A 60,948-nucleotide genomic window follows, 5' to 3' on the forward strand; every position below is an offset into this window, starting at 1 on the left:
AAGTGTCTCTCAGCCGCAGCATGACCAGGACCGGGTGCCTGAGAGTTTGGACCTAACAAGACAATGCCCAGCCTAATCGTCGAACCACTGAACACGCAACACTTCATCATGGATAGAGATGACAGGAAGAGAAACAAGAACATGTGAGTGAAGCTTACTTAAACCAGGGTGAGCCTGGGTTTCTAGTAAATGTGCTGACTTGGGGCTTGATGAAAGATAACATATGCTTCTATTTAAAATTCTATGTTCTTGCAAACTTTTGCTTTTTCACGACAAACCTCTCAGCCCCAAGTGCACACTCAGGAATATCATGGATGGTATCTCCTGAAAATAGCTTAAGTTAATAATGTCTTCTAACTTTACTCCACCACATGCTCCCTTTTCTAATTACTAACATGCCCAACATGCTTTGACAGATTCACTGGAAACTAATTTAACAGCAGTAAATCCAACAAGGATATATTCATATATTTCTTATCTCTACACAGCGGAAAGAACTTCATGTGCCGACTCCAGTGCATGTTCTCACACTCGTCAAGTTCTGAGAGGTAAGGAGACTTATGGAGTGTTTTGCATACATTTCAGTTTTAAAATAGCCAGCCTGCTGCTATCATTTCCATCTATGGCATCATGAAAGGATTCAAATGAACTAGAGACACCATGTTTGCTTTGGCACAGCATGCACACACGCCAATATATTCCATGGTCTGACATTTTTCTATGGATTTGATAAGCACATCTGCTATGCTTTCTTGATTAGACCACTTCTTTGTCCTTGCAGCCCTCACAGCAGCTGTATTTTACCCAAATTTGATTCCAGTTGAGTAATCTAACTTGCATTCTCTCCCAGCAGGCTAAGTTTAGAAGATACCCAACAATGGTCACAGTCACTGGAAAGGCTTCTGGAGTCTAAATGTAGGTTGCTTATCCCATGAGGATGAGAATACTGCAAGAACAGTAAATAATATTTGTGAGAGTTTATAGAGAATATTTGGTTTGGAAAAAAAAAGCCAAAAGGAAATGTTATGTTTGCTTCATGTTTGCTGTGTTTTCTGCCCTTTCCTCAGATGGACTGGCCACTTTTCGCAACTTTCTCAAATCCGAATACAGCGATGAGAATATTGAGTTCTGGCTCACCTGCGAGGACTACAAGAAAATCAAGTCTTCATTCCGAATGTCCTCAAGAGCCAAGAAGATTTATGAGCAGTTCATCAAAGCAGAATCTCCTAAAGAGGTAAATCCTAGAAACTGTCCTAAATCTTTAAATGCTGTCAGTGCTCAGTAGGTATCTTCAGTTTTCTAATTACCAAAGAGGAATAGTGCCTGCTCACATGTTGAGTCTAAAACCTCTCACTCTTGGCTCAAATCCCCTCATTCCTATCTATCTGCCTCATTCCAGATCAACATCGACTATCACACCCGAGAGCAGATCAAAAGGAACGTCAAGACTCCCACCATGCACTGCTTTGACGACGCTCAGAAGATAGTTTACGGGCTGATGGAAAGAGACTCGTACCCGCGGTTCCTCCGCTCGGACATTTATAGAACTCTCCTGGAAAACCTCGCCGCCGACGCCGCAAAGGGATGAAAGCTCGGTCAGGAAGGAGGGGGAAAAGAGAGAGAGACTTAAAACCCATAACTGGAATGTTTGAGCTCCTTCAGGAGGGAAGTACCAACCACAAAGAAGGAAGGAGAGTCAAACCTGTGCACCAATACGGACATGTATGGAGGCCCCGCGCCCCAGCGACGTCACTAGATCCAGAAGCAAACTGTGTCTTAGTCCCACATGATGGGAGGATCCCAACACTGCGCACGTCACACCTGAGGACTGTATAAGAAGAATAAACAGCCTTAATGTTAATGACCCTGTAGTGTGTGTTTGCACTTGGATAAGTCTGTGTACGCAGGCGTATTGACCACTTTTGACAGTGAATGAATCAGCAAGGCGACTGACGCCCGCTCTGACTGCGGAGCAGCGTAAGCAAGCCATGCAGCAGACTGCCTTTGGCCTTCTTTGCAGAGGTGTTTCCTGTGCAGATTGAGATAGAGGATGTGGGATGCAACAGTCACACTCAATCGCTTGTGTGTGTGTGTGTGTGTGTGTGTGGCTGTGTGTATCCGAGAGAGAGAAAGTATTTAGTTGTAGCTTTTAACTGCCACTGACACGGAATAAGCTGTCGCAGAAAAAGTTGGCCAATTATCTAATGGCGGCACTAAGGAAGACAACAAATCCATAGCGGACAGACTCAGTAGTGCTATGTCATCCTTGGTAAAAGGTTGCAGAAGGCCACTTAGTTCTGCAAGAGGCATTCTGGTACACTTTAAAAAGGAGTTTTTGCTTCTTGTTTTGTTTTTACAATCGGACAGATATGGGGTTTTCAAAACTGATACTGATCTCTTTTTTTTCTTTTTTTTTTTAGATTTAAGCTGCCTATGGGTGATATTTTGTGCCAATATTCAATGTTGTTATAATTTTCAAGCTAAAAATGTAAGTAAAAGTAGCTGGTATTTTTATCTCAATAAAAAGCCAGGATAAATATGTGTTATAGGATAATCAAACATTATTGTGCACATATTTTTTTTGTGTGGAATCTGAACCAAGTTCTGCACTTCAGCAACTAAGAAGTTCCCTTTTTTTTCGCCAGTGGCATCTAATTTAATTCCTCAGCACACTGGCTGTGATCTTAAAATTCTTACAGCACTGAAGTGTCAAGAGTTGTGATTTTTATGTAATTTACTATCCGAGTGGAATTATTATAGAGATAGGATGTTTCACATTGCATGATAGGCTCTTAAGACTCCTTGTATACCCTGGGAATATGCCTTAATATTGCTTTCCGGAGCATGTTGTTTAAATATATTCGTGGGGGTTAATAGTTAAGTTAACTTAAAAGTTAAACAATGGATTATTTATTGTTGTTTTGTCACCATTTGAGTACAACGTTTGTTGCAGTGTTGGAGTGCTTGTTAAAATTTTAGTGATTTTGAATGACATTAAATTATTTAAATTGCCTCCCTGGAACAGAGTGACCTTTTTTAGCAACACACACACACACACACACACACACACACACACACACACACACACGTCTTTTGTCTCTGCTCTCTCATTTTTCACATTACAGCTCATGGCACTTTGAAATTAAGTCTCGTGGACTGTTTAAAGAAGACAGCAGCCGACACACTTCCAGTGAAATAGATCTTAAAACATGGCGTTCGAAAATTAATAGGATGTTTGCTTAATGATTGTCTGTTATATGTTTAAAGTAATACTCCACCGCATAAGTATGGAAACATAAAGGCTGTGCCAAGTTCTGGTGGGCGGAAGACTTATTTTCACTGCAGTGGAGAAGCAACGGTCATTGGCAAGACTTAACACTCCATCCTACTAAGTGACAAAGTATATATACAGTATAGTTATTTTAATAAATAGTGCTCCTGCTCTCTTATATTCAAACATATTCAGCATTTTAATTGAGATGCTTGGGCTGCCAGAAGGTGGACCAAGAAGGTGGACGTTTGCAATAAGAAAGTACGTACAGATAGGAATAATTAACAAAATAGCAAAAAATGTATTTTAAAGAAAATCCAGCATAAGCTTGGTGGCCTTAATCTGGGTTTCTTTTTTTTTTTTGGTTTAACTTTATAGGAAATTACATTGAAGTAAAAACGCCCCTTGTGATATCCGACAAAGGACACCGGGTATTTGCTGTTTCCTGTAATATTTTTTTATTATCACTGAAAAGCATCTGTGGACTCGAAAATTAAGTGCATAAGTGATATGAGCTGTTTTAGAAACAGGAAGGCCCGGACTTCCAGTTTCTTGTGAAATCAGTCATTGTGAGAAATGAGATTTTCTCTGAAACACAGCCACGCAACATAATGAAACACTGTACTGTTCAAGAGGCGCAATGATAAGACTTGCTTTTGCGTATAGTCTTTTAAATGAATAAGAGATTTATCGAGGGCAGATTAATAGTTGCCATTGAACACAGTGTGAATCAGTCTCCCTTTGTGCCAAAAACACACATTGTACTTGTGATTAGTTTTATTTCACATAGCCATATTATTATTATTTTATTTTATGTTGAATTTTCTTACCAATTTAAAGTTAACAGTAACTAATACTATACAGGTTCCATAATTTTCTATTATACTTATCCACACATCCATGTAGAAAATAACTTGAGTAAGTTGGCAACACACTGATTAAGTTAGCAGCAAGATACGTTAGCACTGCATTTGTTACAAACTGTCTCAGCAAATGTGACAAGGAGGGAGTTCATGCAAGGTTCTTTCAGTAATGTCAGCAGTACATGGGTGTGTAGTTAACATGCTATGGAGGTGCTGAAGATGCAAATCAAAGCAAAAACTTAAATGCAAATTGTATGTCAGCTGTAAAAAGAGAGAGACAGATGGGCCAGACTTTTGTAATCCATAAAGGCCCAGGTGAGCTTAATCAGCTGACGACCTTCCCAGGTTGGCCTATGACTGCTGAGCTGAAATGTAATATGCTGCCACAACATCTGCTTACACATTGTACAAACTTAACTCTTTGAAACCTGAGCAAATCGGTTTGATTTCTTTCAAAAACATGGGCAGAAAGCAACAAGCAAATTTACAAGATATGGCCCAAAAATTTGCACAAAAAAATGATAAAAATGTAAATTATCTGAAAGTAAGCAACAAAACAAAAAAAACCTTAAAAAAAGGACAGTTTTTTTTCTGCAACATAGTTTCAAATCTAAAATGGTCAGAATCATAAATATAGTTTTCTGGACATTTTTCATTATTTTGGGGGGATAATTTTCTAATAATCCTCTGTTTTTCAAACTAATTTTGTGGTAACTGATTTGGTTACATATTATAAAATTCTTGCAGATGGTGGGATACTTTTTGCCTAGTAGGTCATTACCTTTTTCCTCATGTGTTTGAGAGAAATCAAAAAAAAATTTGCTTAGTTTGTAAAAGGTTAAAATAGCTTTTGATTATCATCTGGTGTCAGCACAAAATGTTGATCCAGGTTTCAAAGGGTTAATGCCGACAAAAAAAAAAAAAACAAATGTATTGTTAGGAGGCAAGCAGTCAATAATGCTTCAAGTGATTTAATTCAATATGTCAATGTAAGAAATTTAGCATTAAAGCTGCAAAACCTATGAAACCGTACATCATATATTTTCAAACAGGGCATTACACAAAACATTTCACGGGAAATTTGATTGCTTGGTTGGCACATGTTGTCCATTTCCATAACAGGTTTCAGGATTCCCTCGAAAGCACCATAACTTGGCTGGCAAACGCTCAGTTTTCATTCTAGCCATGTTGTCCACAAACGGCTCATCATTGTCGGCTGTTTGAGAGAGGATGGGGAAATTAATGCAGTCAATCAGTCATGTTTCTCTCTCCCTCAAGTGGACAAGAAAGGCAAAAGTATGGATAATGCAGCCTATTTTGAAAATGTTGGTCCGACTAATGTAACTGTAGCAGCTGATGCTTTTGTATGTGAAGAGGTTTGCTAATTGGTGATACAACTGTCTGGAGGGACCAGGAGGGATGCTAAAGACCAGACCGGAAAATAAATTGGTGGCACTGGGATCGTTTTCAGCTAAGTGAGCAACTGTCTTCAGCACATGATAAATGCCTTTTTGGCAAGAAATTTCTACTTCATGCCCTCACTAAAATATGTTAAAATTTAACTGACAGCCTGCCGTACTTCGTCCATAATTCCTGATATCAACAATAAAGAACGTCCATATGATACATGAAGCCAGAGGAAATTTAAAAAGGTTTAAGCTGACATTAATTCAGAAACCAAATTGAATCATTAAATGGGCTCACTGTGTGAGTGATGCAGTATCTTCTTGATACATTTCCTTCATACTCTGCTATATTGTCTGGACCAAAGCTAAAACATGACAAAAAGGATAACAGAAAACAGAGGTCTGCCAAAAAAGTGAATACGTGGAGTTCCCAATATTTCGAGCTATTCCTTTAACCACGTTACAATTAATGACAGAAATAAAACTCACTGCTCAGTTAAAGATGCTGCACAGATCAGTAAGTCTTTGGCCTTCAGCTGACTTCACTTTAAATGTATGTGTTTGTTATTTCCCACATTTCTGGACTGTCTGTATACTGGATTTTATTATATGAACTCAGGGAAAGTTTCTCTGTTTACTGACATTGTATTTTATTGGTGTCACACAATGAATTTTTACTGGCTATGGCTGGCCCCGCTACAATATAATATCCTCTTGTATTTCCTTTTCTTCATGTTGTTATGGACGGGATCTGTCCTTTTTGTGTTTTTGGCTGACCAAACCCCCCCCCCCCCGTGGATCAATTAAGTTTATGTTTTGTCGATGTCAGTAGCACTATGAGTTTAATAAATGGAGAAAGATGACATATGATTAAATGAATAAACAAATAAATAAATATAGATGTATACAGTGTCTATGCCCCGTGACCACAGGATATACAGCAGAGCTGCAGACCTTCTCAGCCAGGAAAAGCATTTTCCTGCATTTGAACCTTCATCACGTGTCATAATCTACATCCACCAAGTGACTGTACTGCTTGCTGCAACACCAAAACAACCCAACATAACACAACACATATCAGTCACCATGGAGAAGTGTTGCCATCCCAGGACGTGGCATTGCCTAGGGCAGGAAGATGGTATCTACTCACTTCCTGTCTTAGCTTGCCCGACACTGCAAAATACAGGAAAGGGAGGTCACAGTCAAGTCACAACACAGCCCTTCACTGCTGCTGGTCTTTGTATATATATATATATATACACGGGAGGAGGCCAGAAGGAAATCAGTCATCAAGATTTCAAAATTTACATAAGCACCACAAAGACTGACCCATACAGACTGGTCAGTAGGTCACACTTTACCATTCAGGTGAATGAGGACATAAGCTGTGATCTTTCGGTACAATCTGCACCTTTTTTTTTATTTTAGTGAACTGAAGGACAAAACACCTTACTAGCAATTTTTCATTCTAAAAACATTCAGAAAATGGTACAATGCAACCAATGCAATGTTTTAGTAGCACTTTCAGCTGCAAGTTTGTTTGTTTTTAGTTCCCAGAATGTTCTTCTTAAACTTAGGATAACATTCTTTGTAAACATCAAAAAATGTTTTGTTTTGTTTTGCTTTTAAAATGTTCCTGCTTTGTTGTCATGTAACATTGTGCGAATGTTTTATAAAGGAACATTCTATGATCTGTCACCTCTCAATATCAACAAAACATCCTCAGAATGTTGCATCTATAACGTTACATTTTAGTGAGCATTTAACCTTAAATAAACATTATTTGAAATGATAAACATCCTTAAAATGTTCCTTGAACATTAGACTAAAATATTTTCTTCAGTTTTCATTCTGTCATTATTGCAACTTGAAGTTAATGTTAGTCAGTGTTGTGGAAACGTTCCCTGCTAGCTGGGCATGTCTTTAACTTACATATACAGACTGAATACATACTAATATTCATAGCATGTTGCTTTTTTAGTCAGTGTAAAAGAAATGTATTTTGTCAGTGTTAACATTTTGTAGGCCTACTAACAGGAAATGGTACAAAACTTGTGGCGACAGACATCAATGAACTCTGAGTGACACAGGTAATTTTAAAATAGAAAGCCATTTAAGATTCAATAGTTTTCTTGTTTATTTTCTGTGTTCTTCCTGGTGCTGTCCCTCCACACTCTATATTTAGCTTGAAATATGTGTATGTACTCTCTTTTTGCATTTCAGAATGGATCTGTTTAGAAACAGATTCGATCAAAGACACACTCAAGAGGATTTTATGCGCATAGTGACAAATTCAAGTATTCTCAAATTTGTCAATACATGACCTCCTTTTTATTTTTACTTACTTTTTATTAACAGTAACGTAGATCACTCAGTTCCTTCTCTAACACAATGATCTCTGTGTTCAAGTTGCTATGTAAATGGGAGAGATGGGAAGTTCATGCAGCACAGGTGTCATTAAGCAAAACACTGTGTGCATCCCCACATCTGATTACACTCAGACATTTTTTTACAGGGGTTGCCAGATGGGGCAACTGTGCCGTTGAAGTATACTGGATAGTTAAAAATTATGTCAGTATGATGATTCTCAGACCATTATTAGTCTAAGCACAAAAGATTATTTGTAAAATTGTGTTCCACAACAGTGTGTGTGTGTGTGTGTGTGTGTGTGTGTGTGTGTGTGTGTAAGGTCATTCATCGTTCTTCTAGCATCACTCGCTTCATTTTTAAAAAATCATAAAGCCATAGTATAGTGTGCCATTAAAAAAAGCAAAAGTAGTATGTCAGTTTTGAAAAGTTTTATAGCACATCCAGCCCTGTGATAATCTGGTGACTTGTCCAGGGGTGTACCCCATTTCTTCTCAAAACCAAGAAAAAGTCAAAGTATGTCAACAAATCTCATAGTAAAGTCTGTTGTAAAAGTCATTTTATATGTAATAAAAAACAATAATTTTAGTATGTAGTAAAAATGTCATATTATAATGATTTAAAAAATTTAAAAAGTAATAGTATAATATGAACTTTTAAAAATGTCATAGAATAGTATGCCATTTTTAAAAAAAAAGTCAGTAAATTATGTAATGAAAAAGTCAAGAAAAATTACAATGATTTAAACAATTAAAAAGTAATAGTACAGTATAGTATGTCAAAATGGCATAGCAGAGTATGTCATTTTAGAAAAGGTGATAGTATGGCATGCCATTTTTAAGAATTCATAGTTAAGTATGTCATAAAATAAGCAAAAAAAAGTCATCATATAGATGTCATTTTTTTATTTTAAAAAAAATCATACTACAGTATATCATTTCTTTTTTTTTTTTGTTTGAAGTCATGGTATAATATGTAATAAAGAAAATGATAGTTTAGCATGTTTTAAAAAAGTTATAGTATAGTATGTCATTAAAAAGGAATTAAACTCAGCATATGTCTCAGGTGTCCTTGTTAATCAGGAGCTATTGGGTGCAGCCGTGATGTTCTCGCTCAGCTGCAGGTAATCAGCCTGGATGGGAGGTTATATAGACGGGCTGGCTTTTCCCTGCTCACTTAGTTGGGTGTCGTCAGAGAGTCAACACCTTCAGTTGGCTCTCTGTGTTTTTTATTTTCAGTATAAGTCTGAATTGAGTGTGTGTTGGAAGTGTGATTCTTTTTTTGGCCATTCATTTTGTTTCCCCCTGAATCAGTGACTCCCACTTTCATTTTGGGATCAATTCTACCGTGGTTGTGGGGAGTTTTTATTACCATGTCACCTTTTAGATACCAAAAGGCCTGATTTTGCTTTCACCCTCTTGTACATGTGCAGTGTTTTATTAGTTTCCCAAACCGCAACCCCTGTCCTTCAGCTTTTGTTTTCTGAATGTATGTCTTTAAAAAGTAAGAAAAAATCAGAGTAAACTGTATCCCAAAAAAGCCACAAAAAAGGCAAAGTGTTGTATGTCATTTTTGAAAAGTTATATGGTTTGTCAAAAAAAAGAAAAAAGTCATAGTAAAGTGGGTCATTAAAAAGCAAAAAGAAAGTCATAGTAAAAAGTCACAATATATATTATGTCAATAAAGAATTATAAAAAGGATAAAGGATTTGGATTATAATCCAAAACATCAGGTTTATATGTGGAAAAACATTTCATCAAAATTCAGTTAAAATTGTATTTTTCCCCTGAATGAGAAGTGTTTGAGAGCTGCTGACCCAGCTCTGACCTCCAACCCATGTGACAACAACATTCATTGGATGAACTCTAATCATGAGTTAAAGCTTTTGCAACCACATTGAAAAGTCATTTTGAGAGCAGTTACTACTCACTGCTTTTCTTTAATTTGTTCTAATCTCCTAATAGTTTTGGGTTAAGTGTGTAGCAGCCAAAGTCGTTGATATTTTCTACAGTCTGTAATAAACACATACTGTGTTATTCACTCTGCCTGCCTTGCAGGCATGTCTTTTCTTGCTGCTGGTCCGTCCCGTGAGGTCCATGCTGTTGTGCACATCTTTCTTCGAGCAATACAAGAAAAGTGATTTACGTGAAGCTGCTGGTTTTAGACACTTGGTTTTTTTGTGCTAATACCAAAAGTCCCAAATACAAAAGAGGACAAACTCTGCAAGCCAGTGCTGGGAATCACCTCCTACGTAAGGCCTTTTGTACAGACCTCGTGCCTTAGTGGAAACTTGGCTCTGCTCTTCATCCACTTGTAAACAGACGGCTGCTTACACACTGTCTGCACATCATAATAAACACACGAGGCGAACACAGTGTTTTCACCCAGCAGATATCAAAACTGATGCAACAGAGAGAGAGAGAGAGGCGAGTGATAACCACAACACAGCAGGTGACGCAGATGCATTATGGGACAGATAATGGAGAACAACATATGTGCGTCCTGTTCCGCAAAAGAAATAGCCTTTTAGTGTTTCTGGAATATGATGTCAAACTACATTGTTATGGGAATAAGGAGCTGACAGTGCTTAAATGGTAATTTTCCTCAAACAGAGGCTTATAACAAATGACTTTCAGGGCTGTTTATAAATATCGTGCGGATAAAAAAAAAAAAGAAAAAAATGGGCGTGCTTTCATCATGTGGTGCAAATATCTAATTTTTAACTTTTGGGACCTCTTTAGCTAAATTGCTGCAAGTATTTTGGGTTTGCGTTTTTTTTTTTCCACTGAGGTGGCTCGCAGACAAATTGTACCTGTACCGGAATGACAAACATTTTCATAAATGCAGGTTTGTATGCAAACAATGAACGGAAACATGGCAGGGATGGTATGGGTTGCTCATCTGCTGTGTACAAAAACTGGACTTGCAGGTCTGACCAACTGCTGAACAATGATTATACATTTGATTCATCTGACACCCTGCTGTACGTGCAACAAACAGACACCAACAGAGCGCCTGTGTGTTGTGCATACAAGGATACGCAGGTCTGTACGTGACATCTGGCATGTTAAAGTAATTAAACCAATTGCGTGAGCTTTAATCAATGTGAATTCAATGATCTATCTGTTAGAGAATAGACAGCTGACAATTATTTAGTTTGCTTATTCAGTTATTCCTTTCCTATTAAGATAGCATTCATAACATAGATTTAGGTTAAGCAAAATCCATATATATACATACATACATATATTATATATATATATATATTATATAGTTACATGTTATTAGTTCTGTTAGTTCTGTAGTTTAATATAACAAGTCAAATTGAAATTCAATTTTGCCGTTCTTTGGAGCTTGACAGCATCTTTTAGCTCATTGTTCTGGTTTTCTGGTCTGCAAATTGAGCTCTCATTAATTCCATTTCCATCAGCAGTGAGCAGCTGCTTTTAGCAACAAAAAAAAGAAAGAGCTAAATAAGATAAACCAAGTAAACACTTAACCAGCATGCAGCAGATAAAGTCAGTGACTATAGCTGGTGATGAAAGTCATATAAAGGAATCCTTCACCCACAATTTGATCAATTGTATGAATTACTCACTGTTACCTTTCATTTGTGGATAAACTTTGTTTTTCTCGCATGTGTCCACAATGAGTGAAGAATCCAAAAACAAAGAAAAATCTTGATGACGCCCAGTGCATGCATTTTTACTAAAAGCATGTATTTAATATACTTCTGCATAGCACATCTGGGCAAGCGCGTGTGTTCTAACTCTAGTTTTCATGCATGAAACAGTATATGCAAAAGCATTTTATATAGTCATGTCTTAGCAATAATGCAAGTGTTCTGAGTATATGACTTGATAAATAAGACTTGAAATATATTCCACAAATTGTGTGAAAGTTTGGAAACAGATGTTTTGATATAATTTAGTTGGTGTTAAATGTACATAGTTTCCTTTTACTCAATTCATCAAGAACTTTCTCAGTTTTCAGATTTTTTTTTTCGGAAACAAAGAATTAGAGTATTCTTTTTTATAGCATCTTAATAAAGCCAAAACCACCAACAGAAGAGTGAATAATGGACTTACATTTGCCACTTTGACAAATGTTAAGAATGCCAATGCAACGGCGAGTTTTTGTGAGACAATAGAGTTTTATGTAAGTATGTATTTTCACCCTGTTATTCAAGTTCTTCAGCCCCCAAGTGACCAAAAATATGCTGCTTTGACTCCACCAAGCACTGACTGTTAAATGTCAAGGTTGGAGCTGAGTGACAACCGGATGACAGTTACATTTTTTAGATGTCTAAGTTACATGAAGCTACCACTCAAAAGCCTGCCAACCAGTGGAAGATTTCAGACAGGGCGCTGAACTTGAACTTGCGTCAGCCGATGAGTATCAGCTGTTTCATTCATGCTTTATAATCTCAGTCATACTCTCACAGGTGTACCTTGATAGCCTGACACTCCTCACTATGAGTGCTGATACCCTCGTGCCAACGCAGCTCCCTCTTACCTCCTCCTATGGTGCTGAAGCTTTCGCTAATGTTGACTTTAATAAGATCTCATGTTCATGCATGTGTTTGTTGACGGGGATCAGTTCTCCTAGCAGCAATGGATTCTTTGGGCTTTCTCAAACAGCAAATCTTTCTCCACTAATCTAACTGCGACTCTTTGCTATAAATGGTCAATTCCTTGACTGAAGGGTTCCTGACTGACTGAACTACATTTTGAGGTTTCGGGTTTTAACTACAGTCTGTTATATAGTTATTGAGGTGCTGTAAAAATAAGACGTAGATGTCTAAGAAAAAAAAAAACCTTTCTGCTGATTTAATACAGTTTGACAGCAGATTGCAGACATCTTTTGACCCAAAAATTACCAGGTGACATAACTGCCAATGACGAACAATGATACTGCAGTTAATAAGAGGAATGTAAAACAGTGCACTCAGCAGAGCCCTCATTTCCTTTGTCAAACACACCATAGAGGTAAGAGGATATTGCATAATCCTATGTGTACCAACCTGTCATGTTTCAACATGCCACCATGACAGGAGTAACCCTTCACTGATTCACGCCCTGCATGAGTAATCCATTAAAATATGAATACTGCAGGTAGTGTTGAAAGTGACAATGAATCATTTGTACATTAAAAATGATGACATGTGAGCGACATCAGATCCTGTAAAAGGGAGAGGCACCTTTATAACTGAATTTATTGTTTTTCACTCCCTCTGCAAATTAAAATGCATTTGAGATTGCAGTTAGATAGCACTTGACTACATAAAAGTACAGGTATACTGTATGCACCCAAAATGCATCCAGGAGAGATTATAATCTGACTGGCCAAACCACCTCTGAAGGTGATCAAGGGTGCATTTTGACCACTCCGAAACACAACTGTATTGTACAATTGTAAATGTAATTGCATTTTCAATCCACATACAACAACTACGTGAGCAAAAAAATGTAATCACGTACTACTACTAAATCAGCAATACACAGACATTAGCCAGTTAGCAGGCTAATTTACTAGCAAGAAAACTTTATTTGGATAGGCCTATTCAAGACACTTGTGGATGGAGTCAAAATGAGACCAAGTGTCTGCTTTCAGTCTGGTCAGATGAAAGTGTTCCACTAGTTAGGCAGCTTATGTCTAACCAAATGGTGAAGAACAGCTACAATTGTTTGAATATTTGAGGTAGACAGAGCAATCTACTAGTTCAAACTGATGACCCGGGAGTGCTCATATTTGCTGATTTGGGATGAGAATGCATTAAGGACATGGATCTCACCAAATCTCAATGTGAACACTGGAGACACATTATCACCTGGTGTAAGTGTAATCAGGTTAAATATTATCTAGATACAATCTGGAGATGACACATTTTAATGGAACGTGTAAAGGGGTCATTGTAGTTCTCGTATTTAAGAATGTACTTTGTTTGCAAATTGCAAAACTGGAATAAAATCTGTGCCTCGGACGCTTTGTGTGTGGATTCAAATCAGAGGTGCTGCAATTTTGTTGAAAATGTTCTCAAAATGTAAACAAAGAAAGAAAAACACACCAGAAATGAGAGAAAAAAAATTCCATTAGTCCCTGACAGAATTTTATTTTAGGACTTAAGAGCACTGAGTACATCATGTACGTCATATCTTGACCTTACCTTAAAACTGGAAGCCCAAGGGAGGGAATGCTTATGCAGTGACAGCCCATCATTGCCTCGGGCCCTTAGAGTCATACCAGGGCATGTCTGTGTTTACACAGCAACAGCCAATCACGTTAAAGAGCATGCCAGGCCCGCCTCCCAGCTGGAGGGAGAAACTATATAGTGGCCTGACAAGGCAAGAGGGAGCAGGAGATGAGAATAAACCATGAGAGAGAACTCTACTATTGTGTCATCAGATAACATGGCGTTCACAGACTGTATGAAACCCACTGACCTGTCAGCAGACAAGAAGGTGATAAAGTAAGTTCATGTGGTGTTTAAATAAGAATGTATCTGGTTGTCACGACCTTGTAAAAGATGTTACCCAGAATTACACTGCTATAAAACACTGCTGAGTAATTATTCTTTTTTTCCAGGAGGAAAAACTGGAGGAACAGAATAGGATTTCTCTTGAAGACAAAACTCCTCCAAGTCGATATTACATCTGATGAAAAACAGATCCTACAGGTGAGAATTGTTTTGTTTATTTTGAGGGTTATTTTATATAATTATGCATAACATCCTGTCTGAACTTCATACTATTTATAGTTTATTTAATCTTAAATATGTAATTCAATTGTATTTGACTTATTTTATGAGTTTCAAATTTTTTAAAAATGTTTTGTTTTTTGACTATTTTTAAAACTAAATTATCTCATTTTATTCTACTTAAATCTTTTTGGGCTATTTTCAAATTAAGTTGTATGTTTTATCCAAATTAACTTATTTTACTCAACTTTTTTTGACTTTTAAATTATTTTTTATATTTTATCTAATTTGACTTATTTTATTCAACTTTTTTTTTTTTAATTAGGTTTAAAATGTAATCCTAATTTAACTTATTTTATTCACATTTATTTTTTGACTATTTGTAAATAAATTTATATTATATATACTTATTATATTCATCTTTATTTTATGATTAGTTTTAAATTAAGTTTTACATTTGATCTAATTTAACTTAATTTACTTTATTTTTTTTATCTTGCCCACCCAGTATCAACATACTTTATTTTATTTGTTTTACTTTTTTGTATTGTTTATATATATTTTTAATTATTTTTTATGCCATATATATATTGTCTAATGAAAATATAAAACCAAACCAGACTGTTATGTGTTTATAGTCTATTTTAAGTTTTTTTGCAATACAGTAATGTTTTCATTGATTTAGGAATTTTTGTGTTTCCATAAACTTGCATTTAAAAGTAGTAGTTGCCTCTTCAATAATTGTATAATATGATTCCTGTCCTCTCCCCTCAGGCCGACTGCTGATGACGTGCACCAGTGGGCGCAGTCACTTGACAGCCTACTCAGTCATAAATGTAAGTACCCTTCACGGCACTATTGGTGCACGATTACATAAAAGACTCTCAAAGGTCACCTGGTAACTGTGTGCTGAATGAAGGCACTTTATTGGCCTCAATAAAACAAAAGCTGAAAAAGCTTTTCACTTTGCTTTCCCTTGCACTAATGGATGCGTCCCTCAGCTTCTTTTAACACGACTTCCTCTTCTCTTTTCCTCCTCCTCCCACAGATGGGAAAGCTGCCTTTTGCATCTTCCTCAAGTCAGAGTTCTGCGAAGAGAACATTGAGTTTTGGACAGCCTGTGAGGATTTCAGGACCCTCACATCGGACATAGAGCTGGTGTCCAAGGCCAACAGTATTTACGAGGAGTTCATTAAAAACGAAGCTCCCAAAGAGGTAACAGCTGTCATTATAGCATCCCCCATTAATTCAAATAAGTTATTTAATTTGCTTCATCAATCAGAATTTATGTACTTCAAGTTTTATGAATATACAAAATATTCCTCATTAAAAATTGATGTCTAAGGCTAAATATGGCATTACTTTGGTCACAGATAAACCTGGATTATCACACCAGAAATGCCATCATCCAGAGCCTCCACGAGCCTACCGCAACCAGCTTCCTGGCAGCTCAGCGGAAAGTCTACAGCCTGATGGAGAACAACTCATACCCCAGATTTATCTACTCCGACCTCTACAAAGAACTGTGTGCAGCTGCCAGGGGAGAGGCCAAGCACATTAAGTCCTAGTCAAACTCGACACCCACTCCAGAAGTCATTTGTTTACCGCTGTGACTGTGTGAGAAGACACACTGATGGTGTTCATTTCGGGCACCGCCTCGGGATAATAGACCCCGATGCAAATCCCAAGCACAAACAAGAACGACGAGTGTGGGAAATACAAAAGCTGTTTTCAGTCCGCCCTACTGAGAGCTCACAATGATGTTGGGATACTTAAGCAGGATGCTGTACAGTATGCTGCTGCAGGCAGTGCACGGAGCATTGCTACCAGATGGGATTAAGGTTACATTTTCTTCTCCAGGCCATTACCTGCACTTTCTTTATGCTACGCTGTTAGATTTTGGTATTTAAAGCAATGATGCGTTGAAGAAAATGCAGCTGAAGTGCATTTAAAGCTGAGATGACTGTAAAAACACTGACCATGCTGTTTGAATGTAGTTCTGTGCTGATATCCACTTGGAGACTTTGCACAGCCGTCACATACACATGATGTGACCCTGGTATTCACTGCCGTGTTGCTCTGCTGGATTACCATCTGTTTACACAAAAAGTGCAATTATAATTTATATGATAATATTCATAATATCTACCAAGGATTGTTTTGGGCCTGAAGTTACTGTGACAATGTATTGTAAAATATTTCACGTTGTTGAATGTGATTTAATTTTGCAGGCAGCTGGACTGCTCAAGAAATAAATTATGTTTTTCAATTCTGAAATGACTTTTTTTTGCATTTATTTCTGAATTCACTGAAAAATAATATACATTTTTGAGCATTAACTTTCGTCCACATATCACAGTATAGTTTAATCTGAATTTAATGTTTAGACATGACGGCTGAAGTAAGCACTTCATTGACCATTTATTTAAACCCAACCGAATTTTTGGCCACTTGGAGGCTGCAGTAACAAGTTGTAAACACAAAATTAATGTATTACTACTTTTAAAGGGACAGTTCACCCAAAAATTTCAAAATACATATTTTTTTTCTTTTACATGTAGAGATGATTATCAATGTAGATTGTTTTGGTGTGAGTTGTAGTGTTAGAGGTATCAGCCGCAGAGATGTCTGCCTTCATTGCAGTATAATGGAACTAAATGGGACTCAGTTTGTATACATTATAAAAACTTAAAAAATCAAAAATCATGACCCTGTTATTCAAGATAATTTTTGATTTTAGCAAGGCAAGAAAAGGCAGCTTTATTTGTTTAGCACATTTAATACAACAGGACAATCCAAAGTGCTTTACAGAGTAACAAAATATAAAAACATAATAAAAGATACAGATTTAGAACAAACGAGAAAAGAGTTAAGACAAGGTAAAATCAACTACTAAATGATTTTAAAAAGAGCAAAGAGAGCAAGAGGTGCAAAGATAAAAAGATCATTTAAAATGAGTTAAAATCCAGTTTAAAAATAAGTGGGCAGTCATTAGCGGGTGGAGTAGGCAGTGTAAAAAAGGAATGTTTTTAGCTTTGACTTAAAAGTGGTCAGGGTCTGGGCTTGTCGAGCCTCATCTAGGAGGTTATTCCAGGTTTGTGCTGCATAATAACAAAATGCTGCGCCACCACGTTTAGTTCTGACTCTTGGGACGCTCAGTAGGCCGGCCTCTGATGTTCTGAAGGTCCTTGAAGGTTCATATGTCACAAGCAAGTCAAAGATATATTTTGGTGCTTAGCCACAGATTGATTTGTAGACAAGCAGCGAGATTTTATCAATTCTCTGAGTGACAGGTAGCCATTGTAAGGATTTTAGAAATGAAGTTGCAGAACAGCTTGTTTTCAAAGGCCTACGAACAGACCGTTGCAGTAATCTAACCCACTGGAAATAAAGGCGTGGGTGAGCCTTTCAAGATCTTGCTTTGACATTATTCCTCTGATTTTTGAATGATAGAAGGCAGATAAAGTTACTGATTTGATGTGACTGTGGAATTTTAAGTCAGAGTCCAGGATAACCCCAAAGTTTTTTGCTTGACTCTGAGTTATGAGAGAGAGGTATTTAAGGTGTGAGCTGACACTCTGCCTTTCTTTCCGTGGCCCACAGACAATGGTGTCGGTCTTATCTCTATTGAGTTGGAGAAAATTTTGATGCATCCGATCATTGATTTGCTCAATACAGTGGCACAGATGTTCTACAGGTTCATAATCACTTTGTGAAAGTGATATGTATATTTGCGTGTCATCTGCATAACTGTGGTAGGCTATTTTGTTATTTTGCATAATTTAGGCCAATGGAAGCATATAGAGATTGAACAAGAGTGGTCCCAAAATGGACCCCTGTGGGACCCCACATGTCATGTTCATTTGCTGTAACTTACAGTTTCCAATTGAGACAAATTACTTCCTGTCATGAAGATATGACTAGAATCATTGAAGGACAGTGCCAGAGTCCGACCAGTTTTCTAGTCTAGTCTTCAAATAAAATCATGTGGTCCACTTTGTCAAAGGCAGCACTTAGATCCAGTAGCACTATAGTAGAGACTTTGCCGGAATCAGTGTTAAGGCGGATGACCTTTTATGAGTACAGTCTCAGTGCTGTGATGGGGCTGAAATCCTGACTGAAAGTTATCAAAGCAATTGATTAGTTTTAAAAAGTTGCTAATTTGCTTTTGGGGTGAAGTGTCCCTTTAAAGTTGATGTAGCTGACATGATAGCAAAGACTGACTTATTTACCTCTCCAGCATTTAAGAAGCAACATAAGCATTCATTTGGAGTCAAGTTTGTGGCCACCTGGCAAGTCTATTTTTCTTTGTTCACCACCAACAAGAGATGTGGCTGCTAAACGCTCCACTGTGTTCACCAATAAGTTGCTTTCTTTGTTGTCTGGTGCTGAGCAAATGGCGTAAAGACGGTTTCTCACAGCATTTTAGCTGAAACCGCCATCTGCTGCAGCTGGAAACAATGTTGATGAGCGCTCTGAAAATAATCAGACAGTAAAATTTAGGGTTTTAAAACTAAAACACTGACTCATACAATACGAGTTCCAAAGAAGGGAGTGGAACCACAGGCAGGTGAAGTTTTTTTTGTTGCCTTCCTTAGAACTGTGTTCTAACACATCCCTGTCTCTGAGCTCAGCAGGTCCTTCCACCTATCACTTGGTTTTAAACTTGATCATTAGACGTGGGATGGTGTAACAGAAAGGTGTGGACCTTTTTCAAATCACTTACAGTTTACTGAACTTACCACAGCAAGGTGCAGAAACGTCTCCAAGGGGATTGAGAGAAATGGGAGGCACCTAAGCTAAATTTGTGTAACAGGAAAAGTTCTGAATGCTTTTGTCTATGTGATACTTTAGTTTTTTATCTTTTCAATAAATTTGTAAAAAAGTTTAAAATGCTGTGTTCGCTTTTGGTGGGGCACTGAGCATAGATCGATGAGGGAAAAATATAAATGTAACCATTGAAGCCTGAGCAAATAGGCTAAATCTCTCTCTAAAAAATGGGAGGAAATTCACAAGAAATTACCCTGAAATTAGCAAGGACTTAGTAAAAACTTAAAGAAAAGACAATTACCAGAAAATTAGCACAAAACAAATAGAAGAAAAATGGTAAAACAAAACAAAGACAAAAATAAACACAGAAATGGGTAGAAAAACATGCTAAATGCTGTCATTATTTTATAACATTTTTCTCTCTCTGTTTTTGTCTTTTTAAAAAAAAAAGTATTGTCAGCAATTTCCTGCAATCTGTAAGACATTTCTTGCCATGCTGCTTGCTGCAATTATAGCCATGTCTCTCAAAAGAAATCAAAGCACTTTGCTCATGTTTCAGAGTTTTAAACCCTTGTGAATGGAATCCAAACGTAACACAAGAAACTGATGTCAATCCAGGTTTCAAAGAGTTAGCAAAAGGCTGCAACATAAGAATGTAAAAAAAAAGTAAAGAGGCCTGAATGCATTTTGAATGCACTGTACACAGCTATTTGATCCTTTAATAGCCTATAAAAATATTGATAAAAGCAGCTTTAAATAGATACCATTACAATATGTCCTTGTAAAGATGAGGCTCAGAAAGTCCTAAAATATCTTGTTTATTGTTAAAGCAAAGTAAAGCAATACTTTGCAACTCAGACAGTTTATTTTCCACTGACTGTTAATTGCGATTTATCTTGAATATCAAAACTTGAACTAGTTTAATGTACACATCATGCACTTTGGGTGTTTGGTTTAACAAAGGTCAGACACATCCACATACCACACACTGACATATTTTAAGAGACAATGTGAAGGATGTTCAGTTGCACAACAATAACATTCCTCGTCTTTGAGGAACATTTCATTCCTCTGTGTGCAGCTGATGGGGGGCCACATGCTCGCAGCCGCGTTCCCGTACTGTAACAATGTGTAAAGAACACGTGGACTGACAGTAGAGAGTCCTCCCCTGCCTGCTATGTGCCTGCTCTCTGATACCAAGGCTGTTTCCAGTCGTGAACTCATAGTAGAGGCTGACAGTGGCCAGACACCGGGACGTAGCTCCTGACAGGCTGACAGCTCCTGCTCTCTCCTCAGACCTGGGGCCTGCTGTCCTAGTGTAATGAGGTCATCTTTTACACCAGCAGCTCTGCAGAAGCGTATGCTCTGCTGGCCTGCAGGTTAGAGGAGGAGATTTGTTATCTGAAATTTAGACCACCTGGGAAGATATTTGAGTGTAACTGTGTTAATAAAAGTTTGTTTTCTTCAGTATTGGAAATGCCAGTAATTGTACTTTGAGAAACACTGCCAGCATGGCTCTAAGGATCAGTTGGTTCACCTCTGTGGTCCAGTATGAAATATTAGGCTTACTATACTCAATGAAATTTAGCACCATCATATAATAAGATAAATGCATATGAAAGCAGAATCTGTAGGCAACGGAACAAGATTTGCATTATGATTTCCATTTGTAGTCCATTTGAGTCTGAAGAGTATTGACCAATCACCTCTGACCAGGTTTCAATGGCATACATATAAAAAGCCCATGTGGAAAGCATGACAGGTAAACACATTGGTTGACATGCAATCTGATTTAGCTTTTTATAGCTTTATTTTTTTGGATTTTTTTTTTAAATTTTTTAAAGCTGTAAATTAAAGGACTGTTATTTTCTTTTCAATTCTTGATGACCAATGCACAGAGAAGGACATTTTGGCCCGGATATCTGTTATGCTGATATCCGCTGGCTACACCACGGACGTATTAAGAGAACTGGATGCCGCATTGTTCATTCCTACCAGACTTGCTCAGTGGCACATAAGGCCAAAATGCTTCAACTGCCACATAGAAAATAACCTGCATGATCCGGGGTTGACCGGCTAACTTTCAGTTTAGCGCTTAACTCACTATAATGTAGATAAAATCATTAAATTGTGCGCCTCTTATAGAATTTCAAAATTTTATCGGACCAAATGTTTCGACAGATATTGGATAGATTGCTATTTAATTTAAAAGCGATATCCATGTTGCCCTCAGGAGGAACTATCATAATTTCTCGTACAGTGTCACTATTGCATCAAAATGTCGCTTTGGTATTTCTTTTTTGTTCCTTTTGTGATCAAATACCTGAAAAACAAATGATAATCCAATCAGTTTCAGCTGTACCTTGTGTTTGGTGATAATTAGACTAACATGCTGAAGCGTGACAGGCAGTATGGTAATCATGGTTTACCTGCTGAACATCAGCATGTTAGGACTGAGAGCATATCAGCATGTTGGCGTTAGCATTTAGCTCATGGAAGTGCTGTTCCTAAGTACAGCCTCACAGTGCTGTTAGCATTGCTGTAGATGCATGCTTTTGTTTGTATTTTAAACCCTTTATAGGCTGATTTACAAGAACTGTTTTCCCTTCCCTTTTTTTCTGAAAATGCTAATTATGAAAACTCTGTTAATCATCTTTATCAAAAAAGAAAAAAGCCTAACACTTTCTGGCTCTGGCTTTTCAACTTTGCTGCCTCTGTGGTTTATATCATTGTAAAGTTGAACACTTCTGGGCTTTGGACTGTTGGTCAGACAAAAACACAAAAAAAGCAATTCCATCTTGAGTTTTTTTTCCAAACATTTTACGAGCCAAAACAATTTATCAGAAAACAATTATAAGTTGCAGCTTTAATGTTATTTTTCAAGGATTTTTTCCTTGTCTGGGTATGAAACTGCTGCTTTTATGGGCCTCTGAAGCCCTTTCAGACACTGTATGTGATAATGAGCTGTACAAATAAACTTCCCTTGACCTTCAAAGTAGGCCGACGCAGCACACATTCCGTTACGCAGCAGGCTATTTTTAAGACTTAATTCTTTTTGCGGCATTTGCATCTGTGTCTGCCTGCCAAACCATACATTCTATGTCATGCAACCTTGGCCAAATACAAATGATAAAATAGCAATAAAAGGACAATATGTGGCAATTGCTATTTTGAATGACAAAGCGTGCACAGTGAAGGTATTCATGAACACCCTGCAAAACTGGAACACTGTCACCATGAATGCTTTCTGCTTGCTCATCTGTGTGACCTCAGATAGGTTAAGAAAACAGACACACTATTCTCTCTCTACACTGGTAGTAAAACCTGTGGGTTTTCATTTTGTTGCCATGAAGGATCTTGGCAACAGACTACTGGGATCACATCCAAAGAGTACTTAAGGTGTGTATGTAAACACTGGAGCCAAAAATAGAAAAAGGCCACGTTCGACTTCAACCGTCACGCTGCGGATACGTCAGACTACGCAGGTCACAAGACGTACGTTGTGTTCAAAGCACAGCCCCTGTCAGCGAGCCGAGTATGGTTTCTTTTTGTGGTGCGAACCAGAAGTTGATTTACAGGACGAATCGCAGAGGCCAATACAGACTCCCATGTTCAAAACATCAACATGCTGCCATGGGATGCTATCCAAAAACCACATGGGTCACTTGAAGCAGTCGTTTCTTAATGATGCACTTATAAGGACTTGGCAGCTCGTCAGTGTGCTATCATCAGGTCAAACGGTTGAACGCAGATTTGAATGCAAGATTGTTTTAAAAGGTTTGATATCCATTTTACCAAAAACATACACTAATTAATTTAGACTGGACAAAATAAGGTTTAGCAGATGGCTTTTTGTAATGTGCTGTGCTTGTTGCTTGTTTTTCCTCTCCTTTACCAGGAGGTGGAGGCAAAGATCTACCACTACATCTGACTACTGAGGATTTATCTAAGTGAGGAGTGTTTGTACTGAACAAAAAATTAAAAGGAACACTTTTGTTTTTGCTCCCATTTTTTACAGGTTTAAGTTGAAGATAGAAAACTTTTCATACACGAAATATAAATATTTCTCTCAAATTTTGGTTGCAAATGTGTTAAAATCCTTGTTAGTGAGCACTTCCTTTTCCAAGATAATCCATCCACCTGACAGCATATAAAGACGCTGATTAAACAGCATGATTGCTTTACAGGTGTGCCTTGTATGATGCCACTAACAGCAACATGCCCGAGCAACGGCACGGAATATGTAGCAGGATCAAGAACAAATTGTAACTTCATTTACTTCATTTACTTCTTCATTTAAACTGTCTAAAAAATGACTAATAATGGTCACAAATTTTAAGGAAGTGTGTCATTGTCATGATGACTGCAGGAATGTCCACCAGAGCTGTTGCCAGGGACCTGGCTCCAAAGTAGTTTCCCTGAATTTGGCATTACATCCAACCAGCCTCACAACCACAGAATACATCTAAGTCACACCAGCTTAGTACCTTTACATCCAGCGTCTTTACCTGCAAGAGCATCTGAGACCAGCCACCGAAACAGTTGATGCAACTGTCTCAACAACCAAAGAATTTCTGCACAAACAGTAAACAGCAGTTAAGTCATCGTAACTGACTTGTGTGTTTGTGAGGCTGGTTGGATATACTGCTTAATTCAGGGAAACGGCATAAGAGATGTCTTATGGTAGTGAAATGAACATTAAGTTCACAGGCAACATTTCTGGTGAATTTCCCTGCAGTCAGCATGCCAATGGCACACTCCCTAAACATTTCGGATATCTGTGGCATTGTGTTGTGTGATTAAATTGCTCATTTTAGACTTGCATTTTATTGTGACCATCCCAAGCACACCTGTGTTATTATCATGCTGTTTAATCGCCATCTCGATATGCCACTCCGGTGAGGTGGATGGATTACATTGGAAAAGAAGTGCTCACAGCTCAGATTTTAACAAAGGCCAAAGTTTGAGAGAAATATTATCTATTGAGTGCCTTAAAAAAAAGTCTTGTTTTTTTAACTTAAACCTGTGAAAAATGGGAGAAAAAACAAGTGTTAAATTTTTGTCCACAGTGGATACAAATATCTGCAGACATGTCTATAATTGCCCATTCTGAGAAAAAAAATAAAATATATAAATAATATTGATTTTGATCAGTTTTGAAAATCTGTTCATGAAAACACTGATTCACAAACATCTAGACATTTTATTATGAAAATAAGACAGAACATAATCTGAGCACATCTTTCCTTCTACCATGCATTAGAGTTGATGGGCACATGGAGAGAGAGCATTTTGCCGGACAGTCTCTCTGCTGCACCTGCAGTGCAGTTCTTAATGTCTGGATGGTTCACAGGGTGCCACAGTGAAGATGTGCTTGCAGGCCATCCGTGGTCATTAATATCATTATGACTGATGATAAACAGTATCTGTATGTGGCTCGGTGATGAAAGAGTGACTGTAGGGTTCTGGATGCGTGCGTGTATTAAGAGGCTTCTCTGCTGAAGTGTGCTGTTGTTCACTTTGCCTCCTGGGCTTTTTTGGCACTCTGTTTCTCCTTTGCCTGGTGAGAAAAAAGAAAAAAACATTTTTTATTACTGTGGAGAATTTACACATGAATTAATAAATAATACCAAATCTGGGCTCGCACTCTGCAGACATTTAATTTTAATTACTGCACTTTATTAAACATAACAAAATTAACTTCAGAGTCTTATTCATGAGCTCGGCATGGCATGCTTATGAGATGCCACGTTTGCCCTCTAGTGGACAGAATAAACACTGAAACTGAAACACCTTTCATTAAGTTTGATTGGATTTCTTAAAACCCTTCACATTGACCAAAGTCTTTCATTATTTATTCACGAGAGCCCCCAAAACTGCAAGAGATCCCATTAAAATTAATGAGGAGGAATACCCACGACGTTTCAAAATGTCAAGGTACTTAAGTCTCCCCGGACACGCATGAATAGAAAGCGAGTAGTGTTGAAGAAAGCCACAAAGAAAGAAAAGAAAAGAAAATACCTTCTCCACCAAAGGTATTAACTGTTGGTACTCTGCCAGTGTCTTCAGTAGCTCCATGATGAAAGGAAGGTAGTTGTGCTTTCTCCGAATGTTTTCAATCTGTGAGAAAACACATAAATCCACCAAGTGGAAAACTGCGCATGAGTGATGTTTACGAAGGAAATCCAAAAGACCTTCATTTGGAGGTGACTGCAGTAAACACAGCCTCTACATTTATAAAGTGCTTATAGTACCTCAAAATATATTGTTTTACAGATAAAAATACACTGTAGCCCAATGGGACATTTCCCTGTATTTATATCACAGTGAATGTTAAATGAACTACAACATGTGATGGGAGGGAATGTGGTGTTGAGGAGAAACCTACCTTATATCTTTTAAGTTTCTGATTTTCCTCTTCAATAAGGAGCTGGTACTTGGCAATCTCTGACTGGATGGAGCTAAGAAACGTGCTGCTCTGGTCTGTGTCCATCGGTTCATCCTGAGGACACAAAAGGGAAAAAAAGTTTTCAATATGAACAGTTGAAATCCTTCATAGTTTTTGTTAGAAGAAACTAATTAATAAAATAACTTTTTGTCATATTTGCGGAAAGTGTCGCTTTATCCTGACAGTAGTGCATGTAAAAAAGAAACATGTTTCTGCTCCTTGTAGTGCTTCTTATAGCATTTTCAAGAATCTACGTGAACATGAACAAACACAACCAATCAGAGCTAAAGAGTATCCCTGCTGGTAAACTGCGGTCAAACTTCTGATCAAGTATGAATCAATCTATCACTGCATTGTCTTTTTATCACCTAAAATGTTTTCACAAACATGTTTTAGTGCACTGTTTAGTTGTAAAATAAGAGATTGTGACCTTGCTGTCATGTTGGACACAGTTGAGCCAAAACAAAGCACATATCACCGGCTGGGTAGCAAACATTCTTACTGTACAGCTAAAAAGTCCACTAAAATATGTTTCTGAAAACATCTGAGACGAGAAACAGGTAATGCAGTAACAGAATCTTGATTCATACTCCATCAGTGCTGCCTAGTTTGACCGCAGTTCACGAGCAATGACTGACCATAGTGGATTCTAGTTTATGCCATTTTTTTTTTACAGATTATCTGTCTGTGTGGATAAAACTGTTCAGAAATTATGACAACTGGTTGCCAACTCTAACTCTGCACTCTACAGCTCATAATTTTGGTTTGTTACCCCTGTGCAAGGTCTGCTTTAGGCCACTGTAAGGACTGCAGCTGAGAATGATGGGAAACTCCATGTAGATTCATGAGTAATAACTAAATAAGGTAAACAGCACTATAATGCAATAAGCAGAGATACCCCACTCCTTAAATAAGTTTGCACACACTGTGGAAGTTAAACTGGAAACTTTGGGTTTGCTGACCTCCAGTGGTTCAATGCTTCTCCTTGCTGCAGGAATGCATACTGTATTTGTAATTAGGGTTTGATCAGTTTACCTTGACAACACTGTTAGGTGTGGTTGGTTCAGGTGCAACAGAGCATATTTCTGACAACACCCAATAATGACGTCGGGTGTGACATCAGGTGGAACAGACCACACCTTTCTTACAGCCAATGTGTCTCTGATGCACAATGTGTGGTAGACAAATGATGTGACATCAAACAGATTAGTGAATGGAGTGCCAAGCAAAACAAGTTTTGTTTTTTTTGTTTTTTTCTGGAGCACAACAGTTACAATCTCTGCCTTTTTGAAAGCCGACATCTGATGCATTCCGCATACAGCCTCACAGGGAGATCGTGAAAGAATACATTATTCTTTGTCACGTCTGCAGTGAATTTAGCTCTTTTTGCTGCCACTCACCTCGGTAAGCTGAGTCTGGAGCTCTGCGATTTTCCTCTCATATATCATCTTTCTGTCAGACACAATGGCCATTAGGTTGAATCGGATCTCTCCTTCACTGTACCTGAAGAGGGGAACAATACTAGTTTAGTAAGTAGAGACTGATATACTGTCAAGAAGATCAAAAGGTGGTACAGTATTTGGCTGAAAAAGTCTGGATATACGGAGCGAATACTACTAAAAACTATGAAAAAATATAAGAGTTTTAAAATAAAGTAAAAGGCTAAAAGCTGCAGCAATATCCACACCAAATGTGATAAAAAGCATTTGGATCACCTGTAATAAATATGAAATAGAGATAGAAATAAGATATTCACTTCTGTATTCTTTTCTCAATCACTGGGCGGACTGCGCTGATCCAGTCATCCTGGTTGCATGCACCTGAAGAAACACACAGATGCAAATAAATAATCCTGCAGATGTCCATCCACACAGTAACTGTACATCATCATAAAACAGACAGCTTTTAGGGGAAATGGACCGTGGCCAACAGGGCGAAATTCAGCTGTGCGCAGCAGGACCTCGCACTCAGAGACTAAAAACATTAAACTGCCAATTTTGGCACCGAAAACAATAAAGTAACGCAAGAACAATAACAAAGGGCTCCTTTCTGCTTACCCAGGTCGATTGGTCCCTCTCGGAGTCCGTCCAGCTCGTATAGCCTGCCGTTTACAGGAACGTAGCTCACAAAGTGGAAGGCGTCCTCGTCCTTTGCTGACGACTTTGCATCAAATTCAAACATTTGCTGTCTACAAATACAAAAAAAAAAAAAAACATGCACAATTATAAAATTAATATCAAAGATAATTATTATGCATTACACAAACGAATGTAGATGCTGTTGTTTTGTCTTTTCAAAGCAGGGTTCCTACAGCTTAAGGCAAGTGAGAGTAAAGCGTTTGTAAGACTAATAAAATGTGAGTTGGGATGAAATTGAAAAAAAAAAGTGAACCAACATCAGTGACTTCAGGGTGAGGGGCAGTTTTGCTCAAAGGTCTACTGTGATGTTTTTTTGTTAGATGAGCTAATTTAAATATTGATAAAAAACAAAAAACTTTCTCAACAAGTCAGAGAGGAGGTTAGACAAGGATAAAAAAAAGATAAATAAAATCTTTGCCCCAAACAAAGATTGATTTGGGACATTTTAATTCTAATTAAGGCCTTATTTTTAAATTAATGTATTCAATGACTTTTTAGACTTTTTAAGCACCCACTGGGACCCTGATTTAAAGAGTAGGACCTCTGCTCTAAAAAAAAAAAAAAAAACAACCTCAAGCTTGGTCAATAAATCAATGTGATGTACAGAATATTAAACATAATTGCCATGGCGAAACAATACAGATTGCCCGAGTGCCTGGGGTAAGTAAAATGCCATGTTGGGCCCGGTGGTTAAGTGGTAAAAAAAAAAGAAGAATTAAACACTGTGAATTTGCAGAACTGATGATGGAAATAGTAGAGCCATCTCACGTCTCATCTCTGTTGAGAGTGGCACGTGCACAGTACAAAGTGGGCACTAGCAGGAAAACAGTGGCAAGTAAAAACAAAGTTCATGAGCTAAGGCGTGAGCGAGCATTATAAATACCGTGGAAACAGGAATTTAACTTGTTGTTGTTAGATGATTTGAGCGAAACATTATACATCAACAATTAACTTTTGTTTTTGTTGTTACTTGATAACTGTTAATAGATATATCAATTTATATAGAGGAGAGTTAAGATTAACTTCTTATAAGTAGATTTCAGACCCACTTGCCCAAACAGGTAGGTAGAAAAAACACATATGTCGAACCCTGTTTGCCCTCAAATAAAAATGTGTTCAGTTGTGCTTCATGCGAAGAAAAGTTTTTTAGCTGTAATTTATTACAAGAGAATCAATGGTGACAAAGTTTCGGGGTGACCAACGAACGACCCCAGCCTCACAAAGGCAGACAGGTGCATTAGCAACAACTGGGCCAATCACTGTTCAGAGTCCCAATGAGGGAGCTAAAAATAACATGAAGCCAATCAAACAGACTCTCTGCAGCTGGATATGATATGAGCGAGAGCTTACCTGGCAAAGCTGTTGTGAACTTGTCGGATCACTTCAGAGTTGCTAAGAGCCAAACCTTTCATCTGTGGAGAGCGAGAGGTTCAGGATTATAATGCTGACTGTATAACCCTGGCCTTACAGAAGCAGCGGGGGTATGAGAGGCTGCACAGGACACACTATACATTCCTTTTGCTAGCACCAAGCCATGCATCTAATTAGTATTTCTATGGTATTAATATTAAAAGGGCACTAATTAAGATAAATGACTTATTTGTTGCTATCATGTCTATGAATGTATACATTCTTCTATGCAGTGAGTCCTGCTCTTCTTTTCACCCAACATTAATTGTGGGCGTTTTTAAACTGGTTTCGACTAAACATCAATAAAAATAACACCAAGTATGTTTTTCTAGACAGAAGAAGTCACTCGACTTTGAGCTTTTAGAAATCAAAGGGGAAGTTGAGCATCATAAATCAGTTCAGCCTGGTTCTTTTGAACATTTGTGGGACAGACAACTGAGTCATCGTGGTTTTGAAGGTAAGAGGATGAAATTGTCAGTATTAAAGACGGAAGGGGAAATTACTGTAGCAAGTTGTGTAATAAATTACTGCTCCCAGAGGGAAAGCAGTTTGAACACTCTTTTGAATGAATAATGCATCACTTGTCATTGGAGGTACAAGCCAAATGTTAAGTGTCACTTTAGTTAAAAAAGAGAATTTTCATAGTTTTTAACAAATACACAAGCAGAAAATTACATTGTGAAGAGGGTAGGCAAGTAAAGTCCTGAACTAATGCACAGATTCCAGTTAGAAATTAAAATAAATGCACTTACAGCTGCGTCAAAACTCTGTGAAAACTCTCTGAACTCCGTCAGTGTGTCTCCGAGCAACATGTCCGAATGGGAGCAGTTGAGCAGAACGCTGACTATTGCCTGGGTGGCACAGGCGTTGTTAATAACCTGAAAGCATACAGAGAATATTCAAAAATAATTAACTGGACAGCCAAAAGAACCCCCTTAATGCTGCAAGATATGTAATTAAAAGTAGCCTTATTAAACCCATTGTAAATTGCAACAGATACCAATTTTATGAATTGCTAATTTTCTTTGGTTCTATCCATTTAGAGCCAGATCTTCTACATCTTGTAAGAATATCAGAGTTAGGAGAAGCATCCTCCCAGTTTGTTGTGGCTTATTGTGTGGGCTGTGTGCTTAATGTCATTGCCACACTCAGTTTAGAAGCACAGCAATTCATTACCTCAATCATTATCCAATTTGGCTGAACAACTCTGCACTATAAATAACAATGTCTTACAATTGCACTTGGCTTTCTTATTTGTTCTGATCAGCTCAGTGACCATCTCATGCGGCCTTAGTTGGCACATTATAGAGTAGATTTTTTTTTTTTTAATTCCTGATAATGACCCTTACTTAAGAGTTATAATTTATCAGATAGATTTTTAGTCAAATGTATCTAAAAGGACACACGTGTGTTAATAGAGAAAAAGTGTCAAATGAGATGTACAAAAGTAGACAGTGATCCCTTTCACACCATCCTTATTTGGTTCTGACTTTTGAGTTTGATCCAAACCAAAATTACAGATGTGAAACCTCCCCTGGAACACAATCAAGACCAAATAGTCGAATCGTGATCCGATGAAAAGAGGTGATGTCGGTCCAGATCAAACTGAACCATGATTCAGTTTGTTTCTGATGTGAAAACATTGAATGGTCCGGACTTTCAGACCAAGATAAGAGCCTCAGAGTGTTGTGTGTGTGGTATTGCAACAGAGAGACTACGTGCGACTGCACTCAGAGAAGACAGGTGCTGGCGTTCGGAGCAGCGGACAAGTTAGCAGTGAAGTTATCAAAGGCTAGTAAATTTACAGTGTAGGTTTCAGTTTGCCAATGAAAAACACAACAGAACTAAATGCCCCAAGGTAGCACTTTGGAAGAGGAGGAGACGAAATAAGCAACAGTCAGTGGACAACAAAATACATTTGTAATTCATTTCTAAAAGGATGACGAAGATGGGATACAAGAGGACAAGAAAGCCCATTTACAAACCAATCTCCAATCTATGTCAAGTATAGGGTGATGAAGCTCACGTAGGTGATGATGGCAGGACATATGCTATGTGTAGTTTTAAAGGTCGCTCTCATAATTGCAACCAAACCAGATCACATGTATACAATTTTTTTAAATATGCAAACCTTAATGTGGACCTTGGTTCAGACTTTCAGGTGTGAAAAGGCCAAGAGGCTGATCATTTTATTGGCTATGGACTGCAAAATAACAATGTGTTGCTGATATCAAAAGGCTCAATGTATGTGCTTTTTAGAACATAACAAAATATACCTGTTTTGCAAAGAAGATGTGGTCAAGCCTTGAATCCTGCACAATTGATCCTGCAGGCTCCTCACCTGGCTGCCACTTGAAGAGGAAAATCAACCCGTGAACTGGTCTGCAACAGAACAGGTGCATTAATGAGGCCTCTCTTTAAAGTGAGCATGCAGTATCACGAAGCTGCGGGTACAAACATACTTCAAGTTGTCGAAGTTCTCTGGCTCCATGCTCCATATCTCTTCAACCTGGGCGCCTTTGCAACCTGACAAGGAAAAGCAAAGCATCACACATTCAGTGATACCTCTAGTAGTAATTGTATAAGTAAAATATACACGATCTGTTTACAAACGTTAAGTAAGCGAGCAGCTTTTCCCACTGACAGGTACACAGCAAAGCAAAACACAATAAATGCCAGTCATGTGTGGGGATTTGTTTTCACGCGCCGTTGTTTTGAACGCTGAGTAATGCTAGCCAGTTAGCTTGCCTAATTGAGTTAGCTAAGACTGCACAAATATTACATGCATGTTTTTTGAGAATGAAGCACTTGTGTGGCCGTTAAACATACTTCGCCTCCAAATTATTTTGGCCTCATTCTCAAAGTATTATTTCCGTTTTTGCATAGGAAATCAATAGTAGCAAATTTATAAGTTATCGTTAGCTTTCACGGAGCTAGCTTGCTAGCGCTGCCGTATAGCCACGTTACGTTACGCTGAAAGAGCAGCTAGTCTAGCAGTCACTCACCAAAACCTTTTATCAGCTCCGTGAACACGCCAGGGTCACTCTCCATCAGACACCACTCTCCTGCGCTTCCGGCCATTCTTCGATATGTTGTTTATTCAACCTATAGCGCACATATACCAGATGCTAATGCCCTAGCTTAGCACTACAACCGCTACTCAAGCTAATTTCACTGAAGCACTGGAGTGACCTCACTGTGATGCGGTGCAATGTGGGCAATGTGGGTGCGCGCGTTTGATTTTACAGCGTGTACCGTCGAAAGGCAACAAAAATGATTACAAAGTATTTGCGACAAGCATAGTTCAATAAAATACATCGAATCACATTTGTAAAAAATAAGGCTTAAAACAAATGATCCATTATTTAAAAAGAAATAGCACTCTATTAAACTATAATACCCACCCGCCCGCGACGAACGGGGTAACAAATGAGACACCCCTCTGCAGAAAAACGCAATGCCAGAGACAGAACTCTATTGGATTTTCATTTATATTTATTAATAATGATTAATACACATTCAAGGCATTAAGAAAAGGTTAAGAGTGGTTGTTATACATTAATATACATACATGTTATGTTGTTATGTTTCATGATTCATTTAATTGTTAAGACACTTACCATTTACCTCATATAAAAGAAATTCAGGGACAAACAGCTTCTGTTAAAATACTAGATACAGTGACAAACATAGAAAATGTTTTTTTTTTTACAAGCAAGTAAAAAAAATACAAAATGATTGCAATTTATATTTTTACATTCTCTGCAAATTCCTAACATTTTGCAGTGTTATGTAATGTTCAAATAAATGTGCTAATCATCAGTCACAAGAAATCTGCAGTTCTTTCAACCTTACAAGATATGAAGAATGACTTCATAGAAACTCAGAGTATTGAATCAGTATGTCAGTACTTCACAACTGACTGATGTTCACAGCTTGATGATGCATGATGCTTAGAGAAATGGTGCTTTTTTGTAACTGTAATAATCTTTAATAAAAAAAAAAAACACCCACGCAGGTGAGAACTACTTCCACTATTCAAAGTTTTTTGTTTAAAAGATGGCAGCTTTAATAATAATAACACTGTACAACGTACAATACAGGAAAATGTATGGAGCCAAACATCAAGTATCCAAAGCACTTTGATAAATAAATAACACAGTTGTGCTCAAACAATGTACAACTTGTAGTACGAGATTGAGCAAACACTTAATAAATACAGGATTAAAAAACACTACAAGAACGGTTAGTCATTTAGCCGACTCGAACTGTCCGCTGCCCGAGCCCTCGGCGCTGGTCGCAGCACAGCAGGGAGCACACTGTTCAATCAGGGGCAGCAACTTTCCCTGCTGATGGAGCTGTTTGGTATCCGAGCCGCCCCCAATGCAGTTTCCGTTAATGAAGACTCTCGGGACCTGAACACACAGATCATGTCACAACATAAGCTCTTAAAAAGGGAAAGAGGCTAAGTGCAGAGTTCTGTCTTTTAAAAGTTCAAGCTTTATGAGGCACCTGACATCTTCAAGCAGCAGCCCTCTGGCTTCCACTACATCCTGCCACAACATTTCAGTTTCCTGAGGAGTTAAAGCATTTAAAACCTTCTTTGGAGGGTGGTTTTTGGAACCACTTTGTTCTAGTCAGTGACTCTCATCTCTCTTTACTATTAGCTAACAGAAGTGTACAAAATATGCAGCTAGGTTCTCAGTTTTCGCCTCACTTTTCACCGTTTAAGATAAATAAGCCAGTTCATGTTGCTAATTAATGTTAATTCCATGAGTAGCTTGATGGCAAGCCACAATTCAACTTGTTTCCTCGCTGGTTGAAGAACTACTTGCAAGCCAGTGACTGCAGTCAGCCAAAGATAATGTGTGAGGGAAGAACCTCCACTCTGTAACATCACAACTTCAACAGACTGATACGTCTTCTTTCACGCGTCATGAATTTTAGGGGTCACATTTTCCCATTTAAACTCTTATTTATATCCTATGAATAATTTATGCCTCTAAATTTTTCAATAGTTGTGAATCTGGGCCTCCTTCATTTGGATTAAGTGGCTCATGAAAATCACCACCGATTTTAATGTGTCGGACACATATTAAATTAACATTCAGCAATAATCAACAATTCCTCTAAATCACCACTTATGACCCACTAAAAGTGCGTGGGGGTATATTTATCTGCAAAGACCCTGCCTCCTCCTTTTATTTTCTTATTTTGCCATGTTCAGGATGTTTTTGGGTGTGTGGCCCCTGTGCCCAAAATTACAGCATGTTGATGTGAGGTTGAGAATTCATAAAAAGACTGTTGATCACACCTAAAGCAGCATGCATTAAAGAGGAAGCTACACACACTACAGACAAAGCGCCAAAAAAACGCAAATATACTGATGCCAAGCAAAAAGCATGTAAAGCTTGTTTAAAAAAAAAAAAAGTATATCTTTGGCTTTCACTTTCGCTGGTGAGCACTGAAGGAGAGAATGAGGGTTAAGTGCGACACAGAGTTAGGCTGTTTTCCATTCAGCAGATCAGTGCAGGTGGTTAGCTTTATCTTGCTACAGCATCAGCTTTTCTGTTGCAACAGATGTTTAAGTTGCTACAAAAATAGCTCACAGCATTTATACTAACAGTGTAAGGAGGATGGGTAACATATAAATTTACGTTTACATGTATTTGAATATCTAGTTTCCAATGCTTGTGTGTAATAGTTTTGCTTTCCTGTGTCTGTGGTTTTTTTGCCGGTGGATTTTGCAGCACAGTTTGTGAAAAGTGTAACACAAGAAGTTATTTCATGAGTTTTAACTCATCATTTAATTTAATTACTTCAGTGTAAAATCATTGTTTAAAGAAATGCTATAACTGGCAATTGGTTTCATAAATAATATATGACACAACCAAAAATAAATCAGAAATAAAAGTTGAGTTTTGCCTTTTTTTGCTTGTAAAACTCACAACTTCCACAGCTGACAAACAAAAGGAGGAAGAGCACAGTGAGTCAACTATAGAATACAATAAGCTAAAAATGTGTTACACTAGTGCAGATACATACTGATCATATGAAATAAAGTCAGTATTATTATTATTTTTTTAATCTAATTTTGATTGGAAAAATTTGCATTTTCCAACTTTAAAACCCTGTGAATGTCTTCATTGTACGTATGTTACAGACTTTAGGTGATGTGATCTTCTCTAAACATGGAATTGTACCTACATATTTTCATTCTTATATAAAAAAAATCAGATTGTCACTACTGTCAAAATATTTGCTATGATTTAAGAACGTAGTGTGACAAAGATGTAGCCTGTTCTGCTCTTTATCTCAAATCAGATTCAGCTGTTTTAAATCAAGATAAAGTCCTTATTCTTAGCAGCAGCCCAAACGAAACACTCATCAAGTCAATCTAAATTTAACTTACATGCAGAGCTGCCAGAACAAACAAGCTGTCAAATATGACTGGTTTCTTCTTTCTTTCTTCTTTTTTAAATAGACACTGAAATAACAGCGTTACTTCAAATTCCGATCCCAAAATACATGAGGCCCTTACTGTTCTGGCACCGGTCATCTGAGCTAAGGCCTCTTGCAGTCTTCTCCCATCATTGTGCTCATCCAACTCAATCACTTTGTAGGTTGCGCCAATTTCATTGAACACGTTCTTGGCCATTTTGCAATAAGGACAGGTGGTCTTGGAAAATATCACCACACAGTTCTGTGACACCACCTCCTGAAAGGTCAGGCAAAAATAAAATTTAATTAAATGTTAGTAGAACACAGAAATAGACCGCACATACCAGGTCTCAAGTTAGTTGCTGGGCAAAGGTGAAAGGACACTTAACTCTGAAGTTTCATTTAGTATTTCCATGGTTAATGTTTACTCAGTGAGTGAACCCTCACCCCTTTTCTTATCAGGCTTTTGACTCAAAAATGTACAGAGAATGTACAAAACAGGATGTAACATACTTGAACAAACTGATAAAAACAAAAGCCAAGAAACACAATTTACTATGATGATAAGGCGTGCTGGTGGAAACACCAGGAAATCATTTTTTTTTGAGAAATTTAACTTATGGCTTTTCATGTAAAACTTAATCAAACACAGACAATTCAAACTAGGAAGATCCACAGGGCACTAATTTACCAAAATGTTTGATAACATGATGCAAGTGACAGATCTACTAACCTGAACATACTGTGCACAAGATGTGCTGGACAGGGATGTAGAAGATGTAAAATTCCCCATTCTGAAAAAAAAGACAAATCGCAATATTGGAGCTTGCATTTTGGTGTTCGGTTGTAACTTACATTTCAATCTCCTGGAATCTAATCAACACACACTACAAGGATTATCACAGAATAGAGCCAGGTCCATGCAATAACCTTAGAAACGTGAATAAATCCCTGGATGAGGCGAACTGAAGATGAATAATCAGCATGAAAATATCTAACATGAAGATAAATGCTGGTCTGTAAATGCCCATTGTAATAGTAGCAGCTATTAATTTCACCACGTCTTAGATACCGATGTTCTACTCCTTATAACGCCTGGTCTACAACTGCAGTAAGCTTTATGTGCTTGGTAATCCAGGATTACAAGTACACATGCTTGTAATTGGCTCAGATTTGGTGTGTGCATGCGGCATGCCAAACTCCATTTAAAATCTAGCAAAGTCAAGGCGGCATGCCTGTGTGAAAACGAAAAACACTTCATCAATCATGGCTGTGAAACGTTAATGAAACGTGAACATCTTACTGTAAATTCGGTGTACATTTGCTGCGTCTCGCAGTAGTTGTTTGCGTTTAATCTGTATGTTTGCAATTATTTTACTACCGCCCCCCGCGGGGCATCAAGTTAGCTAGCTTTGACAACAAGAGGCATTCATATAATAAAGATTGATTTATGGTTAAAATATGGATTGCTGGTGGATCACATGCATGCCGAATTTGCCAGAGGTATCTACTGTATCATAAACGTCACATCATAGCTGTCTTTGACACTGTTAAACGGATTAAATGTAGAATATTGTTATTATGAAACATATCTGTTCAGCAACGTAACATTACATCAAGCATGCGGCATTGAATGGACTAGCTAAGATATTTAGCCTTTTCCACAGAAAATGATGTCCCGCGGTGTTGTACTGTTTAAATGTTAACGTTAACGTTGCCCATTTTTATATAATGCTCTGTTGTTGGTTTATTAAACTAGCTAAGCTATTAGCCATTATCTTTTAGTCAAGCTAGCGAGAATGACCTTCGGCAGCCGGTCCATGCCACCCTGGGGAGACATCCTGCTCGAGCAAACATGGAGAAAAAACAAAATGTTGCCAAAAAATAATCGAACTGTTGGCCTGGATGAAACATGCGGTTAGTGAACAAACTGCGCTGAAACCACACACCACCCCTGGCTGATACTGAGCACTTGCTTTTGCCTCTTATTTGGATTGTTTATGCCTGAAAGCCTACCTTACGTGAACACCGGAAGTAGTTTCTGACGCAAGCCGGGTTTTGAAGGTTTAGGCGTAACGCCAGTAAACAACACGAATGTGGAGGAGGAGCTTCAAACGTGATACATCCATGTGGCCTTATTACAGTCTGTGCATGCACCACACAGTTTGGAGTGCATGCTAACAGTGTTATATCGACACCCGCTATCTCATCAAACCCTATGTATTTACTGTGGTAGTTTTATGTTATCTTTGTAGTTTTTCTTTTGTGTCTCTGTCGTTGTTTAGCCCATTTTTGTGGTTATGTTGTGTTTCTTTTCATTTCTGTGCTTGATTTGTGTGGCTTTGTAATCATTTTGTCATGTGTGTCTTTATGGTTGTTTTGTGTCTCTTTTGTGGTCATTAGGGTCTCTTTTAGATAATATTGTGTTATTGAGGTAATTTTGTGATTTTCTGACATAATTTTGTGTGCTTTTAGTAATCCTATGTCTCTTTTTTGTCATTTTGTTTCTCCATCTGGTTGTTCTTTGTCCTTCTGCAGTCATTTGGGTCTCACTGAGTTAACTGAATCTCTCATAAAGGTAATTTTGTATTGGGGCGCTCGTGGCTCAGTGGATAGAGCAACGCCCCATGTATAGAGGCTGTGTCCTCATTGCAGTGACTGCAGGTTCAATTCTGGCCTTGGTCCTTTGCTGCATGTTGCCCCCTCTCTCTCTCCCCCTTTCTTGCTTAGTCTTTCCTTTCAATTAAAGGCATAAAAAGCCCAAAAAATAGTCTTTAAAAAAAATAGTAATTTTGTGTCTATGTGAGGTATTGTTATTTCATTTTGCCCGTTTCATGTTGCTTTGTAGTAATTTTTCATGTCTTCTGGGGGGGTTACTGAAACTTTGGGCCCCAAAACTCTGGGCCCCGAAGCTTTGGGTCCCTGGGCCTGTGCCCTGAAGGCCCACTCAGTAATCCATCCATGAATGTCACCCCAAGTAAAACATCACTTGTTGCGGAGGTCAAAGTGACCAGTGGGATTCCAGCAGAGAGTAGAGATTTAATTCTTCAGTCATCACACACACTTTGCACAGCCCAGCCATCAAAGCTACTGCAGATGCAGATAATTTCTTCCTTTATCCTCAAAGGTTTTCGTCTCCCCTCCCTCTTCAAATGCAGGAGGAAATGCATTAGTTCAGTGTTAACTGTTTCCCATTTACCATGTTAGCCAGAGACAGGCTCACAGGCGAGGGAATCAATCGCTAATCTAAAGATATCTGATGAGGCAGCACAAAAGTGCTCCACTTCAAATACCTTTTTTTTTTTCTCCAAAGCCAAGCGAGAATTGCATGATTTCAGGATGGATTCACACACCATCAAAGAGATGTGCCGTTTTGCCCCGGAGTGGATAATACCCAACACAAATCCTGAAATGTTATGAAAGGCGGTGGAGAATTGTGTGAGGGTTCAAATACCTGCCCACAGCAATGATACATTTGATAAAAAAGACGAGGAGGATTGGTCCAGCTGATACAAGAGAGTGTGTTTGTGTGTGTTTAGATTACACTTCCTCCCATGCAACATGTTCGAATCCTCTCTGCTCAGTACATCAAACCAACACAGCCTATACTGGGGTTAGCCCTTCACCAAACGTTGGTCGAGAGGTGAGGGAAAACACATTCCCACTGGCTGGCCAAGAGGTTGCCATGGCAATGGACAGCATCCCTCACTGACTGACGTAGGCTATAACCTCTAAATAGAGAGGTGTCACATCATTAATTCTGTGTTCCCACATAGAGAAAGAGACAAATCCTCTATTAATTAAGCATTGTTGAGGGCATATTTAGCTCATTGTGCTTTAAGCAGTTAGTGTTTTTATCCTAATACAAACCTTGGGCACCAATACGTAACAGTATTCTCTGGCTAAATAATATGATAACGAGCTAGATAACTCTTAAAAGAAAGGACAAGAATTTTTTCAAAAAGCACATTTCATGTACCATTTCAAGCACAGTCAGGAAAATGTGCACGCCCTCCCTCATGTAAAATAGGTTGGTAATGAGGCATGGGAAAACATTTCAAGCTGCAATGAAATTCTGACATGTGGAACTGATATTTGTTGACAAATTGTTGGTGGACATATTCGCACTACTGGGTACCATAGAGCCATCAAATTTCTGATGCCGCTATAACGTCTATACTGTCTCTTGATATAGATGCATGCACCCACGTATTTAATAAAAACACATTTAATATGCTTACTACATGCTAAACGGTATCATATGATGTTGGTTAGACAACACAATTTGCCATTATAGACAGTCATGCATTAGCAATAGATTAAAAGATCAGGTCAGGACTATCACATCATTCAGAAAATGGACTGGGTGTCGTTTGCAGTGGATAATTTGTCTTTAGAAAAGACTGAGCAGCCATTAGTGTGATCTATATCACACATCTCATTGGCATCAGGCCTCTAATGCTTCACTTTGACAAATTAGAGCCAGCATGGGGTGAGTTGTTGACATCGCTTCTTCTGGCTCAACATTTGTTTGGAATGCAAATCGCAACGTGTTCATGATGGACTAAATTTATTTATGTCGCTTTTATCCTGGTGCGTGGACTGGAAACCTGTCCATCACAGTGATGGTAAAAACAGACTATCACAGTCACCCATATCAGCAATTCATGCATGAAATCCTCCTGATATTTATCTTTGGATCAGTGGAAGAAAGACACACAGACAGCAGGTACATGTTGTCCACAGGGAGGTTCAGAGTAAAGACTGGGTTCAGGTTATGCTCATCATAACTTCCTAGCTGGTCACCAGTGTTGTTAGATGTTAATATTTGATTAAATTTAGGATGTGAAGTTTGAAATTGATGAACAGATATTTTGTTTATGTATTTTTTACATCATTGAAGTTTTGTCTTTAAGTAACCAAAATTAGGTGCCTTCCATACATTATATGCCAACAGCATCTTAATGTAGAATCACAACTTCGCATGAAGAACCCAACGTCTGCAAAACATCATAATGTTAACGTCCACACAATGTGAAATTCTAACATTGTTAGAAATTTAAAATATTGTGAACCTTATTTTCATTCCAACCAAAATTTAACCCCAGGCCAAATCCTTCTTATGTTCTATATATTGCTTTTTGCAGCTGTTCTCAATCAAAAATTGTGAAATAATGCTGCTGTGTCAATGCTTTTGGCATAAATGCGAGACGGCAAAAGGCATCTTTCACGTGTGCATGGAATGCCGCCAGATGGCATAAGGTAAGAATACGCCATTTGTGGTGGTATGTTATGCCAGCGGACAGACACCTGCTGTGTCGGAACGATACGCACATCGGCAGCGTCACTTGAGAAAGCAGGCTGGGCAGAACCTGTGGCATGTGAAGGAAACACAATGTAATATAAAGCAGGTTTGGGGGGGGGTGTTCCAGTAAACCCAGGCTTTGATGCAGGACTCTGGCTGTCGTTTCCCATTGAATGTGATGATTGGTTTGGATCTGATTTCATGTATTTGTTTGCTTTTCAAACTTCTAAAATCAATCTGGATAAATTCTGGGTATGCAAATAACAAAACAAGATTGGGCTGGCAGTTTGAACGAGGCCATAGTGTTGCTACACTGGGGTGTTCACATGAATAGTAACAGAAATGGTTGTGTAAAGAATGAGAAAAGAGAGCGAGACAGAAGTTCAGACCTCCTTTCGCAGCTGGCTAATCACTGTGTGAAGTGGGTGTGAATGTCGGTTTGCTAGTTTCAGAAAGTTACAGCCCCTAAATCTGATATCAGAAAGGACCATCTGACGAGCACCTCTGAAGAAGCACACTGGCAGCTTTAGGGAATATGCAAGTGCCTTTTTATGTGTGAGAAGTGAGACTGATGAGTCAGGTTTTCCCTCGCTGTCTGACACAGCCTGCTCCTCCTCTTCATCCCTGTGAAGGAAAAGAAAAATTAAATTTTGTGAAATGGTGATAAATGACAGGTCGACTGATCAAATCTTAGTGACACATGTTCTGGTCAATTATGAACAAGGAAGAGTCTCACTAGCATTTGACCTCTTTGATTGACTGCCAATTAGGATGGACTTTTTGGAAGTGTTATGATGCTAGCGTAACACATTTGTATTATAATAAGTAAGCCTTTTCTAACTGTATGCAAGGTTTTAAGCATTTTGATTCAAAAATAAAAGAAAGTTTGTTCTGGTCTATTTTTGCAAGTTTTGAAAATGTAGTGAAGAAAACTAGCCCTTTTTTGTTATATTTCTAACAGATTTCTTAAAATGATATTTTCTGCACAGTTAGCAGTTTCTTTCGACCGAGGAGGCCTCATACTAAAGAAAAAAAACTCAATTGTAGTCTCCATTGATCAAAGCATAGCTCTTGGCCATAGCTTGATTGAGTGCTGTAGAGTTTCTGCTTAACAGGCAATTGGCAAAGTGCATAATAACTCATTTTTAGTCAGTTCATCAATAAGGTAACACTAAAATCTATAGCACTTATCATGCGGATAAGTAAAGTGTGTGTCACTGTGATTTTTCACTCCATGTGAGTTTCAGTCAGTAGCTGAGCTGCAGCCAGACTCAACGTTTTTTTATGTGTTGAGAAAACTGTCAGTCAGGGCTGGCTGTAGACACCAAAGCCAGGACTGATTCCAAATCTGCTTAAGACCAAGTCCAAGGGGGGTCAGGACTGAGCCAACACCATGGGCAGAGAAAATAAAGACCTTCTTACTGTTCTGTGGGGTTTTTCCTAATGTAAAAATACTATTCAGCACTGCCTTAATCAGCCACAACATTGAAACCACTGAATCCTGAAGTGAATAACATTGATCTTCTTGTTTCAGAGGGATGCCCTGGTACCCCAGCCAGCAACCCACATTACTCAACTTATCCGCTGCCAACTTCCTGGTGCCAGACAGCACACGACTCCACTGGAGGTCCTGGGTCCATGCCTCAAAAGGTAGGAGTCAAGTCTGATCCAAGAAGAAAAGAGACAAGACACCGGGGACGTGCATAAACATTACATCTTTTGGATTTTTCCATTAGGCAGCCAAGAAGGTCAGGAACGGTCTCAGTATTTTTTAAGTTTTGTTACAATCTGTTCATCCAATGGCAATAAAAATCAATTAGAAGAAGAGGCGGAGGGTATAAGGTTGATTTATTTGTCATTTTTTAAACAAAGTTTAAAAAAACAAATTACATGTAGGCTAATACATGTAAAAAGTTACAGCCTAGTATTATGTGTAGAGGTTCTTACAAGGCAAAAACTAAACCTCTTCAAACTACCTTAATTTGAAAAACCTTTGAATAACAAAGTAAGTTTTAGGTGTACATGACTTTCTCTTCCATAGAGTGCCCCAATAATAACTCATAATACCAGGAAATGAGTTTTATTTTAGCACTACCGTTTCCCTCGTCTCAAAGTCACTGGATTTTTTTAAAACTGTTTTTTTGTTAGAAGCCATAAATAAGCTCTGTGGTTAACACTAACTTGATGTAGCTGGAACTGACCTGCTTCCCTGCTACTATATGGCACTGTGCCAGCTCTCCTGGCACACTGGTTACTGGGTGGCACCGTGCACACTCATACAGGTAGGGCCATACCTCATTCTGGTGTCATGACATTTCAGCTTGCTAATTGAACATTATTTTTGTCAAATAAAAGTCTTCTTTTAAACTGAAAAAATAAAAACAAATGTACCTTGCCCCATGGTTAAGATGAACCTGTATGACCTTGTTGATTCAAAATTTGTCTTTAGAATATCCCGCAGGTGAAATTCCCTCAGGTGGTGTTGTCGCAGCCCTTCTGATCCCCCACCCATCCCACATTCAGAGACTTCTACAACATGAAATACACCAGTAAATACCCCACTGTGAACTTTGAAGCTTTTATGTGTGTTGGGGCTAAATGATACAACAGAACATCATCACACCGGGGTGTCTGGTGGATGAGTGGATAAAGCAGGCGCCCGCTGCTGCATGTCATCCCCTCTCTCTCTCCCCCTTTCACACTATTGATCTGTCCTATTCAATAAAGGCAAGAATTCCCCAAAATAATCTAAAAATAAAAAAAAGAACATCATCACGCCTAACTGCGCTGAACACAGCTTTATAGCCTTGTAGCGGTGGCGACATTCAATCATGTAACCATTGTGTAGTTCATTCATAGTCTAACATAAGTTTTCTACTTCTGGCGATTGCATTAAAGCTACAAAAATCCTTGATGTGCATTTGTGAGGATTACATTGCTAAACAAAATATCATAAACGTTTCTTTGAGCTTATGTTCCGCAATAATCCGAAATCCAAAGGACAAATCCCATGGGTTTTTTAACATCAGCCTACAGAAAAAACATTATCCCTTGGGCACTCTTTCAATGCATGCAGCCAGAGATGGAATATAATTAATTAAATTTACTCAAGTAGTTCTGCGGCGCCATTACTGCAAGCAATGGCCACATCAAAAAAATCGTATATCTGACATAACTTTGAGCATTGACTCAACTTTAAACAATGACTCAGACTGAAGTTATGGACGAATAAAGTGTATGACAACAGACGGACGTTAGAAAATGGTCTGGGGACAAGTATAGCCCTCCAGTCAGCCATAGATGCAGACTCCTTTGTTCAGATGTCAGTGAGCACACGGGGTCTGCCTGATAAAATGAGATAATACTCCCAGATTTCTGTCTGATTTATTTGGTGTCTGGGAGCTTAATTTCACATCAAAGAGCTTTAAAAAAAATCAGTGCATGGCATGTGACAGTCAGTTTTGATGGATCAGGCCCAGCTCTGCTGTTGCACGATGCATTTTTTTCTGGATCTGCACTCTATTGTTGACTGCTCATCCACCCACTGACCCTCAAAGGCAAAGTGGCCTCCCCAGTGCAAAACAACAGATACTATGGCAGCAATATTTTTCTCAGACAGAACAATTTATAGGACCATCACTATTAATCATTGCCATGGAGAGGAAGATTGCCTAACTCATCCGGAGCCCCCATAGAAATGTAATTCTCCCACTGCCGACAGTGCTTATAGGGTGAGCTGCAGATGCATTTTGCCCACGCTCGGGCTCAGCCCTACACTGGCATGGCAATAAGCTGTGTTGATTTAATATCCGTTTGCCGCATGCATTTTTTTGGACATGTAATCAGTCCAAAAGGTTCCGCAGAAGGCTGTCATGAATCTTGCCGGCTGTACTGTTATCTCCCCAAACCCCCACCCCCCAACCTTCTTCCTTCAGTGGACAATCACTGGCTCACCAGCAGGACATGGCAGATCCAGCAGCCATTCCTGATTACACTCATGACTCAGGTTGCCGATTGGCTGTCAGGGTGCAATCACGCATACACATTTGTTTTCTTTCTTTTTGTTTGTTTTGTGTGTGTGTGTGTGTGTGTGTGTGTGTTTCATGCACAGAAAGTGAGAAAAATACAGAATGTTTTCTTTTCCAAAGAGAAAAGTATTGAGAAGCAGGACAATCTATTGAATAAAGGAAGTAGTTCCTTAACCCCTTGAAATATAAATTGATATCAGTTGTATTTATTATTATTATTATTATTACTTTATTTTACCCTTTGAAAACTGGCAAATTGATTTTATATCTTCCTAAAATATGGGGGGGGGGGGGGCTAAGACTAACTGGGCAGGAAATGACAAATTGCAAGCAATTAGTAAAAGATGACAAGAAAATTACCTATGAAGTAGATGTTTTTTTTAATTATTATTTTTATTCTCTAAAGAGGATTATTAGAAAATAGTTCTGAGAAGAGAAAAATGTACAGAAAACTAAATTTATTATTAATATTAATTAGTTAAACAAAATACATAATACTTAAAGTAAAATATATTTTTCAAGTTTCTTTTTTTTTATATTATTTTCGTGTTTGTTTTTGTCTTTTACTTTTTGTTGCTTATTTTCAGGTAATTTTCTAGTAACTTGCTCATTTTTGGGTCATGTTTTGTTAAGGTTGTCATCTCCTGCTCCCCATGTTTTTGAAAGAAACTTCAAAAGCATGGCTCAAGTTTTTAAAGGTTTAAACTAAATAAATATGTTGGGGTCCTATATGGATTGGAAATAATTCTGGCTAGCACAGTGGCTACAATAGAAATAAACCTGCTAATGTTTTGAACATCCATCACCATGCTTCTTGGAATGTCATCGCATGAGGAGAAGTCGCATAACATTGCAAGAAGAGTCACATTACATCAATCAATGGAAACACAATCATCTCGCAATTGTGTTTTATCAACATTTCGAAAATACTGCTTAAGTTTTGTGCATATCTTTAATGGAAACCTGCCTTCTGTCTCCTGACCAGTGTGTCTCAAGACTTAACAGTCTGTAGAGAGAGCTTATAGGCTGTACAATGCTGAATAGGATGAATTTAAGTTAGCCTATTAATTGCTTATAGTAGTAGTTTACCATTATGTGATAATACCTGCAAGAACGCTGTGAGATCAGGACCACAGATAGCTCCTGTGAAAACCTTGCAATAACCTCATTCCACGATAAAGGCTCTGCATACCCACACAGGTGTTTTCACTCAGTTCATCTGAGTAGACTCCTGCTCAGGTTGACATTGGGTGGAGATACACTGGGAATTACAAGAGAGGAGTCTGTACGCACCTACGCGGTCCTGAGAAGAGATCCAGTCTGGCACAGTCGGTGAAAACACCTGTGTGGGTGGACGAAAGGTGTGTAGAGGCTTTAGTGGTTACTCACTGTTTGTTCACCCATTCTCACAAGATGATTTATTCCCTGAACCCTTTTTAATAAGCCAAACATAACACCTGCTGCTTCTTTTGAACTTATTTTAAGGCTATGTCATAACTGACATTTTATGAAAAATCTGCGAGATTTATCAGATTAATACAGCCCAATGGCCAGGGAAAAAATGGCATAGCATGTTTCTGCAGACACTAATGTGTTACATTTGCATGTTATTAAGTAGGGGAGAGAAGTTTCAGCAATGCTGTGAGTAAATGTTTATGTATGTATATTCAGTTTAGGCACAAAAATCCTGTGTTAAGCTTAAAATATGTGGTTTTCAAAGCGCATTCCCTGCTGGAAAAGTAGGGGTATCTCATACAAAACAACAATTTTTTGTTCTACTGTCCTAGCAGGAAAAGCAGCGATGTCCCAGATAAAAAAGAATTGCTTTCATAGCACCATCACTATTAGAAAAACAACCGCTAGTCACTACAAAACAACCCTGTTTGGTGTCAAAAAAAAAAAAAAAAAGCCGCTGGGAACATAACAATGACTCATCAAATTACAACCAGTTTTATTGTGTCGTTGTTTGCTGGTCTCGAACAGTGGTCTGCAACTTGGCAGGAATCTTGCTGACGTGACACGCCATCCATCGCCTCAATCCTTACTTATTAATTAGCTCATGTGCTACATGACTTTGGAAAACTTTTGCCTAAACATACATACAAAACAATATTTTCTTTTGGTGATTGGAATGATTGGTAAGAAACTTAAAGGAGCTGTATATGACATCCAGAACATTTTTGTGATTCAGAGCCTGAGTCAGGATTGTTTGTACACAGCTTGCAATCTGAACAAGCAGCCAGCAGCTAATAGTGCTAACACCATGAACAACACTAACATCTTCAACGGTGCTAACAGAAGTATCAGTGTTAAATATACTGATACTTTTATACATAAACTACGGAAGCCCTAAGCGGACGTGTTTTTTTTTTTTTTTTTTACAAGCCGTTTTCTCGATATAACGAGATATTATCTCATTATAACAAGATATTATCTCATTATCTCGAGAAAAAGGAGTTTGTTTTCCTGAGATATTATCTCGTTATCTCGAGAAAACAAACTTTGTTTTCCTGAGATATTAAGTCGTTATCTCGAGAAAACAAACTTTGTTTTTTTTTTTTTTTTTTTTTTTTAACTTTATTGAATGAACGTCAGAAGAAGAAGTGGCGGGTGATGATGTGACAGCAGGTGCCGTGTGGGCGGACAAATGCGCAAGGTAAGATGATTATTACAGGAACACATCACCCAAATTCATCAGTAATCATAACTAGATTATTATACTGTTGCTCCGGTGCTTTTTGGTACGTGCAGGGGCGAGAACCTGCACGCATTTGTCCGCGCTGAACACTGCACGGCACCTGCTGTCACATCATCCACCCGCCACTTCTTCTTCTGACGTTCATTCAATAAAGTTTAAAAAAACAAACCAAAAAACAAAGTTCGTTTTCTCGAGATAACGACTTAATATCTCGGGAAAATAAAGTTCATTTTCTCGAGATAACGAGATAATATCTCAGGAAAACAAACTCCGTTTTCTCGAGATAACGAGATAATATCTCGTTATATCGAGAAAACGGCTTGAAAAAAAAAAAAAAAAACACGTCCGCTTAGGGCTTCCGTAATAAACTAAAAGCCTAACTTTTTACTCTGGCTTTTATGAAGTCTTTCTATCACAATTTTATGGTTTAAACTTTTTCTATTTTTTAAGAACCATTTTTGCTTATTTCCTATGTTCTTGTTTTTGTTTCTTCAATCAAACTGTGAGGCACTTTGAATTGCATTCAATTTGTTTGAAAAGTGCTATATAAATAAAATTTGACTGACTAGTTGACTGGTGGGGAGAACTACACTTCTGTGATAACACGTAACGCCACCATTCATTAAGGCAGCGTTATTGGCAGAAACCAGTGTATGAATGCAGTGCAGAGCAGGGATGATTAGCTAACCAGTGGGATACAAACACAGAAACAGACACGCACCAAAATGTATGCATAGCCATAAAGTCTCCCATAACAACCCACTAAGAGAAACAACAAAAAAAAAAAAACCACAGCGGGAGCTTGATTTCATTCTCATCAGGCTATATGGGAGTCTTTTTTTCAGCTCTACTTAAAGCACACATAGTAATAACCTCAAAACTAGGTGACTTGACCCCACTTAGCTACATCAGCGCACTGCTTCTTTCTGAACAGTATATGTGTGTGTTGTTGGGGTGGAGTGTGTCATTATGTGTATCCTCTTGAAGGGATGCAGTGGACTCTCAGCGACCCTTGGTGACCTTTGTGGTACTTGAATAAGACATGAAAACCACGTTTTGAGGCAGCACGTTTCTGGCAAACCGTTTTTCCTTATTTATGAGAAACAATTTCTGCAGCTGGGCACAGGCTGTCTATTTTTTCAATTATACATTATGAGAAAGTCTGAGCCCTCCACATCTTCTTCTTTTTTTTAACAATTAAAGACCAGATGTCAGGACAGGGCTACAAAAATAACATGGACAACTTGTCCGAGATAGCAGTAAAAAGTTTAATCAAGACAAAAAAGATTTGTTATGTTACAGAGATCCACCAAGTTGTCATCTAGACGAAAGATTACACGGAAGAAAAATCAGAAACTTGCCTCCATAAATCTATTTGTGGGGTTTAAACGAATCCTGCACTCCTCTCCTCCTCGTGTGTCATCTTTGGTTTTTTAAAATGTCTCTGTTGAAAGATTGGACATGGCTCGTGTCAGCCGAGACGGGGCCACGCTATTGACGGTGACATTTGTTTTAGGGAAGGTTACGACAATGTGTCAAGTAAGTATTCTCCTGACTGCTGTCAACACGAATTGCTTGTTTTTGTTGTTGTCATCGTCGAGGGGACGGGCTGAGAGAGCGCTGTTGACACAAATTGGATTCGTGGCATGTCAGGTTAGTGTTTAGAAGTCTAAAAAGGACAGGTCCCCATTCTTTTGGCTGAGTGTGTATGAAAGAAAGAAGGTGGTGGTGGAAGGGTCGGTGTGTGTGGGGGGTTTCTCTCCTTGTTATTCAGGATGGACGCCGGCCAGTGTGTGTTTCTGTGATAGGAGAGGCGGACACCAGTTGTTTCAGTGGCTCGAGGTGTCAGAAGAGATTTCACAGCTCCTTGAGCACAGTAATCCTGGAGCTCTTGATACAAGATGGCAAATAAAACGGCCCCCTGGACGATGCTGAAACACTTACTGAACCCTACTTCCACTGATCTGTATCTCTCCACAAGTGCTCTTGTCCCCTACAAATAAGGTCAACAACACCTCACGCTACATAGTGTTATTTCCCCCGAGTTGATTAAACACATTAATTTGTTTTATCACACACTCATTCAAGCTGCACATTAAAATGCTTCTGCATGAACACGTTCATTAAATGTTCAAAGGTGCTTGATGTGCCGCACATCTTGAGCAAAAAAAATGTGCCACTTTGTTGCATTTATATTTGATTGGTGTTTAAATCAGAGGTAGCGCTGGGTATCAAAAACATAATATCCAGTATTATTATTTCAAAGTCTTTCATACGTAATGTGAGTCAAGCCATTAAAATGTATCAAAGCATCAGACTCTTTTGTGTTTTTAGCACTTGATTGATATTTTAGCAGCACAATGTACAGGAAGAGGCATGGCTGGAGAGATGTTTGACACATTAATTGAAATATTGCGCAATTTCATTTAGTGTTGAAAAATGAGAAAATAAGTGGGTTTAATTTTTTTTTCTCACCTGAGTTCCATCAAATCTGAGACAAAGCCAAACAAGGTGTGTTCTGTGTAATTCTACTTTAGTACTGAAGAGGGCAGAGTTGTGTTGTTGTTTCGCTCAGCAGCCACAGTGACAGAGCCCGACATAAAGGACGGATCTGATCAATGGAGGAGTGGAAACTTAGTTTGCAGCAAAATGACTGACACTTCTGACACTTTTGCAGTATTATTCTGACAGTCAACAACTATTTGATTTGGATCAATGCTAGCTTTTACATGCATTTCTTAAATTTAAAGGGAAAGTTCTGATTTTTTTTCTGAGTGGGGTTGTGTGAGCTCCTTATCCATAGATAGTATATTATAAACTCAGCAATGCACTGCTATGGAGGGGCCAGCAATTTAACACATTTAAGAGACCTAAAACAAGTCCCATTTAAACAAATAAATATTAATTTAAGTATACGCTATTTGTATTTTCACTGTTTTAACTGAATGTCAGACAGTTATTTTTATTTAGAAAATAAAGCACTTATATTTCTCTCTTCAAAGCTAGACTCCACTGAAAAAAACAGTGACTTAAAATTGTTGAACTCAGGAGCTGCTGGTCTACAGCTGCCTTGATCGGTTAGTTTGTGTTATTGCGTGACTTTGACATTTGAAAGGGTCAGATTGGATTAACCAGAGTCACACATTAACACAAACCAACTTACTGCTTGAGGCAGCGGTAGACCAGCAGCTCTTGTATCCAGGCCTTCAAGCAAGTTGAGTATCCCTGCATTAATAGCGTCCTCGTCAAAACATAACAGTAACGTTCTAACATAAAAGTAAAGTTGTGAAAATACCCCAGTGATACTAATTTGTTTTTTGGTTGGAACATTTTTTAGGTGGCTAAAATACATTTTGTTGCAGACCCCCATCCACAGCAGTACATTGCTTAGATTTTGTGTCGGACTCCAGCCTGCTTCTCCAAACTGGAAGTATGCCTACTGACATCTATGGATTGACCCCATACAACCCCATTTCAAAAAACCTGAACTATCCCTTTAACTTTAGATTTATATGTGCAAAGTGAACATAAATAGAACAGTAAGTATAGTGCAGCGTAGAAGCACACATCAGAGGGAAAATGTAGCATTTATCTCTAATAATCCTCAAGCCCTGAGGCTCGGTAGGCCAAGGTAGATAAGTAAACGGCCTGTCGCTGCCACTGTTCCTGTGTGGGTGGCCTGCGGCAATCACAGATGACTTCCTGTTGGCTATGGAAGCTGGCGATCCATCTTCCCCAAACTCTGCCTTCTTCTTCTTCTTCTTCTTCTTTTTTTCCCTTTTCTCTCTTATCTTTTTTAAGAATCCTTCCCCCAGTGCAGTATTATCAGCTGGCTTCAGAGCCTCCAAGCAGAGCGCCAGGTCTCTATGCGTCGCTTTATCTGGAGCAGGAATTACGTTGACCTTGCGGCAACTTAAGCACTTTATCAGAAGCACAATAATCTTCTTCGCAGGGAAAGCGAATCAACAAAAAAAAATAAAAATAAATGAGTCGCAGGGCCAGCGGGTGTCCAGGTTGGCGCTGTGGCATTACAGTTGCTGCTGGCCCGGTGAGGTTTCAGCATGCTGAGCCTCATTGTCCTCAAAGAAAGGAAAAGGTTCCTCATAGCAGCATGTTTTCCATCCATAATTGGAAGAAACACATTAATAATTTATGTTTTCCATATGTAAAAAAAAGTGTCATTATTATGCATATTATTTATTCCTTTTGAAAAGCAAGTGTGACTGACATTGAATCCTTTCATGTTGCCTCAGAATTGTTATTTTTACATGTGGTGTTGGCTGATTTTCTTTAACAGGATTACAAACGTTTGATCAGAACGAATGGTCGGCACTGTCTCTTCCTATATAAACTCATGATGGACAGGTTTTTTTTTCCAGCTACAGTTTTCTTCAAAAGGCATTGCATTTGTTACAAGTCCTTTGTGATAATAAACCGTTGCATCTCGGAGATGATTCTCCTCTTTCGATTCATCCACGTATCCCTATCTTCTTCTTCAGGGCTGAGACTTCTGTTATCTGTGAGCTTTGCTTCTTGTCATTCTACGTTGCATTCACACTGCATCTAAAAGGGTAGCGACTCGGTCTTTACTTTTACAGGTACAAGGATACACAATGTGCTGCATAAATGGGGAGAAAAAGGCAAAAGCAATGAATCAAGACACAATACAGAAAGACAGCAATTGGAGATTTCTGCTGAAACAATCAGTCAGTAAATTGATTAGCCTAATAATAGCAAAATAATCGATTCCTGAAAAGAAAAACAACATCTTTTTATCTCTTTAAAATAGCTTCAAGAGCATCCGTGGGTGTTGGATCCACCAGGAGCACAGCTAGTATCATTCTACTTCCTTCAGAAAAAAAATCAATTTCCAAGTTCCATCTAATTGTAAACATGCTTCAAACAATGAAACATGGGCTGCATTGTAGCTCTCTGTGTTGAGTCTTCTCTCTTCCCTCCCACATGTTCTCCTTTCCCTTTTTTTCTTCTTCTCCCAGTTCCTCCCACAAAGGTTAATTGGTGACTGAAAATGTCTTGGGGCACAAAGCTATACATGTCAGACATGGGACGGGCTGGTGATCTGCCCAGCATGCACCGCGCCTCCGGCCTCCTCCTGTGACCCTGCATCATCAAATAAACACAGGTCACAGGTCAGATTAATTATTCAGTTTAGGCTCGTCCTCATTAGTGATAACATGGGTAGATGATTGCTGGATTTAAAAAATCGTGGGCAAAAAACAAAATGCTGCAAAAAGTAAAACAAGTAGGACAAGAGAATTACTTACCCAAAAAATGTGATATCCACTGCGTGTAGGAATGCATAATCTAATTATGCTTTTAGGCATTGTAATCAATATTATGATATACTGTATCTTGATAAAATTAAAAGAAAAATAGATTCTCACCCAACCATCCATGACTTGTGTTAGTGCAACAGTCATTACTGTAATAACTGTCTATGGCCAGAGGGGTGCACCTTTGATTTTGTGCCTCCTTCCTTTAAAAATTCAGTTGTTTTCGAAATGGGCCTCGAATCCATTGTAAATACGCTGCACAGTATATTTTTTTTTTTTTTTTTTTTTTTTTTTTTAGTGGAACAGTGTATTTAAAGAGGCACTCTAGCAATTTAGTATTGTACTTCCATAACATTGGGGCACCTGCAAGACAGAGCTTTTTTAAATTAAAAAAAAAAAAAAAAAAGAATCAAAATTGGTGCAGAACACAGAAACATCTACTGTAGAAGACAATGAAGACATTTAAAATAAGGAGAAACCACATGTCAACATGTAGACCTATTAACTGGCCTCACAGACCTCTGCCATCGATGCTGCCTACATTAAACATAAAGGGAGTAACAACAGCAGAAGGCACAGAGTAGATAATTCAGATGTGACAAAGCTGGTCCACAGCAACTAGAGGTATTATGCGCACAACTGTTCACATCAGTTGAGCACTAACTCTTCATAAGTGAATGATCGTGAACTTCATTGTAAAATCTGTGTCACGCCCCTTTAACAGCAACAAATTAAGAAAAAGGTTTATGTTGTGGATTTTTTTTCATTTCATTGTGGGTTACAACCAACAGTTCATACAGTACCAACAGTCATCCACACAATCTGCAGCGAGCAGCAGTTTGAAATCGAGCATGAAAGCCTGCAGTGTGACAGTGTTGCCTCGCAGACATGGCCAAACACAAATCTTTCTACATGCTGTTTTCTTTGATCCTTCCCTCGGCATATTAGTGTGAGCCTCTGTGTGTATGTTCCCTGTTTTCTCACCCACTATGCCGTCACTTCCCATCCTCTGCTGCTGCTTCTCCTCGATCATTAATATTCCCTCTCTCACTGCATAACTCAGGGGATCAATCACCGGTTGCCATAGAGATGAAACCACCCATGCAGGTGTGTGTGTTAGCGTGACTCTTCCTGGGTGTTTGTGTGTTTGCTGTACAACCAACTGTACCTGCTTCTCACCAGTGGAAGCCGTGGGGCCTCCGCTGCTGGTGATGCTGCTCTCCTGCACTGCCCTTGCATCCAGAGTGGCTTTGACAGCTGTCTCGTCGAAGATGCTCTCACCTGCCACACTTGGCTTCCTCTCAGCTCTGTGCAGAATAATGACCAAATTCAAAGGGAAGAAAAAAAATACACACAGCGCTGTCAGGCTTGTTTTTCTTCTTTGTAGTTAAAGACGCTCTTTGTGTGAAGGCTATTTATTGAAATATCTCTCAAATGTAGCAGGGCTCAAATAAAAGAAGCCTGTCATCATGAAACAACACTTCGCCCTCAGTTTGTGCTTCTTCCACTGTGTAGAGTTTAGGTTGAACAATATAAAAAGCAGCTTGGGGGTTATAGATCTCTTTCCCAGAGGTGCACAGCTGGTGGTCATAATAATGTATTTTGCAGATGAACTAATGCAGTTTAGGAGAAATTTGGTTCTTAGAGTATTCAGTGTTTTCGTCACCCTTTTCATCCCGTCTCGGCTCTCCTCCCCTTGCCGTGTCTTCCTCCAGATTTCACACCTTTACTTATCCCTCCCATCCCACATGATTTTTTCCTGCTTGCTTTGTCACTTCCTGCAACCCCCCCTCTCTTCCCATCTCTTTATTTTCTCTTCTTTTTCCCCTTTCCTCCAGTGATGACTGATCCAGTGTATTTATAGGAAGACAGACTGGATAATTGGAGTAAACCAAGAATGATAATGCTCCCTTTCACAAATTGTTAAAGCAGAATTTCACTAATATAAAGAGGGTCCTCACATAAAACTAGGTCGTCTATGCAGCAAAAAGATGCAAAAACTTTTTAAAATGATACTACATGACCAAAGAAAACAGAGAAAAGGGATGTTTTTGCTCAAGAGGTACAAAACCTACAACTACCAGAGTGCACTGTGCTAGACAAGAGCAATGACTGCTCTTGCTGGTGGGCGATGTAATGTCATCATCCATTTGAAACAATGGTGACCAGCGAGTAAACAATCTCGTGCTACAGTCAAAGTAAGCTAAAATATGTTTCTGAATACATTTTTGGAAAGAATTTGTTGCTATCAAAAACCACATAAATTATTTAGAATTACTGGTCTTACAATCAACCAAATGTTTTCAGTAAGAGCTCATTTCATATATATACGCCTAAATATGCTAGTCCGTCTTTGTCACGGTGTCAAAAAAAGTACCAATGAAGCTACAAAAAATAAGTTCATTTTACATATATATATTACAACAACTATCAATAATCTCTTGAAACTATTCAATCAAATATTTTCTTTGATATTTAATCCAAATACTGATGCAATGATGAATGCTGCGTAACGTGCGCATGTTGTTGTCCAATCTTTAGTCTCTTATTTGATCATGTGACAAGACACGAGATTCCGACCAGGTTCAAAATCTGTCAACACTGAGGAGCTGAGGACACCTGAGGAGCCGAGGACACCTGACCAGCCGAAGACACCTGACGAGCCGAGGACATCTGACGAGCCGAGGACACCTCGGCGCGCCCCGCGAGCGGTGATGCCATTCGAACACTAAAGCGGGTGCAAGAGAAGCCAAGAGAAAGAACACAAGGAGAAGGTTTCAAAGCTCCCTAAACTGGATTTTTTTTGGGATTTTTTTGTACAACAGTCGCCGCACACGTCAAGCCCCTCGCCCCTGCCCTCAGGAGCGTCAATCAACACGCAGTAGGTAAGCTAACTTTAGCCGCAAGCTACACAACACTGCTTTAAATAATGGTAATATTAAGCTATTATGTTAGATGTAAATTGTAAGACAGGGTATATATGTGTTATCTGGACGAGGTTGTGGGCTACTAGTAAATGAATGTCTCTATCTGGCCAGCTGATGTATTATTGTGGAAAGCTAGCTAATAGCCTAGGATGCTGGCTGTTCCTAGCATCACATAACTGGTATGTTTATATATTTTCGGTCTCAGGCCTAACCAGTCAGAGTCAGAGGCATTCAAAAATTTATTTTCACGTGCATTTTCAAGGAGATTTGGGGTATCTGCTGGGCTGCCGTGCCCCCTGTTTTAAAGGTTGTTTTGATTTTGAAGTCAGGTTGCTGCAGAGCACATGTTTGATTGTGTGTATGTGCTTTTTTGGGTAAACTGTGCATGCTGCTCTAGCTGGCTAGTTTTCAGGACATGGTGTTGTTTGTTGATAAATATTGCAGCTCTCTTCCCTCTTATTTACTTATTTATTATAATCAGCTCCTCTGCTCTCTGGTGCTTGTTGTCACGTTTCAAAACTTTGGCTTTCACATCACTTAGCCTGCTTATGATAACTTTCTGGACTTTGCAAATACAATAGCCGAGGTAACATATCTGACTGTAAAATCCAACACAGGGTTGGTACTGTAAAAGGTCCCTGTAGATCCTTAAAAAGTCTTAAAAGGCATTGAATTAATCAATCTAAAAAGAAGGCCTTAATTGGTCTTAAAATGTCCTAAATTAATTTTCCAGAAGTCTTAAAAGTGCTAAGACATAAATGGTACGATTTCACGGATCTTCTATCTACTGCCTCCTCAGTTATTTGATAGTTTACTAATGATGCTCTATCAATCTGTCCTTTTTTAAATTCTTTATTCTGCTTCTTTTGAGGTATTTTTGTCACCTTTAACCCTTTTTAAAAACATTTTGGGGACATTTTAATGCAAAGTTGCTGATTGCCCTTTTACAATCAACATTTTTGAAAAGAATCAAACTAATTTGCTGCTTTAAACATTGAAATGCTTGTGAAAAGCGTCTGAATGCAGCGCAAGAAAACTGATATCAGCCCAGGTTTCAAAGGGTTAAACAACAGCCCGGGAGCCAGTGAAAACTCTATTGGATGATGGGAGTTTGGCCATGGGTGGAGGATGGATATGTAGGCACTGGCTAGACGGAGGGAAGTTTACTACAATTCAACTACACAGACCACCCACATTGTTTTGATACAAAGATGGTTGAAAATTGGTGAAGCATCCCTTTACCTTTATTATCTCTCCAGAGTGGGCAATGGTGAACTGTAGTTACCGTTGTGCGTCACATGCAAAAGCTGACCTTGTGGAAGAAAGGTTGCTGTGCATAGTAATGAGAATGATTGTACAATGAGAGCGAGAAAGGGGGTGCTGGCAGAGACAGACTGCATCATATTCATCAGGCCTCGGGATGTACCACACCAGCCGCGTTCCAAGTAAATTAATCATGTTTTGTAATTGTGGGGAGCGCCGGAGGAGGGTGGTCATCGAGCGGTCAGAGGGATGTCACAGGAGGGGGAAGAAGAGTCGAAGAAATACGAGCCGAACCCAAAGAGACACCAGGAAACTGATGTGAGCGGTGAGCAAAAGTCTGGGGAAATGACCCAGCTTTATCTTCGCAAATCTTTGGGTCAATTAACTAAATTTGAGGGGAAAAAAAGAAGCGAGTGAAGCATCTTGTTGGTGGATAAATCCAAGATTAAAATCACATTAATTCTCTTCTTGATGCCTGCGGCTCTGCGATCATTTATTCATAATCTGCTGCATTTTTTAGAATTTGTGTCCAACAGAGGACTGAAAGAAGAGGAATAAAATACCCACCCCCCCGAAAAACATGACAAAAACAAGCACACATACACATAAAGTCTTTCTTCAAAGGGAATGCTCTGATTTGATTTCCTATTTTGTCTGAAGATATTTTTCTATTTGGCTTTTGATGTTTTCTTATGTGATCTGGAACTTTGGAGAACCCTACTGAGTTTTTAATGAAAGTCAGATGAGGTTTGGGGAAAAGGGAGGGGGGGACTAAAAGAAAAGAAAAAAAAGAGAGGGAATATAAATAAATAAATAAAAACAAAAAACTCCCAGTCTGCAGACACGAGCTTTTGTTCCTTCAGACAAGCGCGATTGATGCCCCCTTCCTCCAGAGGGTAATATCGCCGAGACCAGGAACCAGCCAACCTTGAATTCCTGCATTCCTTCTGAAAGTTGTGCCTTTGGTGGAGCAGCAGCAGCTGCAGTTGCACTTCATAAAATGTTACAGTGGATGAATAGCCAGTGAAGGATGGACTGAATAAAGAGTCTTTAGAGGTTTAACAGCCTGTTCTGCTTCACATCAAAATCTCTCAAAACTCTCATCCAATGAACACAAAGTGTGGACTCTGTTTACTCAAAGACTGCATGTCTTTTCTTCTTTAACACGGAAAAGCTTTTGCACATGTCTCTGATGGTGACGTATATCATGGATACACATTAGAACACTTTCTTGCATGCTTTCTCGCATGGCAATCAGGGTTTGTATTCAGTGTAGAAAATTAATCTTACTTAAAGGGACATTTTGTCAATTTTCAGCCACCTGTGTATCAAAACAATGTAAGTAGTATGCCAATCAATCAATCAAACAATTCAATTTTATTTATAAAACTTTGAATGCTATTCAAAGTGCTTTACAGCTTGATTGGAGAACCAAAAACAAAAAAAAAACAACATAGGAAATAAGCAAAAATGGATCTTAAAAAAATGGATCTTAATAAATAAAACAAGTATAAACCATACAGTTGTGCTAGCGAGACACTGTTTGTTTTAAAATGTGTAGATGAACAGTGGAGAACTTTCCTCCATCTAATCAGTGCCCAGATATCCCTCCTTCCCCCCTGGCAAAAATGATGCCTCCAAAATAATTTGGAGGATTTTTTTGCTGGTTCTCGGGGCTGTTGCTCAAACTGCAGGCTGTACTTCCACATTTTCATATTGCCTGCTACCACTGCCACCAGCAGCTTGCTTGCTCATTATGTCTTTCCTGTGTTTTTGACAGAAATCGAGCCATTTTTCTCAAAATTAAATGGTTTAAAAGCTGGTGAAATGCAGCACAGGATGATTCAGGTATTAAAGGGTTAATAATTGGATAGCATTTAAAACAGAAAAAACAGATGTATAATTAGACAACATGATGATAAGGGCAATGAATAGATGAGTGAAAAATTTGAAAAAATAAATGATTACATTAAATAAAGTGACAAAATAATAAAATAAAATACATTAATAGATCAGCTATGGTCACAAAACACATGTCTTCTTTCCATACAGAATCAAATAAAGTGACATGTTTTAGCTTACTGTTTAACTGTAATACAAGATCTGGCCAGCCGCCATTGTTTCACATTATTTTCAGGCGCACTACATTCTGGTATTTTTTGGGTTTCTTTCTCTTGAGCAAAAGCTTCCTTTTTCTCTGTTCTCTCAGGTCTTGTAGCACCAATTCCTGCATCTTTCTACTGCATAGATGGCCTAGTTTTATGTGTGGGCCCTCTTTACATCGGTGAAACACTTGTTTAAAACAAGAAGAAGAACATCCGCCAGTGGGGCGAGATCATCTTTCTAATGCTGTTTGACGAAGTCAGAGAATTCCTGGAAATAAGTACTAGTGTCTTTAAGTGCTGCAGCTCGCTCCTCTGGTATAAAGATAGCAGGCCTTCTTAAAGATGAAAAAAGTGGCAGATATAGATCACAATGTAGCGAAGGCTTACATGGACACAATCATTATTATAAGGGGTAGTGGTGTGGAGTGTATGGTGTATTTTTTTCTGTTCAGGCAGTGAAACTGATTAAATCCTTTGACCCAGGAAGTTTTTTCTTGACCTCTGGGAATAGGATATGTGAATGTTCATGAGATTTGGTTTCTAAGTGTATGGTCTTTGTTCAGCAAAGTTATTGTATATGACGGGGAATCGCAACCCCTGTCTTGGTTCAAAGATTAAATATAATGATTGCATTTTTATTTTATAGATGTTTTTGGATTGAACAGTTTAAATCAGTGTACTAAGAGAATTCTCATATTCCAGCCACCACCATTACTGGACAGCAGAATAGCTGACTATTCACAGTCACTGTTTGAAACACAAAGTTATCATTGTAAGACGGTCGCAGTTGCACGAAGTGGTTTGGTTTAGGCAACAAAAATCTTGCTTAGACTTAAAATAATCTCTATGAGCAGATATCTACATGTAAATGCAGAATCTGTAGAAGACAAAAGTGTTCTGTTTTGCATTTGTAGCCCAACTGTAGTAGTTTGAGTAGTTGAGTAGTTTTGACCAATCATGTTTGAAAGCAGGTGAACAGTCCATGTGGAGAGATGGACTGCATTGGTATAAATGCCACCTGGGAACCCATCAGCTATGGTCTAATGACAAGTTGGCTTTTTCAATTTATCTGCATTACTTTGCAGATATCTGTTTTTATAGCTTAGCTGTAATGATCAACGCAGGGAGGAGGACGTCTTGGCCTATACGGGTATCTACTGTATTTGCTGCACTGGATCAGCCCAAAATATTGGCTCCAGCCCCCAAAGGGTTTATCATCGTATGATCGATAACCAATAAGTTCATAGATTAGGTTTGGAAAAAGGCTGTTGTTGGCTGAAAATAAGTGTGTTTGTTTCTAAAGAAGGCTAACGTAACATATCTCAAATGACACACAGGTCACACATGACATACGTTGGTTTCAGATAGGACACAAACAGCACTCTCCTGGGTTTGGATTTGTTTGACCAATATACCTTCATTCCTTCCTGCCCTATGCAGACGTTTTGGCTCTTAAACTAAAACACTTAACTCCCTCCCGTGCTTTCATTATAATTACTTTGGCCACTAAAGGTCAT

At 38.5% G+C, this 60,948-nt stretch overlaps 4 protein-coding genes across 7 annotated transcripts in view; 2 read left to right on the forward strand and 2 right to left on the reverse strand.

The window, feature by feature from the left end:
- The window catches only part of LOC121941143 (regulator of G-protein signaling 21-like), a 3,156-nt gene extending 143 nt beyond the window's left edge, over positions 1–3,013 (forward strand). The window contains exons 1-5 of one of the 2 annotated variants that reach the window (XM_042483867.1): positions 1–143; positions 489–548; positions 854–915; positions 1,068–1,234; positions 1,400–3,013. The exon at positions 1–143 is cut by the window's left edge and continues 143 nt beyond it. In XM_042483867.1, the coding sequence (XP_042339801.1) occupies positions 64–143; positions 489–548; positions 854–915; positions 1,068–1,234; positions 1,400–1,588 (558 nt within the window). In that variant the 5' untranslated portion in view covers positions 1–63 and the 3' untranslated portion in view covers positions 1,589–3,013. Of the gene's footprint in view, positions 144–488; positions 549–850; positions 916–1,067; positions 1,235–1,399 lie in introns of both variants that reach the window. The other variant, XM_042483866.1, reaches the window with a different exon arrangement.
- Positions 3,014–14,260: 11,247 nt separating this feature from the next.
- LOC121966249 (regulator of G-protein signaling 21-like) lies at positions 14,261–16,881 on the forward strand. The gene is given in 6 exon segments (XM_042516360.1): positions 14,261–14,376; positions 14,493–14,535; positions 14,537–14,583; positions 15,379–15,440; positions 15,653–15,819; positions 15,978–16,881. Coding segments are annotated over 6 exon segments (609 nt in total). The 5' UTR covers positions 14,261–14,281; the 3' UTR covers positions 16,173–16,881.
- Positions 16,882–24,557: 7,676 nt separating this feature from the next.
- uchl5 (ubiquitin carboxyl-terminal hydrolase L5) lies at positions 24,558–32,571 on the reverse strand. The gene is made up of 11 exons (XM_042516348.1): positions 32,376–32,571; positions 31,833–31,896; positions 31,647–31,752; positions 30,123–30,248; positions 29,311–29,372; positions 27,880–28,010; positions 27,579–27,642; positions 27,223–27,325; positions 25,763–25,876; positions 25,396–25,494; positions 24,558–24,934 (listed from the first exon to the last, which is right to left on the reverse strand). Exons 1-11 carry the CDS (start codon positions 32,449–32,451, stop codon positions 24,890–24,892), a joined length of 990 nt encoding a protein of 329 aa, XP_042372282.1. The 5' UTR covers positions 32,452–32,571; the 3' UTR covers positions 24,558–24,889.
- Positions 32,572–33,414: 843 nt separating this feature from the next.
- On the reverse strand, positions 33,415–37,858 carry glrx2 (glutaredoxin 2). 3 transcript variants are annotated; one of them, XM_042481543.1, is made up of 4 exons: positions 37,828–37,858; positions 36,545–36,605; positions 35,912–36,088; positions 33,415–33,785 (listed from the first exon to the last, which is right to left on the reverse strand). In XM_042481543.1, exons 2-4 carry the CDS (start codon positions 36,602–36,604, stop codon positions 33,621–33,623), a joined length of 402 nt encoding a protein of 133 aa, XP_042337477.1. In that variant the 5' UTR covers position 36,605; positions 37,828–37,858; the 3' UTR covers positions 33,415–33,620. The 3 variants fall into 3 exon arrangements, with proteins under 3 accessions (XP_042337477.1, XP_042337463.1, XP_042337471.1); XM_042481529.1 differs by lacking the exon at positions 37,828–37,858 and adding an exon at positions 37,616–37,818; XM_042481537.1 differs by lacking the exon at positions 37,828–37,858 and adding an exon at positions 36,742–37,605.
- Between the last annotated feature and the right edge of the window lie 23,090 nt (positions 37,859–60,948).

The sequence above is a fragment of the Plectropomus leopardus genome, chromosome 3 (assembly GCF_008729295.1).
Source record: "Plectropomus leopardus isolate mb chromosome 3, YSFRI_Pleo_2.0, whole genome shotgun sequence".
In the NCBI taxonomy this organism is placed as follows: domain Eukaryota; kingdom Metazoa; phylum Chordata; class Actinopteri; order Perciformes; family Serranidae; genus Plectropomus; species Plectropomus leopardus.

Excerpts from the sequence above, each read along its gene's own strand:
- uchl5 (XM_042516348.1), bottom strand. The coding sequence starts at position 32,451 with ATGGCCGGAAGCGCAGGAGAGTGGTGTCTGATGGAGAGTGACCCTGGC. Across the intron at positions 31,753-31,832 it reads GAGAACTTCGACAACTTGAA|ACCAGTTCACGGGTTGATTT; the intron begins GTATGTTTGTAC and ends GTTCTGTTGCAG. Across the intron at positions 30,249-31,646 it reads ACATCTTCTTTGCAAAACAG|GTTATTAACAACGCCTGTGC; the intron begins GTATATTTTGTT and ends GTATGCTTTCAG.
- glrx2 (XM_042481529.1), bottom strand. The coding sequence starts at position 37,725 with ATGTTTCATCCAGGCCAACAGTTCGATTATTTTTTGGCAACATTTTGT. Across the intron at positions 36,089-36,544 it reads CTTGTGCACAGTATGTTCAG|GAGGTGGTGTCACAGAACTG; the intron begins GTTAGTAGATCT and ends CTGACCTTTCAG. Across the intron at positions 33,786-35,911 it reads AGATGACCGGTGCCAGAACA|GTCCCGAGAGTCTTCATTAA; the intron begins GTAAGGGCCTCA and ends CTGTGTGTTCAG.